This window comes from Lipophrys pholis (assembly GCF_963383615.2).
Source record: "Lipophrys pholis genome assembly, chromosome: 4".
NCBI classification, from domain to species: domain Eukaryota; kingdom Metazoa; phylum Chordata; class Actinopteri; order Blenniiformes; family Blenniidae; genus Lipophrys; species Lipophrys pholis.
Window position 1 is genome coordinate 27,941,209 of NC_137637.1, and position 72,089 is coordinate 28,013,297.

Genomic DNA, 72,089 nt, shown 5'->3' on the forward strand with positions numbered 1-72,089 from the left:
CGCAGACAGGTTGACAGCCCAGCGGGCACAATCTCTCTTCTCTCTTTCCAGAAAACTAATCTCAGCAGCTGGTCTTTGTTTCTGTTTCCACTTTGGCTCCAACCCCTCTGAGTCACATCAGACATCCTAAATGCCAGCGGTGATACAGAAAAATAAATAAATAAATACATAAATAAATAAATAAATAAATAACCACGGATACTGTCTAAGTGCCTGGAGTATAATTTGTTTTGTGCTGACGTGAACCAAAATGCCAGTGCCAAAGCAAAGAAAATGGCAGGCCATGATATTATCAGCCAGACTTCGCCTCATGAATCACGTTCTGCCTTGTTTATATTTGCGTCCTTTCCCTCGCTTTCTTAACATCTACTGTGGAAACGACGAGCCGCAGAAAAACACAAAGTCAAGCCAAAGCAGCAAATCAGTGGCAGAGAGATGAGGCCCTTCTGGTCTTCTTTCCTCGTTTTATTTCAGCCGAACCAAAAGGAAATGCTTGACTTCACGGGGGGGTGGGGGTGGTGGGGGCGGCAACCGCTATCATTGCTCAAAGAAACACACAGTGCTTGAATGTAAGTGTTTAATAAATAACAATATCAACAACAACATCTTAACAAAAGTTTTGCTTGGATCAGGCCTGGGTCAAACAGTATTTGTGAAGTTACCTGGGTGCCTCAGTCTACTTCAGTGAGGAGAGAACGTTAAGTGGTTTGACAACGTTGTTGTGCCAAAACTCCCGGAGGCTGTTGCGCTGTCACTGGCTTAGCTGCAGTTTAAGATTAAGACAGGTTTAAGCCTGCACTTTGTGAAAGTGAATCACATGTAGGGTTTCTTTTTTTCCTTTTGTTTGTTTTTTTGGGTGAGGGGGGGAAAAGCTTCTACTGCAGTGTTTTTGAAGGTTATTTTCTCCAAACCCATTATTGTGTCTAGTGGATGGCGGCTAAATGCCAAGAATCAAGCCTACACTCAAGACTGAAAATAGAGCGCATGATTAGGTTCATGGTGGATTTACCAGAACCAGACGGAATTGTTTTATTTGTATTCACAAAGTTTATGTCAAACAGCAACGAGGCATTTTTTTTGGTTTCATTCATTTATAAACAGCAGACTTGCCCATGTGACCAGTCAACATGAACATTTTAAAAAGATATTTTGCTTATTTATGCACATACAAACTGAAATGGACGTTAAGAAATGTGACTAATGTGGGTGAACACATTGCGTTAAACAAGTAAGACGCTTTTTTTTTCTTCTTCTATGTCTTGAATCTGCATGAAATGAGGATTCAATGACTGACGTGTGTAATTAGCGCCAAAGATCTTAAAACCAGGTTAATGGTTCGTCTTCTCAGGACACGATGCAAATGGTTTCGAATTTAGACTCAAATGACCATCCAACATTTTTCCCGCTTGAATCCTATCATTCGATTGTGTCCATATGTGGCTGCATTTCAGTTTTACCTTGAATTGATGGACCGTATTGTGAACCTCGATCATCAACATTCAACCACAGATTTCTCCGGAAGCTTTAAATCATTTGCTGATACACAAAATATCCAAATTTTCTGAAATGTGGATTTTCACAAATTGGTGAACACCGGCCCATCTTTTAACACCATTCTAACACTATTCTTACATTTTAGCCAGACAGCTGTAAAATCCTCCTCCGGCTGTTTTAGTTAGTATCGCTTTTCTTTTTAAGGATGTGTGTGCCTGCCATCAAAAGTCAAAACAAACCAGTATTTGTCAGGAAACAGAAGAAGTCTCACTTGACAACCTGCTGCTTTCAACACGTAATTTCCTGTTTTTTTTTTTTTTTGACAAAGCCATTGTATTTAGGAAACATCCTCTATAAAACAGACTTGTTAAAATATCTTTCTAAAGAGTAACTATGCTACAAATGATCAAAAACTCACTGTTTATTGTTTCCGAGGAATTTCTAAATTCTTGTCTGAGCAGTCAGTAGTAATCAAGGGGAAAATCAGAGGGCTGAAACTGTTTTCCTAAATTATAATTTTCCGAATGTGAATCACCGTTGGCTGTTTGGGGAGGATCTTTATAATCACCGTGCAGCTTGTTAGGATGCAGTTTAGCTGCGGTTCAGCTGGAGTGAGGCCTGTATTTACTCAACTTTTAAAAAACGGAAATTTCACCGGTGAAAGATGAAAGTTAAAAACGCTGCCCTTTTTTTTTTTGGGTCAACACCCTGAACTTAAGGGAAATAAATACATTGGTAAAAGTGGGGCCAACATAAAACAAATGTGTTGAGAAGAGCTAAATGCACATGCAATTGGTCCATCCATCCATCCATCCATCCATCCATCCATCCATCCATCCATCCATCCATCCATCCATCCATCCATCCATCCATCCATCCATGTATCCATCCATCCATCCAGCTCTTCTTTAGTTTGGTTTTCCTTTGTTTTTTGTTTATTGTGGAAGGTCCCCCTTGTGATTTGATCCGGATTAAAAAAATTCCATGGAATAAAGTTATTGTGTCTATTCAGCCGTTTCCTTCAGAGTGGGATTACCCGAGCAAGTGATTGCAAATACAAATATACACTTGGCTCGTTTTTCCACCCCCGACGCTCTCCCTGATCTGAACCTGGATCCTCCACACCAACACAGCTCAATACTTAACCACTGCTGGAATACAACAGACTGCTCTTTTGGGTGACATCATGGATTTGTGTGATGTGATGAGCTGTTTCTAATCGTTACACATGAAACTGCGTGTGGGGGAGTAATGCAACAAAAACGTATTTAATCATTTTTGTCAAAACATTTTTCTCAAATGTTCGACTAAATGAGGGTCCTGTACCACCATGTTTACTTCAGTATATAAACAGAGCTCATTTTAAACACAAGCTAAAACAGAGACAAAGTAAAAGCCTTTCAATCCTCGGGACTGTAAACAGGTAAAAAAAACAAACAAACAAACTGGATTTTGAGATACTTTTTGACCCAGGTCTGGTGGTTATACATGCAGTCCTGATATTTTTTTTGACAAATACTAATAATTTACTTTGTGCAGAGAGTGAAAAGTCTTTGGTGATAAGTTATGTGAGGATAGTCACGGCCGTCTGCAGGTGAGCGCTGGTATGTCCTGTGTACTTTCTGCAGTTGGGCCTGTGTGTGCAGGCAAAGTCTTCACTGCCGCCACGACTTGCGGCTGAGCACGCACACACAGGCCACGTTGATGCGTATGAGCCTCCACGCCACCAGGTTCTTGAATGAAGTCAGCGCTCGTACGAAAGTGTGTGAGTTTGTGCAGTAGGAGTTCCAGTGTCTGGCGTCGATCCCCAAACAGCCCGGGCTGCCCGACCGAGAGCTGTGACACGTCGTCTCGAAGAAGTACTGCTTCTTGTTGACATTGTTGATGTTCACATCGGGGAGAACCGTCACCTCGTTGCCCGAGATGTCCGTAGCTTTGGTTTTGTTGCCCACCCAGACGCTGACGCTCTCACATACTGAGTACACCCCGCGGTGCTGAGGCTGCCCTGCTCGCCTCCGGGTCCTTCTACTCGCGTCCGCTGACCCCTTTGGCTCTGCATCGGGGGGCTGGGAGCTAAAAAGCACCCGGGGCGAGAGGTGGTGGCGCTTCTTGAAGAGTTTGGGGTCCACTACAGGGACGGAGATGGGGTTGTTGTCGGGATCCCTCCGATGTGCTGTTGTGGCAGTGCAGGAGTCCCCTCTGATGGCGGCCAGAGCCTGGGCACTGAAGAAGAGGAACAGGGCCAGCATAGACGACCTCATGAGCACACAACCTGAGGTTGTCAACAAGAGAAACACTTCTGTTAGGGCACATATGCAACACATTCACACGGTCTACAAACCCGGATATAATGAAGCTCAAAGTGTGAGCTCAATAAGGAATATGCGCGAGTTATCATTCTGTCCAGGCCGTTTTTTAAAGGTTATACTTTTTTCTGCTGCCTCATCCTCCGAGTCACCCCCTCTTTCCATTCAATTCAGTCCATTTCAGTTTTACTTCTATAGCACCGATTACAGCGCGGTCCTCACATGGTACAGTCACTGATAAGCAGGGACGACAGTGGAGTGAAAAAAGTCTTTTATGAAGAAATCTCTGCATAACCAGACTCAGAAACGACAGATTTTTTTGCTGTCAATTTCAAACTACTCTTATCCAAAGATCTTTCTGCCAGCACATCCAGAGTCAGTCAGCTGCGCTCAATAGCATTTAATTCTGTTTTCCATAACCTTAAATACACAACCCCGTCCAGTGTCCCTTCGACAGCTTGGCTGTTACACACTACCTCTCTGCCACACTACATCAAAAGCATCCACACTCCAGGGTTCATATCAGCATCAGCATCCACGATGTTACCGTTGTCACTGATTATAAAACGAAATAATTCAATCAGGATTCAGGGCTTGTAAGATTTGTGCCGAACTGAACATGAAGCTCATGATCTGATCTGCTGTGGCGATCCCAAAATGGAGGCGATGAAACTGTCAACAGCTTTGCTACGAGCTTCCTGCTTTCTTGAAAACCCTGAAAAAACTGCAAACTGAGAAGCCCAGATAAGAACTACAGTGTTATAAAGTGCCCCGTGTAGCCGTGGAGGAAGGTTGGAGATCAGGGATACTGCGGCTGCATCACTGAATTCAAGATCTTTTAATTAAATATTTTGTATTGTAATTCATGAATATGAAATGCTTTTTAAATTTCAGTGAATACTTTATTCAGCTTCTTTTTTTCCCTCTTCTATATATATATATGCATTCAGCATTGACCTTTGTGAGCTTCTTGTTCTTTAAAAAAAAACTGTTCTGAGATAGTAAAAGAAAATAAAGAGCATTCAAACACAGGATTAAAGTTGTATATTTCAATAAACTGCATTCTTTTATTCCAGTTTGTTACGCGCCGTCTGCAGATCCTCCTACATCTTCCCTTAGAAATATCCAAGGTAAAATATGTTGAACAGAGAGATAAATGTCATTAAGGTGCATGTAGTCAGCTCATATTTATGGCCCTGAACACTAAGCCTATGACAGCTACACACTTCACAAGTGGAGTGCGTGAAAAATTATATCTGGCATGGCAAAGGTTTAAGTCTGCAAATCCAAAGTAAGCAGATGAGGTACTGAAATGAGAGTCAGAGAGAGGAGACCAAAGTAATTTATACAGTACGTCTACAAACACTGGGAGGAAGCCATAATGTTTGATGTTTACATATTTACTTTATCATCCATGATGAAGACAGTTACATTCCAAGCGTTATGTTTGACGGCAAACACCCGCATGTCAACGGTGTTTGTATTTTTCCTTCACATGAGCATGCCTGTGTGCTAAAATATTATGTGTCCTTTTATTTTAAAGTTGATATGACAAGAAATATGTTTATTTGCAAATTTTTCAGACTTGGTAGTAGAAGGTCTTTTCTTCACTTTAAAGGTGAGTAAAGGAATCATTCAGTGTGCATCACATTTTAAATATTATTTTTTTTATTACTTCGTCCTGAAGATATCAGCAATGTTGTCAAAGCCCTTCAAGAAGATTTGTAAACGTATACTGTGTTTTTAAAATAAATTAAATAAAAAGAAAGTCACAATGCTTAAAAATGCTGCCACAGGTGGTTTATGAGAAAGAGATCAGTCTGATTGGTGCAGGTGGACATGACGAATTTATGAAACTTTTTAACACATTAGTGTGTTCAATCTTTCTTCTTTCACAGCAATATGACTTTAACTAAAACTCTGCAAGACCTTTAGTAATTTTCTATTGTTTTTTACAGACTCAACGGTTTTGCAGTGGTTATCACTCTTGCTTCATAGTGAGACGGTTATTAGTTTGAGTCTGGGTTAAACCTCCCATGTGGTGTTTGCATATACTCCTTGTGTTTTCTTGTTTGTCCCGGGTACTTTGAGTTTCACTAATCCAGAGCCTTACAACCCTGAATTGGATAAAGTGACATAGAGAATAGAGGGATGGATGTTATTTGACTGATGATGAATAGAAAATTTAAGTTCACACACTGGTTTTAACATACAAACTCCTGAAATGATAATTTGATTTCCTGGTTAAAATGTCAATCTAAAACCATCAATCAATCTTTTGCAGTGGATCAGAACAAAAAGTCCCCTCTTTATCTGTCAAATTACACAAGTGTCTGATTTGGAGAACGAGGACAAAAAAAAAAAAAGAAAAAAAAAAAAGAATCCATAAGTTGAAAAATTTAAAAAGCCATATAATTATCCGATAACACAGATTAATTCCTTTTGCAAAAATAACAAACATTAGATGCAAATTAAATCCATAAAAAAACAGGTGTCACGTTACATATAACTGGCAGAGTTGTGACAATCCGTCTTCTTGATACCATTTTCTTTTCATCGCGTGGTGACTCACATCACATCAACATCTGTCCTCGCTATCTTGCGTAAATTGACGTTCTATGAACTGTATTTAACACAGTTCACCAGGAATCACAGGCGTGTTATCACCTGCGACGCCCCTGCCGTTCAGGCTCTGTCAGGAAGGTTTATTGCACGCAGTGTTCGCCCCTGGGTGTCGGGGCGAAGGCTGGCGGATTAAAATTGTTGGCACAACAAATCAAATGCAAAATCATAGCCTGTATGGAAGTACGTAATGTGAACTATGATTACACTAATGAACACTTGTGAGGTCTGGTCATTATAGGAGGGTATCTCCCCTCTCACCTCGCCCCCTCACCGCTCTGCCTTCCTGCATGCAGGGGGAACATTTCAGTGCGATAAAATCATTACAGCGCCAGGTTTAGAATGATTAGTATAATTACTATAAACAGACAAGACCACTGGAGAGACGACGGCCCTTTATCTTTGCACTGAGTGCTAATTCTAATCGCTGTAGGACACACAGGAAGGTTGTTTTTCACAGCAGGAAGGAGAAAAAAAAAACACTAATTCAGTGGAAAACTTAAGACGTTAGAGGCATAAAAGAAATGAAAAAAACCCCCAGAGGATGTAAAAAAAAAAAAAACACATTAAAAATGAGTGCATAACTTTGTTAATGGTGGTATTTGTTGTAGGAATTTAAGAAGACTCCGTCGATATTAGGATACAATCACTAATAATACAAGAAAGATTGTGTCGTATGAGAAATTGTGTTTTTCCCACGCCTTTCTGGGGCAGCGACCGCAGATCATGTGATGCACATGTGCGATGTGGCTCAAGCTTTACCCCGGATGCCCTTCCTCATCGTCAGACAAGTCCATTTTGCTAATTCAATGTGATATATTCCTCCACGACACACATCATGTTTGAAATACACACAGGGAAAATCGATTTCACACCACATCCATCTAAAAAGGAAGACGCACACAAACGTTACATCTGGTATTTTATGGGTGAAAGAGCGTTCTGTATACGAGTCGTTCACATTTCTCAGGCAACTGAAGCATCTGTGACTTCCATTGGCATTATTGAGAACCTTCAAGGGTTTATTTATTCTTTTGAAAGAAATTAAAATGTGTCTTTTCAGACTTTTAGGCAAAGGACATACGTAAAGAATCCCCTCGGTTTTAAACAGGGAGTAAATGTCACATGGTTAAGTAGAAATGCTGCCCTCAGGGACTGTTCATAGCAGAAACAGAGTCAGGCATTGTTAGAGGAATGTTGTCCATTTATGCAAAATTATCAATATTGTTTTTTTCAATACATGGATGGCAAAAACTGTGAAAACCAATTGAATTGAATATCTTTTCTTACATCCTGGTGTACCTCATTTTTTTCTCACTGCCATTTTTTTTTGTAGTCAGTTTCTTATTTCATTGCTATTTGTGTGTGCTTCTATTTGTTATGTTTTTTTGTTTTGTTATGCAGACTAACTTTTGACTGAGAAAGAAAAAAATAAGCTGAGCCGAATTTCTGTAGAATTTAATTTCCTTGTTTTTTTTTGTTTTTTTTACTTTAATGAACTGCATTTTCACAGATATATGTCTCCATGACAGCAGTGATTGATTAAGGATGTTAGAAAGGAATGTAAACCGAGGAACATTCAAACTGAGGATTTGACAGACTGGGCTTCACGCTTTTGCATCAACCTGCATGGGATATCATGTTTCACTGTGTCACGCTGAATCAATCCATTTTGATACCTTTTTAGTGTCTCCGCATGAACTGTACCACCTCTGTGGTTCCTAGAGGATGTTATTAGAGTTCAATGTGTCGGGGACGCCTCCTGCCATCAGGCCTGGCTGTGGCCTCAGCCATCCAGCACACCTCTGAACTCCTCTGCGATTCAGCCCCGCTGAAAGACAAGCAGAGAAATCGTCTCATAAACCCACTGTAAACACATTCTTTGTGAGATGAATACAGGAAGAGAGACTTAATATGCTCTTCCCGGTAACTGGACTGTCACATACTGAACATACCAAAATGACGCAGACCTGCGAGCTGGAGATCAACCACCGGGGAAATTCGCTGTTCTACTTTAATTAGTAAAGTTTTTCAGCATTCTCAAACAAATGAGGCTTGACAGGTTATTCAGGAAAAAACAAAAACGCATCTGCATCTTTAAAGCAGGTAAAAAAAACTAACTTAAAAGAGTATTTTAGCAACAAGTTCAAAGCAGCTCATTTTTTGGAATTTGGTTATTCACATATGAAGCCACACATAACAAGACCGCCGAGAGAAATGTCAACAATCCATAACACTGTCTTAAATCAAAACATGGCTGTTCAATGTCTGCTTCCCTTCTCAATCCAACTATAACAGCAGATTTTTATTCCAGCCAATATCATTGTTCATTCTTGTGCGGTGATGAAACACATTTGGAAGTGTCAATTAAAGTTAACCTGAAAAATGACCTTTTAAAAACATTTTATACTATTGTGATGTCACTGTGCCCGTGACCTGACAAGTGTACTAATTTTAACCTCATTTAGTGGCAAAAATTAAGCAAGGAAACCCATTAATAGGAATTTCTCCCAAAAAATATATTTACTTTTATATTTAAAATCCTAGGATAATAAAATACTGCAGTCACTGCTAACAAGAGCAAGCTGGAAACAGCGTGCTGGCAGGAATGTAAGCTACTTGTAAACAGAAGTAAATGAGCTGTTAATCTAAAAGACTGCAGTGTATTTCTGAAAAAACTAAACAAAAGGAAAATACAGCAGGACAGGGAAAACACTCTGCTGCTCGGCATAGGTGGCCTCTACCTTTCACAACATCCAAATCAGAAAACGCAGTCTTAAACTTAAATACTTAAATACTTAAATACTCAGGGAAGCTACTGCTTACAACCATAGCAGTCGTACCATCGATATCAGACTTCAATACTGTCAGAAATGTGAATAAACATTTTCCTTTCCCTTTCTAAGTGGTCTAAAAGGCTAAAAGGCCAGTCGGCTTTTGGTCGTCGGCAATCCAGCCGTCCAGACGTGTCACTCAAAAGGAAATCATATCCCTTAAAGGTCCACACCAATAAGAAGGTTCTTTCGAATACAAATTGGACCGACAGTCCGGAAAAAAGTTCTAAACTAGTCTAAACACCAGAAAATCTACCTGTGCAGAGTCTCTGTGTGAGCAGCTTTTTTGTAAACATATATGGATATGCACTGTTTGTGTTTGCAACTTTACAACCAGGACATTTGAAATTCCTTGGTAAGAAAATATTAGTTTGTACAAATCAAACATGAGGATGGATAATCAAAATGCATACATGCTATACTATAAACTCTACAGCCAGGAGTAAAAATGCCCATTCAGTCAAGGTATAGGAAGAAAAAAAAAAAAAGACATTATTTTACATATGATGACTGATTAAATGAAACTGTTTTCACAAGGTGAGAAGAAGCTCCAGTTAAGAAGAGAGACATTGAAAAAATTGAAAAAATTACTAACTCTACAATAGATGAAAGTTAAGTATTGTCACAACTGTTATTAAATGGCATTGTGTAAAAATTGATAGTGTTCTCAAATTCAGCATCTTTTGCACATTCAGGTACGAATGCTGACGAGCGGCGAAGCTCCCGTCACAGTTTGACTCCGAGGAACAGGAAATGACAGGAAATATGATGCTAAATGTGAAGGTATCAGATTCCGCTGCGCTCAAACGGGATCTTGGTTTTGTGGTGGTAAATCGGGCACTCAGGTTCAGAAGGCGGGTTGAATAATATCAGTGTAAATCTTTATTTTTCATTTGACCCTTTTGGCTGATCCTAAGATTTGTACTGACGATACATTCACATCAGGCTGCTTGTTAATAGATCCAGATGCAATGTGGTTTAAATCAGAATGCCAGAGGAGAAATCATTTTTAAGTTGCATTAAAGCAGAGAAAAAAAAACCCAAGTACGAGCTAATGGAGTCTGTATTGTATTACTGAAGCTTTTTATGTTTAAAGAGTAAAAGGAAAAATGTCAGGATTTACTTAGACTTCCACTTAAAACGTATAGTAAAAATATCTAATATTAATGGAACAATATCATGTCTTACTTTCTTAAAACATGTTGTGTAAAACAGCGATCGCACTGATAGGAACCACATGCGTCCGCTATTGAGAGGATTTGCTCTTGGCACAAAGCTTTCACAGCTACTGGAGGGGTTAAGAAACATGTAGCCACGGGACAATGGCAGCATTAATTTAGGCTACTAGGTGGGCTACCAACGGGCATGTAACACAGCTGTACAACATTGGTGTGCATCAGGGCACTGCACATTGCACTTCTCGTCGAGCCTTGAAAGCAGATGGGCTCACGGAGCTGAGACTCATCCACCGCCTGACGACCGAGCGTAAAAACGTTACCCCAACTGTTGTTGCCGACGTTGAAACAGTGAAGGGAATTGTTTTTCTTCGTGCACCTTGCACTCTCATCATAAATAACTTTCAGCTGAATTACGGTCCACGGCCGTGAAGCAGGAAGCGTGTTGTGTTGTGCTATAGTTTGGATTTCACTGGAGTTCTTTGAAAAACACATAACAGCTCCGAGATCTTATCTGATATAAAAAAAACAACAGTGGGGGTGAACTGGATGCTTCTAGCGCAACGTGCCTGCGGAAAGACGACCGGAAATTGTGTTGAGTCAGCATGAAACAAAATCCTTGTGGAAAATGTCCAAAAATGTTATTAGTACTCTGCTGTAAAGCTCGGCTTGTTAACGGGGGCGGGTCATGCGCTCAACCTTAAAAAGAAAAGAAGGGAACGTTACCTGGATGCATGCTTGTATTATTCTTGTGATGTTTTCTAAGATCTTTTGGACAATTTGTTTACTGACATTCATAACGTATTTTTTCCAGATTTCTTTATTTGTCAACAAACTAGTCAACTTTTTCATTTTCATTTATATCAACACAACAAGGTACCGAGAAGAGGTGGACTTTCAATTATTGTTTGAAATTCCTTGACTTTTTTTTTTTTCTTTCTATGATAAAGTCTAACTTTGAAATGTTTTGTCATAGTTGAATTATTCTGGCTCTAAATGACAAAAAAAAGAAAGAAAGAAAAGACCCAGAAGTATATTGATGAATACAGACACATTTTGAATTGATTCCATATTGTTTGATAAATTATCCCAAAACAAGACTGATTCTGATTAACTAGCTCATCTCCATCGACATCAGCTGTGATTTATGGGTTATGTATTAGGATTATTAGGAGTTTGTGAAATTAATACAAACACGGACTAGAAGTCATATAAAGTCATTAATAAATAATTGATAATTGTGGATGAGACTGTTTTTGTTAGTGTAGTCAGGAGCACCATGGATGAACAACAAAAAGCTTAAAATGCAAGGTTTTAGTGTTACTGTTGTACTTGCTATCAATAACTTTTCTGCTATGTCTGTGGACAACTTTAATTTATGCTTTTTCTACTTTCTAATGCTTCTGTGTATTTCTGACCTTTTCTGATAGAACTTTCGCTGCATTGGGTTCCGTGTCTCTTTGTGCTTAGGTTTGTGCCTCATGCTCCATGTTTGTTTCTGTGCTTCACTAATCTGTGATCATTTTGTTTCTCTTTAAAGGTACTTGAAGTGAAGACAAAGTTAAGATTAACCAGACTTTATGTAAACAAGTTTAATCATAAAATACCAGTGAAATCCCAATATGCAAACAGTTATGAAATCCAGCAGCGGAAAGTTAGTGGGTCAGAACGACGTTGCATGTATCAGTGAGAATGCTCTTAATTTGATTTCTTTTTTTGTTTAGTCTCTGGTCATTTTGTTTATTTAATGTCTATCTGTGCTTATTTTGTGACTCTTTCAGCCATTTCTCTGTCTGTAGTTGTTTGTGGGCTTCGTGACAACCTAAGCCCCCCAGCATGTACCTGGTTGGCTCATTCAATTGTCTTCCTGGACTAACACGAGATCATTTCCTTGGCTAAAGTCTGGCAGCATATTTGATATAGACAAAAATCCAACTCGAAACTTTTTATTCGTTGGTGAACTACTGTTCAGACTCCCGTTGCTCTAAACGCCCTGCAACCTCAAGTCTCGCTGCTTATTTAACTCTGGAGCTGTGAAGCCAAGCTGGACCGCAGCCACGACTAACCAGTGCTTTTTTTGCTGTGAGGTAAGAAGCTGTCTGACTTTAAAAAGAAAAAAGGGGCAGTCGCTGGCTTTAAATTAATCCATCTCAGTTTACTGGCCACGATGCTCCCTCAGAGTAGCTGCCTTCGCTCTGTGGTCTGGCCGGCGACCAGGCACTCACACTCCATTCTTTTCCCATTTTTATATTTCGACATTGTCGGCTTCCCATAATAGCTGGTGCCTGCTCCTGTGTTTAATGAGGTTTAGGTGGTGTCATTAGTGCTGCTCAGTCTGTTCTGCTCTGAGGCTGATGTATGCTTGTAGGAAGTGACCGGATCAGTGCTAAATGCCTGCTCCTGTTTTCACATGAGACACCAGTTTTATTGGGCTACTTCACTTCTATACAAAGCTTTTGTGTTACAAGGCCAAATGCAGAAGCTAACAGTATAAACCTAAATAACCTTAATCCAAACTGCAGTTTTTCCAACAAAAACGATTGAGTTGAATATCCAACAATGTCTGTCTGCTTTTCTCTGGACGTTCGTTTGGAAAAGGCAACTTAACTTAACCTCAACCGTCATTTTGCACAATTCCCGCCTGTGGTGTGATTGTATTATTTCAACCCATTGACAAACAACAGTAAAACTAAAAGCTGTAACATTCCTTTAACATAACCTCAGATTGCACAGGAAGGATCTGCCTCAGATCGCTGTCTGCTCCTCAATCTGGGAAATTGGTAAAACAGTGACTGAGTGACGTGTTCAGAAGACAAAGTGAGCTCCTTTTGATAACTAATGTGAAGATGTAAAATTATTTCATTCGCAGTGGCTTCATTGAGATTGTTGGAGATGTCATGGTGAGGCCCGCAGACCTCAGCGAAATGAAGGGTTTGTTGCCTATCCTGAGTCTAGACATCTTTATACCAACAAAATATCTTCTTCATATTGTTGGTCGGCAGCATTTGGCAGCCATGACCTCTCCTGTCATTAGAATTTGTCGAGGCTGCCATATACTCAGGCATTCAGTGAAGCAGACAAGGCAGTTCTTCCCTTTGTCAGTGTGAATTAACCAAATCAGCAAGCCAATCAGTTGTGTGGTCTGTTACTCCTGAAAGAAGAGGCCACCCATAACCACAGACCTACAACTCATTAGCTCTAATGGAGTCAGTTTAATGAACCCTGTCTGGGTTGACTGACAGGCAGCCTGGGGTGGCACACAATCCAGTCTGCAGCTCCAGAGGCAATCTACCTCCCTCTCAAAAAAAAAAAAAGAAAAAGAAAAATGGCAGTGGCTTCATTCATATGGTAAAAGTCACACAGTCCCTGTGGCAACCTGATCCACCAGGGCTGGCTCTCATTCAAAGAGAGAAGGGAGGCGCAGGTGACTTTATCTGAAAAGCCACCAATGGGCTTCCAATGACACGCTGGTCATCACGTTGCTGTGGTTATTCGTGCAAAACTGCTCACCACCTTGAAGCCAGTGCTCAATTTACTCCCTCAAAATCAAGAGTTTGCAGCGTGACAGGCTCAACAAACCTTGGGAACATTTGGAGTATATCAATATTGTCTTTGCAATAAGGATGACGGGAGGTTGTCTGCTTCTTTAACAGTCTTTTATTCAGTTAGTTTTCTTTTTCTTCTTTTTTTTTTACTTTGAATAACCTTCAGGCCTTAATAGATTTCAATAATGGGCATTTCCACCACTAGAAGACCTTCAGAGAGCATTCAAACTGGAATAAATGTCACATCAAATGGAATTTGTGCAATAACCTTGTGAAGTTTGTGTAAAACGCCTACCTCAATGAGACTAGTGCAACTTCTGCCAGTCAGCAATTTGTTGAGATTTTACCAGAAATATGCACAACATGATTTGATTATCAATTTCACAAATATTTGAGGAGAAGACTTGTAGTGGGAAGAATACACTTCTTCGTTATTTATTAGAAATACATGCCTGATTATAATTGTGGTTGTCATTGATAGAAATCAGTATTTATATAAGCTTTAATTTGAATGTAAAACAATTGATCACTTCAATCGATCATGTATTATGATTATGAATCTTAATGTTATACATTTAATGATAACTCAGTATTTTAGATAGCTGAAGCTTTGTTTTAAAGAAAATATTTCAAACTAATTAATTACACAATGTGTACACTGTGTGTTATAATCAAAAATATAGTACAGTCTAAAAGCTATTGTATCTATGGAAGCTTTAGATCAAGGATTTCAAACAGTGTTTCCTGACTTGTTCATATATTATGATGCGGATTTGGCATCAACCAGAACGTTTTCTCCTCAGCAGTAGTTGCCGTTTGTCCTGCTTTTTGAGAAACTTTATAGGCAAATGGGGATTCCCTTAATGATCTCTGCATGCTGCTCTGCTGTGGTGATTTCACAGATACACAGAAGAGACGGAAGCAGACACTGCAATCAGTGTATTTACACATCTCTTAACTTGTGCAGAACTTTCAGACAAAGGTAAATGGGGCATAATTTTGTTGCTATGGTGACGGTAAAGTATACAACCCCCCCCCCCCCTCCCCCCACCCCCACCCCGAGGTCATTTTGTTTGAGCGAGTCGATGCACAGGAGTACTGAGGGGTGTACAATGAGGGAAGAAATGTCAAAACCAAGTGAGAAATCACAACGAAAGACACAATAAGCACCAACATATTAAAGACACTTTTATCTGTTAGGTACTCTACGAGTGCGTGTGTGTGTGTGTATGTGTGTGTACATATATTCTTACTGGGAAATAGAAAAAGAAGTATGTAAAACAATAATTTTGGTTTGTTCATAATGATCAAAATGCTTCTTGACTGCGGTCCAGCTCAATAAGGTGACAGAGAGTTCACTGCTGTGTTCTCATTGATACTCCCTTCAGAGGATTGGCTCTTCTCTGAGAATACACATCTTGCATCAGGCCGCCCACCGTGTATTTAAATTGGAGTCTTTTTGACAAAATCCAGCACACCCACACGCCGACACACAGCAGCAGCAGCGGCAACATCAGTAAGTCATGACAGGCAACAAACTAGAGACCGTAACAAATATATCCGAGAGATTATCTGCGGAGAGCTCTGTCAGTGTCAGTCACAAAGAAAATGATCTAATTTACATTATAAAATGTGCTGCTGTGGCATTGCTGGATGCTGGAAAACCTTCTCGGGAGAAAACCGCAATTCAATGAACTGCAGCTTTGATTTTTAAATGGGATCAATACGTGTCAGTTGAGGAAACTGTAACATCTGCAGGAATTACAATTTTCTCCTGAACATTTTAACGAGTGTCTGCTTTTCAGTAAAGCCGCACATCAACTTGGAGTTAGGTTGTGCAGCCTCCTCCATCACAACAACAAAAAAAAAAAGAAAAACTACAAAGATAACATGGTATTATATCTAAAATAACTTTTTTTTTTTTCTTTTTAAATTCACTGTTTTTCACCTCAGGCAGGCTGAAAACACTTGTGTGTATTTCCGGATCCATAGGACCATATTCAAGGATGCGCATTAAACACATTTAAGGTTACAGTGAATTTTTCCTGCCCTTGCAAACCTGCCTCAGCCTGTCCACAAGTAGTAGGGAAGTGAAACGTACAACCCCCCCACCCCCCCACCCCCTTTTTTTTTTCTTTTGGCAACTAGTCAAAGGAAACATGTTAAGAAGGATAATGGCATGCAATTGAAGCCCATAATTTCCAATTTCTCTCGACTGCTGTCCTGTTGCATCTAGTTGGGGCAATTTTCGGTTTTACTGTTATCAGACAACTATGTGGGAAACCGTTTCAAACGCAGCATGACCTCAGGTTGGGGAACAGGGCCTCCGCTGGCAGTCAGCTGTGATTTAAGGCAGATGTGTGGAAGTCTGAGACCCAGAAGACCCCTTCAGGTCCGAATGGGAGACCGAGCTGAGTCAAGCAAAAGAGCAGGCCAGTCAAATGAGCAAATACGCCCCCCAAAAAAACGGACTCTAGCTTTCATCTAACGAGTTTAGTGATGGAACAAGATAAAAGCTTTGAAGTTGGAACTTGATTTCAGCATCCAGATGACAATAACAACCTATTGTTTATTCCCACGTGATACGACATACCATTTTTCAGAAATGTATATTGAATCTTTGTGACTTTGTTTACAAGCAAAGCAGTGTGCACAACACTGAGAACGCACTTCCTGCTGACCACTGAGATTCTACAGCACAACCCGTATCTGCACACGCATGCATCAAATCGCGTCGTCAAGGATAAGTGAAAACAGCTCCAGAAAGAATGCATTGTAAACTCTGCAGCATCTTTTTTTTTTTTTTTTTTTATGATTCCCAAATGGCATGAAATACAATTGAAGACCACAACCACATGAGAATGGTAAATGGCAGATTTTACAAGGACAGTTTCATTACTCACTGATGGTCGTGTTTGGTCTCACTGCGCTGAGGAAACGCAGCTGACCCCAGTCTCTATACACAAGTGGAACTAAACACACTGTGCCAAGAGACAGACGCTGTTCAAGACCTACAGATTGTAGTTTGACTACACTACAACGTTTGGGAGGATATTCCGCATACGTGTTGTTTTCGTCGTCTCGTGGCACACACTCAACGACGCGGGGGAAGTTTGGTCCGGGCACTTTCCGGCCACGTTCTTGGCAGAGCTCGTTAGCCTGAGATGAACTTTAGAGTCAAGCAACGTCATCCAATCCACTTTTAAATGAACTTATAGCCCCATCATGCCTCAGTGTACTCGAGCTGTTTCCATGTTATTATATACGCTTTTGCAGTCTCAAATATGAAAGGACATTAACGTAGCAAATACCAGATCAGATTAACACAGAATGGCTGCTTTCATTTATCTATTCATCTAAAAAAAAAAAAAAACAGTTTAGCCAGACTTTACATCCTCTGTCCACACGCTGTTGAGTCTATACCTGTCAAAATAGACGTTATGCAGATCCCGTGAAATACAGTGCCAGACACTTTTTATTACATTTTAGGATATTTGCTGGAAAATATTGACCACAGTGTTTTGCTGGACCAATATTTACTTGCTGATGTTTGTTTCGGTTTGTGTCTGTCAGCAGTATTACTGAGGGAAGCGCGTCAAGTCTCATGTTGATTTTTAGCGGTCATGTCTGCCTGACAATGTTATCCAAAATATGTTTTATTGTTAACAATCCAGCAATCCATGTGTCCTTTTGACGCATGTTCTACTGCGATCTTAAATCAACTACGAGGCAGCATAATGTTCATTCGAATAGTCAGTGTGGATTCACACCTTATGCAAAACTCTTTTTCCTAATCTGGCTTTTGTTTCCAGCTTTGCTTTGACATTCTGTGGCGAAATCTTTCCGAAGTGATTGTTTCAAGCCTTGGTTCACTAAGTGTCTGCACTTTATGGCCAGTCAAACAGCTTTTCGCATCCTCTCCGACACTCCTGTGGTTCTTTTGCTGCAGACTTCGATTTCATCACAGCAGTTTTCTGTATCCCCACATTATGGTTACACCTCCTCTAAATAAATTCACCCCAACGTTATACAGGCTAAAAATAAAAGGACACCACGAAAGCGGTGGTGTGTAAGTGAAAATGCGCATAGGATGCTGTGTTTGACTTTTGTCTTTTCAGGGTAATTTAGCTGTTTGTATATTGATGCTTTCTCTGGTCCTTTGGGCTTTTGCATTATTTGTTTTTCCAGTTTAAACCAAAGGCAATTCTACCTCGCAAAATGATGTGAGCCCATTTAAAAGCTTGAAAAACTAGTACTACCAGTCAGAGAATACAAATTGGACAAGGCCATTTATCTGTAGAAGCAGATTTGGGAAACAGCCGTGATCGTTATCAGTTCTGGACTTTCTCTTTGTTAGTTTGTTAAAAAAAAACACAAACCCTGTAACTGTTGGGTGAAACTTTTCATTCCCTGAGCATGTTGACACCGAGGGAACTTTAAAAGAGTAAAAGCCACTGATGAATGGACGGGTTAAGGAGTTGGGTTGTAGTTGACGTGCTGGATGAGGAGATTGAGTCACACTTCGCACGCTCTGTGTGTGTGTGTGTGTGTGTGTGTGTGTGTGTGTGTGTGTGTGTGTGTGTGTGTGTGTGTGTGTGTGTGTGTGTGTGTGTGTGTGTGTGTGTGTGTGTGAGTGTGTGTGTGTGTGTGTGTGTGTGTGTGTGTGTGTGGCCTAAGTGTAACTTGCTCTCTGAGATGATGAGGTACTCCTGCTTGCAGGGCCACTTCATTGTGGAGAGGCACTCGAGCTCGATCACAGGCACAGGCCTGTTGTAACTCCGCTGCTCAGCTCCACATAGCCCTTACTACATTGTTTTATATTCCATTTCAATGGACTGTTTCCACCCATAAATTCTTAATTTGAAGCTGAGGCATGTGATATCATAGGGAGGTGCATCTCCTGAGGTATTAGCAGAGATAATTGTCTGCATATGGCAAAAGTAGCCTATGTTTTTATTTCTGAGAGTTGGTACCATGTTCCTAGAACTGTGCCCGAGGCTGCAAAAGATGATGAGACATGTCTGCATAGAAGGATAGATGCTGATGCAATTATATATGAAAGGTGGTTAATCAGGTTTGGTGCCAGCAAGGGAGGAGTAACACAGGCTTCTGGCAGGCAATTGCAGGCATCCTCTTTTTAGGGATTTTTAGGAGAGGATTACTGAAAGAGTCACGTTCATAAGATTCTTATAAATGAAGAACCACAATTATGATTTGACGTTTAATAGTCAGTGCATTTCTGCAATGATTACAAAAATTATTGTTTTCAAACACTGCACCATCATTCAGTTATTGAGATTTTTGTAAAAATAAGAATAACAAGAAGTGCTCCATTGATTTCTTAAGTTATTCTTTACATAACTTCTTATGTAATGTGGCAATCCTCAGCTGGTAACACTCTATTCTGATAAATCGCTTGCTTTGGAGAGAAATTCCCATAACTGAAGTTCGTATCACCCTGAGAAAACTGTAACTATATCTGTATATCCCTGGGATTAGGGCATTGCACCATGTTTGAAAGCAATTCTGAATCATTTTCTTGTTGCTTCATGAAGTTGTTGCTTGGTGAGTATTTTGATGCATATTTTCTCCGTTACACACGACTGTGGAGACAGGATGTGGAATTCCGACAAAAAGTCAAGTGATTGCAGGGTTTACATTGCCAAAATGTTCAGTATCTCCAGGAGTAAGGCTGTTTTTCTGAAATGAGGAAGCCCTATTGGCCGGCCCTAACTTGAATTCACTACGTTCAGCTGAATTCCGAGGTGATCTTTGATCGGAGTTTGACACTAAATAGACAGTCCTTCATAAAGTGTGGTTAGTTGGATTCTGGCATTGATAGCATGAGAGGTTTTTTTTTTTTTTTGTATTCTCTAACTTCTTGGATTTACAGTAAGTTTGCTTCCCTGAATGGCAGAATGGAAATTTTAAATGTTGATTGTTTATATTTTAAAGTGGTCTGCATTCCTCAGTTTTTTTTTTTTTTTTTTTGTGGTGCTCTCTAAGTCTTTTCATTGCGTGGCACAAACTGTTGACTCTCTTATGTTTGATTTAAAACCATTTCAGAGAAACATTTAAACTGCAGTGTCTGTCGAGCAAGTTTTATTTTTCCCCCTAAAAGGTCAATATTAGTCATTTTGAATCGGGGGGGGGGGACGACTGCATGGCATTCAATCTGATGCAAAGCAAAACTAAAAACAACGTGAATCCAGGCTGGTGTCTTTTTATCACATTATCTTTCTATAGGTGACACATTTATGTCATTTTGTGATCGAGTGTCTGGTCATCGTAGATGTGGTTTGGTTTTAGTCATGCGGAAACCTTTCCACTCCAATTCTCTTCAGATGGTCCATACAGCATCTGTAACCTGTCTTAAATAGCTTTAGGATGAACTGCCAAACCCCCCATTTCCATCCACCTGTGGAACATATTGTTCACCAAGTAAGAACTACAGCTGGTTTCCAGAAGAAAAAAAAAGAAAAAGACGCACAGATGTACACCTTTCTGCCGCATGCCAACAGATGGGGGGAAAAAAGATGGAGATAAGAAGAAGAGTCAACTTAACCTCCTCAACTAAAACTGTCAGTCAGAGCTGTCTGACAAGTCGTCTTTCCACTGCACACATTCATTCGTGAGATATTTCTTGGATGTCCTGCAGATAAGCATTTGGGCAACATTAAAGAAACTACATTAAGTAGTCAAAAGTATGTTGATTCACATTCTCAAGAATGATAAGACTTCAATATCGGGCCAAGCTGATAGCTGTTGAGTCACTTTTGTTTTTCCTCCAAAAGAGGAATGTTAGAATTAGTAACAGCGCACAAACTTTCTGGATAAAGAAGCAATTGAGGCATATCACATTGGCGGCTGTGAGTCTGTGAGTTTTCTGCTTCGGAGAGGCTCCGGACCAAGGATGTTTTGATATAGAAGGTATTTTTCTAGCTTCCAAGTCAAAGTGCGAAAAATTAAGAGTCTTGTGACTTTAGTGAGCTCACATTTGAAGAAAACATCAAATGAAATATTTCACATTTAAAATATGTAAAAACGGATGTCCATGCAAGCGTGTGGCTTTTAGGGGAACCGTGTCTCATAAAACCATTGAATGAAACAGGTAGCCTACCTTACATTAAGAAGAGTCACATATTTAGCATACTCCACATCCTCCTGCGGATATATTGTTTCTCAGCGGGCGTCTGGCTGAATTTGCCAGTTTCATTGAGGTGCAGCTTGTGTGTCGCTCCAGGGAGCGATTTCTGCATCTTTAATTTCTCTGGCTTTATCGTGTTGATAATGCAAAATTGCTCATGCTTATATAATGAGGACTCGAAGCCTGGTGCGATTCCTTCTTTTCGTTGACCCAGTGTAATTTTGACCACAAGTGTACTTGTGTGTTCAGTGTCTCATGGCAATAAAAATGTTTCTTTTGGAAGCAGCATCGAGGATCAGCTCCATAGAAAAGATTCGTCAAAAGAAAAGAAACCAAAGGAAATTATCTTTATCACAAGGCTAAATATTTATATAACGTTGTCATTGATGAAGAACATGAACATGATGTAAAGTGCTTTGGTTTTTTTCTTGTCCTCAGCAAATTAAATTACTTAAACACTGAGTCCAACATCCTATAGCCCACCCCTTTCTGATTTCATCACTCCCTTTGTCATTGTAAGATGACTACTGCTTCTATTGTTCCAGTGCAGAGAAGCCTCTCTGTCATTTTTGCTTTTTGCTTTTTGCTTTTCAAACTAGTTGTTCACAACGTGTTGTACTGTTTACCTGAATTACTCTCGCCTGTGTGCAGAGGACCATGCTCATGCTCTTAATAAAATAAAAAAAACATCCTATATGCTATCAAACTCTCCAATACTTTACCCTTCTAGGTATCAACAAGAAGTTTGAGTCATTGTCCCCTGCAATGAATGGCTTTAGTAGAGGAGAGTGCAAACCAGTTCATGCATATGCCCCGAAAGTATACCATGTGCACACTTACAAAGGTCTGTCTGACTCTTTTGAATCAACTTTACATCAAAATCGCAAAGCAAGTCTTCTCCAGTTTAATCACCCGCTATTATGTCAAGAATGCAATAATTTGTCTTAACTCAGTGGTACACATCATTTTGGAAAAGTAGCCTGCAGCCAGCTCCTTGTTTCCAACCCAACATACCATACAAATACACACAACTCTGCAGGAATGCTTTGAGAACACTACCTAGCCCAAGGAGACGGGTGCAGGTCTGATCGCTGCTATTGTAACCTGATGAGGTTAAGCTTCAACAGTTTCTGAGGGGATGGAGTCGTAGATGATCTGGTATCTATTAGGTCTGATCTTCCACTTAGAACCCTCGCAGGACTGAAAGCAATGTATTTCTGACTCAAAGTCCTCCACAGGAAATTAATATAAATTACACATAGAGTGTAAAAATCCCCCAGTCTTGCATGTACAAGCTTATCTTTATAAAAAACTTTCTCTCCTCACCCACTCTAACTTTACGTTTATGCATCCAATACGGTTTAGTAACACAGAGAATTCAGTTTCTCTGAAAATGGATTTACTGTGATGATCAAGCATTATAGAAATTCTTTATACAAATGCAGATGAAGGTGTATGAAGGTAAAATAGTCCTCTACCTTTGGGAAAAAGCTCTATCTTCTCTCACTGACGCAAGACTCCTGAGGTTCACTTAAATATATCCCAGTTAGTGTCCAAATCCAGAGGATGCCAAGGAGGGGCAGAACAAATTCTTCTTTTTTTTTTTTGAATTATCCCAAACAGTCCTTTCTGAGTCTTGCACTTGTTTGAAAATTGTTGAGAAAGTAAGTGAGAAGCGTCTGAGGGGCTGCAGGCTGTGTGTGGCTGTGGAGAGCTGCAGGTCCTAGTGCCTGCTACTCCCAGCCACTGGCTGTGCCTGATAATTCGCATGTGTAAAGTGTGGCGGCTCACATTCAGACAAGCTCTCACACACGAAATCAATGCTACAGCTGTCATGGTCATGATGCATTCGGTAGAGTGTCTTCCTGAGGAAAAGTCACCGGACTGTTTGCAGCGAGTAGTTTTTCTCGGTGTTTCAGACTCACTGCACCGCCGTTATCTGCGCCATGCTTTGCAAATACTTTTTGTGTGACTCAAAGGCATGACAGCATCGCGCCGTAGAGGACGAACTATTGAAGGGATTGCTGTTGTAATTTGTAAACAGTGGTTCAAGATTATTCTTGTGTCTTAATGACATTGAAAGCACTTTCATTAACATTGATTTTGGGCGATTTTGCGCCATCTCCCGAATCCGTTGTGCATGTAATGGATCTGTTATTTGAGCAAGCATCAATTGATTGCGCTGCCGAACCCTAACCCTAATCCTAATCCTAACCCTAACCCTAATTGCTGCATGATCCACCAATATTTGCAATAAGGATCCATTATGTGTGGATCCCAATGGGTAAATCGCGCCCATCACTCAAAAGCACTTTACACCTGTACCAATCAGTTGACTGTTCGGTCTCTTATTTGCCATCTACATAGCCAGTTTCTTCCTTATCTAGAGAAATGTCTTCAAGATACATTTGGTTCATGTCAATTTAATAGCAAATGTTTGCACGTTACGCTAAGGTTAGCATTGATTGCTTTCCTGTGAAGTGTCATTGAACACGTTCATATTCTTTAAATAATCAATGACTAATTCTAAAGGGCTTTTTTTTTTTAATTTGTAAATCGAGAAAAGTTTCCACCGTCGCACACAGTTCTTTTAGATGATCAAATTGTAATACACGTCCCGGTTATTTTTAATTTGTGCAAATAATAGAGAATCTTGTCTTGGTTTATTTTAGTCACTAGAGAAGCTGAGTTTTCCAGCTCTGGTGCCTCTTGGTGTGGCAGCGTCACGTCACGTGGCTGCATAGTCGTCTTTTTCTCCGGCATTATGACACATCATTAAAAACTCTAAACATGAAAAAAAATATGAAACCTTTTCTCTCTCTCTCCATGCAGTTTCCAACATGCATTGTTAAGGCCAAGGTAGTTTAGTGTTGTTCTTCTCCAGCAGATCTCACACAGACACAGATGGTATGGAACAAACTTCTTTCTGCCAATAACTTCATACACTAGTATCCAGGTTTTTTCATTATTAAGGTAACAATTTGGATAATACTGTGGCCAATGCTGCTGGACTTGCCAAATGACGGATGTGCCAAGCATGTTGCTAGTAAGAATTTGGAGAATTAATTGGTCCATCATTGCCAGTGCTTGCGTTCCCCCAGATGTTAAATTGGTGAAATCGTTTGACTTTCTTTAAGCTGATGTAATTGTCGACGCCGGCTCAAGGGATAGAGTTGCGGAGTATATCACGTTTGAAGCTCTCGGAGTGTGTGAGTGAATGGTGCAAATGTTTCAAGAGATTTAAGCTTCGAAGTGAGACAGCATAAGCTAATCCAGGTGTGGGAAAAGTACATATGTGGCTGTGAGGGTTTCTTTGGATCTATGAGCGTTTTTCACTCCCATCTCTCCCCAACGAGTTTAACTCAAGGTCAAGAGAGAGTCTGCTTTAAGTTCTTTCCGCCCTTTGTCGTCATAAATGGTCGGGATTTTCTTTTTTGAAATAAGGCCCACACTGTGTTCATGTTTATGTCACTACCGCCCTGGCACATCTGGATCCTAATAAGAACACATGGAGGAAAAATCTGCTTACTATATTACACAAAGATTACACTCTGGCTTGGATTATTGGGACAGGCATTTTAAGAGTGATCATGAACATGTTTTAAAAAAAGCTTTAGCACAGATCTGGAGGAGCCTCCGCATTTCTCCTTTATCCTACATATGGGATTAGACCCAATTAGTCATCTAATGACATTATAGTTAGTCTCCCCTTCAGGAAATCTGAATGACCAGACACCGATGAACGATGAGTTAGATCAGTGGCTTCTTCCTGCTTTGGTGCTTTGGGGATTTGAGTCCTGGCCTCTCACTGATATCCTGTGAAACTCATTTACAGGAACCTATTTAGTCACGAGCCAGACCAGATTCTTCTGCTCTTTATCACGGATTTTGGACATCTTCAGACATGCCTGGGAATTAACATAAAAGACGAAGCATTATGGTCCATAATGACAGGAAACTGTTATTTTAAGGAGTCTTTTTTGCCTTTAAGTTCTTGAGTCTTTATCTAAAGGTCAACACTAACATGCAACACTAATTCCGCAAAAACGTATAAAAAGGATCAACAGATGCTCAGTTCTCATAAACCCAACTATTACACACAGATGATCAGATTAGAATATACACAGCATCTAAGATATTCTAAGTATCTTAACATTTAATGAAAATATTGGCCCATGTAGAATTTGATGGCAACACAGTTTTTTGAAACGTTGGGAGCACCTTAGCAGAAAATTAAATCACACTAACAAGATTACTTGGATTTCTTTCGACCATTTAGGTTATTTATTTGGATAAACATATTTTAGAGAGGCAAAGTAAAGCCTTAGGCGGCATTTCACCGACCAGAACATTTCTGTCTTTAAATTGTTTAACTTTTTTCAGAAAACAATGTTACTCAGAGAAGAATTCAGAGGTTTTTGCTTGCGCCTGACACTGTGAACTCATTTTTTATCTCACAGTAATTGGTATAATCAAATACTACTACTACTAATACTACTACTAAGAAGAAGAAGAACAATGATGATGATGATGATGATAATAATACATTTTATTTGTTTAGTGCTTTTTAAGACTTTCTAAGACACTTTACATCATCATATTATTGCAAAAAAAAAAGAAAGGCCCTAAAATCAGTTCAATACTGTCTATAAGTCGATCCTGCTAACCACTACAACACTCTCTTAAAATTCAAATTACACTAATTGATTTGGTAAGAGGTTTTGCTTCTGACATTTTTTTCTATAGTCGAAAGAATCCAATCAAATCAGTTCATTTTGTTTAGTTAGTGAAAATAATGTGAATCTATGAGAGTTGCGTTATACCCTGTTTCTATATCTGTATTTTACACCAACCTTTTTCGAATTGGAGTTTTCCATGTATTTTTTTTTTTTAATGTTTTATATCATTGGAACGTGAACATCCAGATTTGTTGTTATACTGTACATGGGAAACGTGCATATATGATAGTTCCACGTGTGCACAGTAGATGATGGGAAGAGATTGATGTCTCATGTTTACAGTAGCTTCAGCGAGGGGGTGATGGGGTTTTGTGGTGAAAGGAAAACAACCTTTCCGTTATTCCAACCGCTATTCTCAGAGTATGATAGAAACCGAGGAACATATAACACCGCTTGTGTGAAAGCAAATATTCAGCGGTGTGAAAACCATTATTAACTTGGCATCTGGTAGAATGCATGTGTCCTTTCCATGATCCTGATAGACATTTCCCTGGTGAAGAAATAAAATCCAGCTATGAGAACACTATGTATATATGTGGTAGAAGTAAAATATCACTCCCAAACCTCAAACCGAGTGTTGCCTTATACTATTCATATGACACGAGTGTCTCTTCATGCTCAGCAACTGATGTGTTCGTCTATTGCTAAAGCATCAAAGTAACTCTCAATTTCTCCCAGGAAAGAGAACGTGTACGCTGCGGCAGTCCACATCTGGCCCTCATCAGCCACATCAACTCAGACCCAGCGTTTGAAAAAGACAGCTGACTTTGTTGAACCGAGCAGGAAGTAAGGGCTTAATCTAGATTCTATGAAACATTCAGATTTGATTACCACAAAGACATAGCAGAGCACGATGTTGCACAGGTCATCTTTCTCAGCCAGCGTGAGCTTTCCCGGGCAACAACGTCCCGGTACTCGCTGGAGCTCAGCAGCATCCCGTCCAATCTTCAACTGTGCATGAAGAAAATGAAGACCGGTCAATTTGCTTCTGGCAGTTTGTACATGCAGCTCCTTCTAGAAACACATTTAGGGAGAGGCTGCATCTCAACTCAGCTGATATAAACCCATCGTATTTTTTCACATGAATTGCACTCGCGTATAATTTGCGTCTGTCAAAAAATTCACTGTTGTCAAGGTTGCATCTATTTTCCTGTGGCCAGGCGTAACAGCACCGTCACTAAATTTCGTGAAGCAGCTGCTGTTCCAGAACCATCTGTGGATTTGTTCTTCCAGTTTTGGATGTCATGATTTTACCTCATGATCGGCCTTCTTTGTTTTCTCATCATGGTAACAGTCTCTCTCTGCTTCTCAACAATCCCTCACAAGTTTCTCAGACACCCAGAACTCTCTTCCTGATGCTCTTTTTTTTTTGGTTTGTTTAATCTTGTTGTGTGGCCTTTTCTTTATAGCAACGGTTTGCTTGCATTGTCAAATATGAAAGCGCAGTGGTGCAGTAGCGGCATTCTTCTGTCATACAGTGCCCTCTAGTGGTTCAACGTGTTAAATACCAGTATATTTTAATGTATAAGTTGTTTCTGAAAATGACCAGCCACACAACTCCCAAAAAAGTGCAAGTTATAGTTCGAAAAACAAGGTAATCAGAAAATGAGACTTTCAAAGGAAACGTGAGTTCTTTCGACTGATTTCCTGAACCAAATTGAGCACCTGACCTAAGTAGTGATCTAGAGGATCGGTGGTCGGACCACCAGCCGACACCAGGCCAAGCATGTGCCCTGTGACCTCCTCGGGGTCCAGCCCAGATTAGCCTGGGGCCACCAGGCAGATAGCCTTTCAGGAAGGGCTCCATGACTTCAGAGGACAATGGCTGTGTTGTCTGTGTCAGAACAGACCATTTCTACATTGGATTAAATTTCTCATGGAGCAGAGGAATTTCAAAAATTTCATCCCCTATTCTATGTAATTTCATATCAGGCTGGTGAAATCTGGATGGCAGCAGAATAATGGCTCTTGAATTCATCTCTGCAGCTGATCTGTTCGACAGCTGTAATGTAAACTTTCGTCATTTATTCCAACATATGTGGCTTTATATAATTTTTTTATGGACGAGTGTGCACGTATGTGCAAGTGATGCACTCAGAGTCCACTCCACTTTCTCTCCAGCCCTGACCGTTTCTGTTACATGTCATGATTCTCACCACATCTGTGTTTACAGCTGTGAGATGATGATGATAGGGGAATCTATTCTCTATTGTTAGTGTTTGTTTAGAAAGAGTTTTGGTGTGTAGGGTGGGGTGGGTGGGTGTTTGTGTCGTCCTGGGAGAACAGCCTGCTGACAGATGAGCGCTCATTTAGAGCACATGTCAAAAGGATGTGCCGAAAGTTCAAAGTATCAACATTCGCATTTCGTCATCGGTGCTTTCCCTTAAGGTGGGATGAAACGTCTTTGTGTCACACAGTCAACCTAAACATGGTGCGTGCCTCCCTCAAAGCAATATAGAGTTCAACCTTTATATACATCATGTTTACCTTTGTGTAAAACTTGATATTTGCCTCTTATGGAAGCTACCGGTTTAGGCTTCCAACAGGATCAATATGTCACTACTTTACTTTTCAATGTTTGATTTGGGGTGCTTTAAGGTTTTATCGTGAGCTCATAACACAGCTTGCGATGAGAAACCGTTTTCAAAGCATTGACGAAAGTGTGCAACTTTTTACATTTTGTAAATTTGTTGGCAATCATTATTAACTGCATGTCCTTGACTTCTTTAATGCCATTTTGTTTCCAAACAGCTGCACAAAAAAAGGGGACATGGCATGGATAATACAACATTGTTGACTCTTCTCAAGTCTTAAGCGTCAAAGGAATGCTGCCCCGAAGGAAGAAACTTAATCTTAAGACTCATACCTCGGAAAACTCACTGCTCGGGGTCGGAAAGTGAAATCTCTGTCCGTCATGCTGTAATTGCAGGATACTCAATGATTTTGCGAGCTCTCAATGTGACAGATTGTGCGTCAGTCAAAGTGGCGGTCTGTGACAATAAGGGCTTGTGATGTAGTCTCTGCAGTATCTCCAGGCGGACTCAATTCCTCCACGGATGCCCTGCGGCGTTGAGCGAGTGTCGCTGGCCGCCAGTTCTCCACTGAGGGGTGATGTACAGGATCAGTGGACGCCACAGTGTGACAGAGGACTCTGCTGTTACATACAGGATTTGGACATGAATCATCCACTTGGAATGTTTCCCCATGTCAAATGTGCAGTTTGACTGTGATATGTGTTGCTATATGCAAATACACTGAAAAAAAGAAAATAGTTGGGCCAACGTAACGAAATTGTTCTTCACACTCGATCTAACTCATTAACTTCATTAACTTAACTTAAGCAAGTTAATTATGTTAAGTTTGAGAACTTGATTCATTTAGATTGAAGCAATTCAGTTAAGTTGGTCCAACTATTTTCTTTTTTCAGTGTATAGAGAATATTTTTACTTTTTAATCCCCAGCAGCTTCATCTCAAGAGACCAATGTTAACTTCTTTTTCTTATATCAAATATAAATTTTAGTTTTTTTGTTTATAACCACTTTGGTAAAGCATGCAAGTGTTTTTAAACTATTTTAGCTACAAATAAGTTGTATGTTCATCATCAGTTTTTAACCGGTCTTTCTCGTACCAGTGAATTGCACTTACTGGAAACTTATGAAAGCTCACAATCACTTCCCAATTCTTTAAACAGGTGAAAATAGTTATGAAGCTCTGAAGATCTTTTCAGAATCTGTTAAAATATTTTTGAATGCCCAATTGATCTAAATGTTTTGCTACCAGATAAAGAGTGAAGCCAAAGCAACAGAAGCAAATTTGTGTTATTATTATTATTATTATTATTATTATTATTATTATTATTATTATTATTATTTGATTCTTCTCATATTCTCAAATTTCCTCTTTCCCTCCTGCTTTTTGTTGATCTGGATGTCTTTGATGTGAAACGTGAACTCGTCAAACTCAGAGCCAGTCACATTAATTGCACGTTATTTGTTAGAAACTGTATCAACTACAATATCGGTTTGACAGTGAAAAGTCTGGAAAAACCAAATGAGAAGGACACAGGAGCAGTCATCCTTGTGCTCGCCCGTCCAGAACCCATCAAATCAAAAACTGGCCCTTGAAATCAAATATGGCTGATCTGGGTCTGCTTGTCCAGGAGCCGGAGGGGTTTTGGCCTCTGGTGTGAGTTTGTGGCTATTATACCATTGCCCCAGGGCACTAAGGGTCCCCCTCTCTACCATGCACACACACACACACACATACATACACACACACACACACACACACACACACACACACACACACACACACACACACACACACACACACACACACACACACACACACACACACACACACACACACACACACACACACACACACACACACACACACAGGATCAGGTGACCCTCCGACTGTTGAAACTTTGTATGTGATCAAACCTTCCGCCTCTGCTAAGTGAGTGAAACAGGCCTGTGTGTCCCGAGAGGGAATTTTCCTGTCTCATCATGTTGTGGTTACACATACTTGGATGGGATAAATACAGTAAGCGCTGGAGGTTGCGGGCCAACAAAGTGTCCTTGTTTTATTTCTCTCTTACCAGGGGAGCCTCTCACACAGACACGGAGGGCAATGTTTTCTCAGCAATAACAATGGATGAATCCAACTTGGAATGAATTTTTTAAAATGTAAAAGTATACTTTTCCCCATCTGTCCCGTCTGTCTCGGCTTTTTGAAGATTTCCTCTAATTAGCTCTCCGTCTTTTGGCTGTAAGGGTAGACGCGTCTTTGATTTGCTGGAAAAGGTTCATCTTGTGTTTGTGAACAACTTCTTATGTAACAGACAGGGATATGTGCTTATTTCAGTAGTTGTGAGTTGCTCCAGTTTTATCCTCTGCTTGTCAGGGATCCAAGGATTCTTATACATATTGCATACACCATGCATCAGACCTATATGTAGTGAGACAGATAGGAAGGATCTATGACATCTATCATTAATAAGAGTTTTACTCTCTCTATCTCAACACACTGCATCTTAAAGGTTTCTTTGCCACGCCATAAGGTTAATTCATAATATTTAGAAGATCTTATAGTGGCGTGCGAACTGATGTAGAATCTGCTTCTATGAGGATCATCGTGTTTCAAGATTATTCTTGACACAGTATTTAGCTTGCGATTTGAATTATCGTCCATCAAACGGAGTTTGATATTTAGAAGCGTTTCTCTCACTGATTGATGGGATTTTTTTTGTTTTGTTTACATGTGTGATGGAAATATGCACAGGGTGCAACAGTTCTTGTAAACAAACATTGATATTGGTGATGTCATCTTTGGTTTTCCTTTGTATCGGAGAGGAAGAAAACTCTGTGATATCGCGCACCACTGTAATCAATATGATCATCATTAAAAATAAGGTAAAAATACATTTGAAGAAAACATGTACCTCGCTGGGAGATGAGTACAATTTAGAGTTTTAAGGCTCAAGTAGTTACAAATGTCCCCACCCATCAGAGACCGATCTTAAAGGTCTCGTCAAATGCTTTTTTTTTTTTTTTTAATGGTACACTATGTGATACGTTTGTTTTAGAAGCATCACAATGACGTGCGTTGCTGGGATATCGACTGGAGATTGCGAGCCAACAGGCAAGTCCCAGTTTGTCCAGTCTTGCAATTTCACTTTGTACCACAAGACAGTGTAGTGAGGCGCGGACATTTTTAGGTAAAACAACAAACTCAACAATTGCTGATGGTATTAAAGGCTTGAAACTTCATCGCAAACTGACTGGAGGCAGCCGTGACTCAAACTTGCCGCAAATGCAAAATAAAAAGCAAATTGTGTATTTTCAATCACTGGGACGAGGTCAGGGTTTGAGCCGTTTATTAGAATTTAGATTTTAGTACTTTTCTGATCTGAGATGTTTTGCAGCAGTTCAAATTGAACATACATGGAAAACTATCACAAAAAGAATCTTCTCAACTCATGCTTTAGCACCGGAGTGTCAAACTCATTTCAGTTCAGGAGCCACATGAAACCCAAGTTGATCTATTGATTTTAGGCTGAACCAGTAAAATGGCAGCATAATTAACTATGAATAATCTGTCAACAAAAAACTGTTTTTCCTCACAAAACTAGAAAAGGGTTAAATAAAAATTTTAATATTTTCACATAATCCAATTTTAATGATACCTCCTCGTGCAAAACACAGTCAAATGTCAAAATACTGTTTCTCTTTTAATTTGGTTCCAGTTTAAAATGTAATAAAAAACCTTGGAAAGTCTGCCCACCCGGTTGGACCCTCTGATAGGCCACTCTTGGTCCCGGGGGCCATACTGTGTGTTTGAAACCCCTGCTTTAACGTTATTGTTTTTTTTTGTTTGTTTGTTTGTTTCACAGTAACTCTTAAGAGTATTTTGATAAAACATGACATAAACTGTGACAAAGAGTAGGAAATGTGTTATTAGTAATCTCTTAAAAAAAACAAACAGAACTCTGTTCCTAGTAAGCAATATAAAACCACTCATGCTTATATTCCATTTCATTCTCAGTCTCCTTTTAAAAAACCCTAAAGTGTAATGATGTACAATTCTTTCATGCACACCTGACCAGGTCTCATGCAAGTGAAGTTGATTTGGCCCGCTTGTAGCATGAAAACTAAACATACAAGATGGCTCCCAAAATATTTGGCAATCTGGACACCAGATGTGTCCACTCTATATCGCATGATTCCCAACGTGGCCACACTCAAACACACCCTGAATTATATGTTTGACAAAAGCCGATGTGCTGCAGATGATTTATGGGAAAGCATTTACCCATGTTCTCTGTATGGAATTTATAGTGTCCCAGTGGTAATAAATGTAAATGAAATGTGTGACTTTTGTATTTTCTCTAATGCGGTGCCACCATCTAGACCCCAAAAAGCTCCCCGACAGGTGCTACTACTCACTCTGTATCAATCGTGCATCTATATTATGTGAAAATTTATGCTCACTCCGCAATTTGTGACCTTCAGCGGTGGTTTAGTCTAATGAGCGAGACCTTTTGGGCACAACGGTTAACAGGCACATTTGTGTCCTTGACTCCGGAGACCCCGGGGTCTGAGACTACGGCGAGCTTGTGATTTTCACTTTAAACAACGATAATCCACTCCGGAGTGGCGGGTCAGTCTGCCACCTGAGAGGGTTAGGAAACAAAACATTACTGAGCTTTCGCTGTCATTTTCAATTAATCAGCCTGCTGTCTGTTTCAGAGCAACAGAGGTGCTGCTGAAGGTTCACAGGATTGAAACAAGATGGCAAAAAAAAAACAAAAGCCTCTCTAGTGTTGCCAGCCGTGTTGAATTAGTCAAATCTATCTGCTGCCCTCCTGTGGATTCATGGTGACATTGTTTATCTTACGTGATTGCAGCCTAATTGTTTCCACATAAATAAAGGGCTTTTCTGAATTATCCAGTCCTCATTCAGATATTTTCAGTTTATCTATCTTTTATATTGTTATTGTTATTCTGACATCTTAATATAACTAAAATGTTTTTAAAAGTAGAACAAAACATGCTTTAATAAAAAAAAAAAAAACGTGAATAAAAGTCCTCTGTCACTTAGATGTTCAAAGCAGTGGTGATATAGTGTGTTTCTCTCTTCTGCAGCCTGTCAGTAGATGTGTAACACACCTTGTTTTTATTGTCCTCATCCTCAGAGGAGCGGTGACAGGGCAGGTATGCCCGTCCAACTGCTCATTAGAAGAAAGAGCAAATGAATTCTCCCAGGGATCCTTTCTCTGTGCGGTTCCAACAACAACAGATGCGGAGATCAGCTCGCAGAAAACTCTAAACTCCTTGTTAATTGAGTTATATTTGCGAAGAAAGGTTTGCCTAGATCATATCGTGACATCTCGTGGAAGTAGACAAAATGTCAGCGGCAGTAACAGCAGCAGCATGGCATACAGAAAAAAAAGAAGAAAAAAAAAGAACCCCTCAAGGCACGAGTGACTTCATCTCTGTGACAGTCCACCACTGGAATATATTATAGTCTGACTAGATGGAGACATGATCTAGGACTATATCAGATGATGATTGGTGACTGTTCAGAAATGGGCTACAGTGTTACAGGAAACTACACTGGAGCTAATGCTTTATGCATGCTCATGCATAAGATAGTTCTGCATAATAATGATGACTATATATAGAGGGGAAATGTGTATTTTATGCTGCACGGAGCCTTACGGGAGTGTAATGTAGGCTGTAGTATGTAGGATGCAGCATGGTGAGCGTAAACATCAGTAGATCAAATGGTTTCTCGTGGTGGTGTAGTGGTTTCCTTCTGTAAAATCACAGTTACTACTGTAGATTGTACACTATTTATTAAAGAGCCTTAAAATTCAGCTTTTATTGTGAATTTCAAATTGAGTTTTCTGTCTCAAGATTGATTTTTTTAGTAAACAATGTTTTGCCACTTGGGAGTTTTTTTTCCTGAAATCTACTTAGGATGCCTCACATACGCTGTGCGTCCTATCCTCTGTCATCACGGCTTAGTGTTAGTGTGACTGCATTTAGATTAAATGCAGACCGGCTGCCTTGGCTGGGTACGTCAGCCGTTCAGTGCATCCGTCAGGTTCTCATAAGACCAAGCCATAAATCTTACAGTCTAAATTAAAATCTAAGCGGACGTGTTAATGCAGTGGCAGATTTCTCTGCAGAGTAACTTGCTTTGTTCCTCATGGGAACGCTCAGAAAAAAACAAAACGTGCCGTTGTGTTGGCTTGGCAATCTGCCGGCTGGATCAGGTGTAGGTAGGGGACAACCGCGGCTGTCCCGAGTTGCCACCCATACCGATACATCCCCCGCTGAGTATGTTGCTTTCAACAAACAGTGGCTCTTCGTGGTTAAACAGTTTTAAAAACAACACAGATTGAGGACTTCTGATGGTTCGGAAAAAGAACACAAACGCCTGGCACTTGCTGTGTTTACTCTTACTATTTTTCATCATTTATTAGAGATGGTGCGCCGCCTCATTCCAGCGTAGCTCCGGTGCTGCGTGCGCCTTGAGTCACATCACCTGAAGCCGAGACAAAATGGTCTGGCCTCCTTCTGACTGGTCAGAATATTTATATCTGTGTCCCATCTGTGCACAGATTGTTCTCCTTTTCATAAATCATTGAGCTAAGGCAATTGCACAGGCAGGAAGGAGTGAGACCTCCCCTCGGTGTGGCATGAGCAGCCACCGTGCCCAATATCTCTTACTTGTTTGTTTAGTGAGATGTGCCGAGAGAACAAATGTGAGCGGTATCAAACGTGACACATTTAGAGTCGGAGCGGATGTTTTTGTATAACTGTGTCACTTTGTGCCAGCTTCGTCGTGTGCATGAGTTACTGTATGTGTGCGAGCGCTTTGCAAGCCCCGCTCGCTTCAGTGAGTGAAGGCGCCGCCGCGCATCATCACAAATATTGTGTGTTTTGTCAAGATAACAAATAGTGCAGGAGTTGAAGCGCTTTCTGTTTTCGTGGCTCGATTTTTCGGGGAGACACAGCCCGAAATCAGTCCTGAAGGCTTTTTGTGTCAGAATCTGCCACCACAATATTTGGGCCTCATTCAGGAGAACGTTGGCCTCAAAAGAAATAGCTCTGTCATCATGTTGAATGAATAAAGTGACAACCTTATTCTAAAATGTTGTCTTCTCTTTAAATGTTTAATGAAGTTCTCAATGTTTTTAGAAAATACCAGAACTTTCTGGTTTAATTTGGCACAATTATGTTGTATTTTGCATTTATAAAAGTTCCGTTTATGTGGTGGTGCCGTCGTAAATCATTGCAAAACTTAGATTGAGAGGAAGAAGGAGCTCCTGCAGAAATAAGTCTTTTTGTGCACAATTACATCGAAGCAGACGGTCAGGCTCCCTTAACAGAGTAGAATCTCGTTGTTATTTGATTTCTGTGAGACTGAAGGCCGAGTGGCTTTCTTCTTTTCATTGCTTACTTTATGATGGTTTGCCTGCTCCACTGACGTCCTCTGTATTCGCTGTGCTTTTCTCGTTGAATACGACATGTAGTGACGCACACAATCTCTTCAAACTGCACTGATGTCATGTGTTGTGGTGGCGGTGAAACTGAGTTCATTAAGATCCCATTCTGGACAGCAAATCTCCAGATGAGACATCACCGAGCCTTTTGATGGGAAAGGGACAGAAAAGTTATCTCATTGAATTCCAATTTTCACATCTGTACTGTTGTGTTCTGAATTCATGCTTGGTGCTTGTTTATGTATGACATCATTATGAAGTGATCAATTAAGTTGTTTTTTTGGAGAAAAAAAAAGGAACTGGAGTCATTTCATGAACTTTAATGTTTCGATCGTATTAAATCACAGGAGGCAGCTGTTGCCAGTAAAAAAACAAAAAAGGTCAGAGGTCAGCTGGTGAACACAACAGAGCATTTAACTACAAAAAATACAAATATTTCCAAAGTTGGTGGGGACAAAAAGAGCAAAAAAAGAACAAGAATGAGACGTAAGGAACAATAAAAAGGGAAAGCAGAAGATGTGCAGTTAAATTTAATAAGAATTTGTGGTTGTTTTCCATGAACTTTGACAGGCCAGTCTGTGCCGTACATTCAACAACCTCATTACAAACTATTTAGATCAGGGTTTTATCTAATTGGCCTCATTTTTTATTTTTTTTTATCACATTTAATCACTGCAGCCAGAGTCAGATTCAGAGCCAGCGCCAAAGCCCTAATAGAGCCAATAAACAGACTTCGACAGGATTTACGGGTACACTTGGGCACAGCATTAGTTGTGAGCATTAAAGCGCCCGTGGTGGAATTGATTATACTGATCAGCAATATTATATTCACTCACAATGCCACTTTGCCTGTCACATGCTCCAGATATACGACACGTTTAAGGTGGAAAACTATACTTCAAGCTAATGTGTTCGTGATTATAAGAACCCTTGTGGGAGGGTGAAGGAGCTTTTACAGGGATCCATCTGTGATTTTGCACTGAGGATTGTCTGCTCTTCAAAGGAATAATACGTCTAATGAGCATTCGTGCTTTGATGTCTGTCCTCATGAAGCTCGCTGCTCTGTTTGCTTTTGTTTGGGTTAAAAGAGAGAGAGAGAGAGAGAGAGAGAGAGAGAGAGAGAGAGAGAGAGAGAGAGATGAATATCAATTCATCTTCCGGCTCCATTAACATTTAAAAGGAAAGAAATTGAGCTCCAGCTCATCAGTGCATGATTGGATTTGATTGTTGTGGTTTGCTAATTGTAACAAACCTTTAAAATAAAAACCGTGTTCATGGGCAATGGCGGCCCTCTGCACACTCACTGCAAATAGTGCAAGAGGAGATCAGCAATGCAAAAAGCAGAAATAAAGACGCACACCTTGTCTTTTTTCAAACTTTTTCATTGATTGTTTGTTACGTCGCAGTTATTAAGCAGGGATAAACACTCATAATTGTGCAGATTTCGATTTTTTGCACATTGTGCCATGCGAGTTCACGCCGCACACGTTTTGTTTTTTTTGACCGGGTCTTTTCCCACAGCTGTGCTCGGGCTCAGTCATCATCTCCACTGACCTGGATCATTACCTCAGCACGGCCGGCGTCACAGCACTATCAGTAAATATTTCAACGCAAATGGGTGCTGGGGAGGGCGAATGGTCCTGCAACACAGAGTCATGTGAGGCTGCTGTCACTGTCAACGCTGCTGTGCGGTCGCAGGTTCACATCTGTCGACACATGTGGGTCATCTAGGCAGCTTCCATGGGGCATATTGAATCTGGATGAAAATCATTGTGATAAATTACTGTCTATGATATTGTGTAATCATATTTACTGTTCGGGGTGATACCGTTTTTCTTATTTTATTTGGTCATCACAACAAATACATACTTCAGAGCTTTGTCTTTTATCATTGGATGCACTTCATTCACAGCAGTGTTGTGAGTATTTTTCCAATAGTCGTGTCACTTTCAGTAAAAGTGGAAAATATTGATATAATACGCCATAACAGTATTTGATTCTCTGCTGATGTCGGTCATAATGTAATGAGTTATGTAGAAATGCTATTGAAAAGGATGTCCTGACCCGATGGAAGCACCATGACTTACTTCATCACATTAATGCAAAAATCCAGTAATCCTTCAAACGCTCATATAAATTGCCTGCACGCTGCATTGTTGTGGAATAACCTATACAGTGTGATCAGCTGCATTAAAGGGACACCCGGAACATTAAAGGGTCAGGTTATTTGTCCCAAAGCTTACGACTACAGGAGACTGTGTTCACGATGCAGAACTAAAGGAGCTGATCAATCATATTTGAGTTGTGTTTAGTTTAGTTTGGACACATTTTAAAGAGCTGCTGACGTGTAGGAAAAGATTGCTGTTTGTGCAGTGCCACTTCAGCGTGAACAAATCTGAGGTTTAAAGTGATATACTCTCCTCGGCTGCGTCAGGAAGGAACTTTAATGTACTTGCCAAGTCAAACACGCAGATTGAGATCATCTGTGGCGAAGCCATAGAACAGTCAAAATGTCATCATCATCATCAGAGATAGGGGAATTTCATGATCATAATCAAAGGCTCTGTAAATGAATGTTTAAATATCTCCAGTAAAAACACTTCAAATAACGTCAATGCACATTTGTAGATTTCATATGAATTTTCTGTAGCAAATAGCCACATCACTTTTTATTTTAATAAACTTTAACTTTAATAAACTAGATTAAATGACATTCCAGACAGAAGGACAGTCAGCATGTCTTTCATATATTAGTTAGTCAGTTGCCCTCTATTGTTATTTCTTCAAATATCAGTCCTTGAACAAACGTCTGGTTGTGAGAAGGTACCAGTACCGAGAGATCTGAACGCTCTGCCTCATTCTGGGTACAAATCAAATGCACCCGTCATGAAGATTTTCCCCAATACCCAGATGTGACTGCACTGGTGATAAGCCTCGGCCAGCGGCTGCTGTTCCAGAACCAGTTGTGCATTTCTTCTCCAGCTCTTGAAGTCGTCTCTTTTAGCCTGATTAGCCTTCTTTGTTTTCCTTATCACAGTAACAGTTCCTTTGCTTTTTCTCCAGCCTCTCACATTCTTCTCAGATTATCTGAACTCGTTCTAATGCTTCCATTTTTTCTGCTGCATATTTTATCGTTTTTATTTAAAATTCTGCTCTGTAGCTTTTTTATTTATTTATTTATTTTCGGTCGGCCAAACACACTCATCATGGAGTCATTTCTGCGGTATTGTAGTAGCCTTACATATTTTGATATACTTCTTAATATAAGTCACATTACCAGTAAAGCAACAAAAAAATTCAAATTATAGTTTGGAAAATTTTGACCAGGTAAATGAGGAGGAGATGTTTGGTTTCAATAAGAAGTTTTGTTAGAGTAAATGCTTAAAAAAATACATTTGTTCTGTATATTAATTATAAATTATGTCAGCTTTTATCTTCACAACAAAAAAAATCTTGATTTTTCTGTCCACCTTTCCATATGCTATTTATAATTCACCGTATCACCAGACTTTCTGCTTTGCTCCACATTTCACTTATATGAAGAGTGTCAAACGTATAACCTGCTGGCCAAACCCCAAAGGGTCATACTGTTTTACTAACTCATTAAAGAATTTTAAGTAATAGAAAAAAGATAAACACTTGGCTTCAGCCTATACTCATTCAGGCTACAGAAATTGTGAACTTTTAAGCACTATAAACTGAATGCACAACATGTCTATTTTTGCACTGTAACTGTAACAGAAAAAAAACATTCATTCATTCATTCATTCATTCATTCATTCATTCATTCATTCATTTATTCATTCATTCATTCATTCATTGGAGGGTCTGGGCCCTTTTTCATATCAGACTGTTATTTCTGGTCACTTTGTTTTACTTGTATTCTAAAATTGTTAATAAAATTATTAAAATGGTTCCACTGAATTCCTTTTGTTTTTTACATTTTGTCTTTCATTAGTTTTTCCTCATAAGCTCGCACAACTATTTCAAGAATTACGCAGCGCTGCTGAACCAAGAGCTGTAAAAAGATGAGGACAATGAAAAGCTTGGGGAATAATTTTATGGTTCACTCGACTTTCTCCTCAGAATTAAATTTAGCTGATCTGGTTTGGTGCTTAACCTGTCATTATCTGACTGCGTACGTCACTTGGCCTGCCGAAGTGCAGAATGATCTTTGCAGACACGGGTCCTTTTGGCTGAAAGGAATCGATATGACCCTTTCACATGTTACAGCAGGTGTCGGGATGGAATAATTGGAGTGTAAATGATGCTCCTGTCAATACGCTGAAACTGTGAATCACAACTGGCAGGAATGCAAGGATCCTCTCCACCTCGGGCTGCAGACGGGCGATTTGATTGGAAAACATCTTTTGCAGACAGACACATCATTAACCACAGACTTTGGGCTGTTATGTGAAACTTTTGGCGTGACGACTGTCTGCTCTCCCGTCCCAACAGCATGTGGGTGAACCTGTTTCACATTCACACGTATGTGTGAGCCATCTATTTTCTCTCTAAATCCACAGAGCCAAACAAGCAGGGTGTTTTTAATCCCGCTTTGCATATCTTCCTACCTATATGTGTGTATGGAAGCTTTAGCGCGCGTGAGTGCATATTTGCGTGTATGAATCCATGTGGGGGTCCGTCGGCTCGGAGAGCAGTGTGTGGTGGGCAGCAGGCTGTGAAATTTAATCTCAGAGTGTTAATTTCACAGCCTGAAATACTGGGCAGGCAGATTCCCATTGCATCACTGAAGCTCTGGGATCCCCCCCTTTTTTCTTTTTTTTCCCCAATACCATGGTTACCATGGTTACCACCAGACATGGTTAAATACCATCAAAGTGATGCCACCATCTGTCTGCACACTGATATCAGCTTGACTGGGCCATACTGTATACAGTACTGCGAGGCAGCTGGAAATACTGGTTTTAGTTTTCTTCTTTCTTTAATTCATTCCTTTAATTTCCACCATTTATTTATTTTCAGTTTTGCCATATGTCCCGTTGCCATCATGTCATTAAGGGCATTTTGTAAGGACTGCTTTATTGCCCTGTTTGAATTTTTAATGACGCTAATGTACTAAGATACGTCAGGGTTTTTGATGTATTTGAGGTTTGTGGCTCCTTAATAAACTCTTAATGATCCCTTGATTCTTTGACTTTTTTCCCTCTCTGGGGCCAGGACTTCGTGGATCTAGAGTGGGAAACACTGGAAGCTGCTAGACATTAGCAGACAGAATGAGGTTATGTCTATTTTGATTAATCCAAGTTTTTTTTTCCAACTGTAAATAATTTATGCTGTTTTGTGTTTTCCGGTTTGAGTTGTGTTAAACATGGTTGTTATGGAAAATATCAATGACACTAATCAAAATCCCATGTATTACGAGAGCCAAGTGTGATTACTGCTCAACACATGGTTGTTAGGCCAATAGATGAACCAAATGTTAAAGAAGAGACTTTCGCGTTCTTCACTGTCATGTACAAATTGCAGTATTTTAAAAGAAACAGTGAAGTAGCCACATTTCCACCACATGGTCTTGCTTATTTCAACTTTTAATAATCATTTAATTCAATTACAACCTAAGTTAGTTCAATAGAATATTACTGTATGTCAATGTATAAAAAAAAGAAATGACGTTTGATGATAAGTGACAGAAGGACTAGAAAATAGGGACTTAGAGACACAATTTATTTACCTTTTATGTTCATTTAGCTGAATTTCAGTAAAGCTTTTTGAAACAGAGTGAAACATGCTTTCATGCAAAAAAAAAAAAAAACAGAATTGAATAAAATTAAAGTCTATTTGAATCAAAATGTATCTCCACTTTTACTTTCACTTTTTATCACATGCCAACACCTTGCGGCACAAAACACAAGTGTTTAATCCTCTGTCATCCACGATCATAAAATTCTTACCTCCTATTCGTACCTCTCGTGTGCCACGCTCGTTTAACATATGAAAACAAACAAACCAATAGCAATTCACCCTGCAGTGTGAATTGTTATTTGTCAACTCACATCACAATGCATTATCGCCTCCCACCGTTAGGGAGTACGACTAGGTGCTGCTGCTCCCCCATCCTCTTGGCAAAAGCATTGCGACTGACGGAAAGGAACCGGGCTGGTGTTTGGTGCTACATCTGTTCTTCATTGGTACTTCATCTCATTTCAGAGCCGACATCATATTGCAGAGGTGAAAGCCGGTTTATTTACTTGTTACACAGCACAGCAACATTCCAGTATCTTTATCTGAAGACAATCAAATCAAGATGACATATGTCCACCAAATATATTGCTTTCACAATAAAAAAAAAAAAACCACACATAGTTTTATCTTCCTCCCGCCTCATCTTCTCCTTTGCTGCTTCATCCAACATTGGTTTCGCCGGGTGCTGGATCCGGTCCCAGCTGAGTATGGGAGAAGACAGGTTTCACTCTGAACAGGTCACCGGTCCATCACAGGGCGAACACACAGAGACAGTCCGTCACACACACTCACATTCACTGCAAAGGGCAATTTTTTTCCAGTCACCAATTAATCCCAAACACATGTTTTTGGACTGTGTAAACAACCGGGAGGAAATCCATGCATGGCCGGGGAGAACATGCAAATTCCAGAAAGAGATGTCATGTTGAATATTCATGCCTTGTGTACCAAATAACATGCAGTCATATACGAGCTACCATCAACCTTTTGTTCATCTATACGAATATTTCTCATTGTTGGGGAGTTTTGTGAAAAACTACTAAGAAGTCACTGAGTTAGCAGTGGATGCTTCATGTTTACTAGTGGCAGTGGTGGTAATTACAGTCACAGCAGACGACACTTGACTTTTTAAGGAGGCGACAGCGTGTCCCAACACATTCACTGTGTCATCATCAATACACATGTGCTCACAGTGTCAGGATACATTGCATTTCAGTCGAAGTGTAAACCCTCCCTCACATTTTAATAACATGTCTTCCAACAGTCTGAATCATGTTTTGCATCAATATTTATATTCTTGATGCCGAGATTCTTCGAGGCTCCCACGTCTCGGGGTTTGAAAATCGAATTGTTAGATCAACAGAAAGTGAATCAGCAGCCGAGAGAACACAGAACATTAAATAAGCATATGCGTGGTGTTGTTTATTGTGATAACCATTTTAATTGAGTTCTTGCTCCACTCCATCCTGGTGATTCCTGCCGCAGCCTGCCACGTTCCCAAATGAGCCGTTCTGCCATGTCTCACTGCGATTTGGCAGCACGACACACACACACACACACACACACACACACACACACACACACACACACACACACACACACACACACACACACACACACACACACACACACACACACACACACACACACGCACACACACACACAAAGCACCAGTCAGGAGTTACATTAGTCAGCCCATCTGCTCCGTACAAACTGTGGTTCACACTTCAAAGATGTCTCTCGCGCTGGGTTCTGCAGGGAGGTGCAAGCCTGATCATTTGCACACACACACACACACACACACACACACACACACACACACACACACACACACACACACACACGCAAAAATAAAGCATAATGTTGTTTTTGTGAAACATTCCGTGAGAAATGACAGAAATAACATCTGTTTTACTTTTCTGTCAAACAGCCATTGCTCGACTGGTCAACTACTGAAGGAATACCTGTTGAATAGAATATTTGTTTTACTTTCCACTCAGAGCTGCAATGTTGTTTGTTTGGCTAATGATCCTTCCATTTTTGATAACACAATTTAATAAAATCTGAGAGGGCTCTGAACCAATCCGAGCATACATTTGGGTGAAAACAGGTTACACACAAACACACGCACACACACACACTGTCAAAGTATGTCCAACGTGGAAATCAGAGCATCTATAGAGGTAAATCTCCCTTGAGACAATCTACTGTATATTTTCTAAGCCCAGTCTTCACTTTCTTATACCTTTTGAGATAATATATGGCCACAATCAGTCCGAAATCAATTAAGGAGTCTTTATCAGCAGCCAGGCCCACGCCTGTGGTCTGAAAAGGTTTCCTCTGAGGTCAGGCATAAAGCAATAGTCCAATACTCCAGGGGGTCTTTCCATGCAGCCCCACCAATCCATTACTGTGACAGCATGTCAAGCCAGGGCCAGAGAGCTCGTTCTCCCCAGGGATCTCTAATCCAGGAGGCTGGATCTTATCCCAAACACACTCCCTCCTCCGTGCTCACGACCTTCACATTTCAGTGCAGGGATGCCGTTTGGAATAGCAACGACACTGATGTGGCGTCACATCCCATGTCTGGTGCAGTAATTCATACATGGGCTCACATTCGACCGCGTCCCTGTGGACCACGGACTCCGGCTCTCACGTCCAACTCAGCCGGCGGCGCTAATTTGGACCGGCGTGCTGATAAAAATTCACATTTGATTGTGTCAGTTTTAAAGGTCGGGTGATGTTATTCGCAAGTATTTAGCATTCATCAATTCAGTTTGGGGATTTGAGTGTCATCACAGACATTCTTCTTGTTTTTAATTCTCGTGCATTCAGAAAACAAAAAAAATGTGTCTTGGAAAGCCTGTGTTGTTGTACCTGGGTGCCTCTGAGTGCTTTTGTATGCATAATGCACGTGTAAACATGATCGCGTGCTATATATAGGCATGTTCTGGTTCGCGGCGTGTCTGTGTTTAGTGCGTTTGTTTTTGAAGTGCAACCGTATAACATAAAAGCACAGGAGTTGATGAGATGCTCAGTTAAATTCCCTTGTGATCCTCCATATGTGTCACACTTGTTTTATGCATCGCTGTGGCAGCAGCTGCTCGTGTTTCCTTGGCGTAGCAATGAACTTACTGGGGCATACAGCATGTCAAAACCAAATTTCTTAGCATCAACACACAAATATTGTTACCCAGGCAAAACTACTTCTGTTCACTCTTTTAATAAAGGTTCCTCTGAGTGGTCTGGTAACTGGAAATTCCATAAAAGTGTGTTGTATTTACACACGTTTACTTGATTGCATAACAGTTTGCTTTCATTGCCACTGGCAGAATATTGATGTTTTTTTTTTATAATGTTATGTATTCACATTATTTTTCTATCAATATTAAGGTCATGGAGCCGGTTCTACTGCAAATATTTTACCTTCAAACTAAGTTCAAATGTAGATGTCGACGGGGATGTTACCCCGGGTTTTACAAAGTAGTTCCACCGATTCCAGTCTGTCACAGAGCCGACACAAAGTCAGACTGTCACACACACTCACATTGAAACCTGATTTAGAGTCGACCAATTCAAATCAAATGCATTTTATTTTTAATTAATAAAAAACAAAGCACCTCTGGAAAACATGCAGACACAATGCACAGAAAGACGAGTATGTTGTTCAACTGAAGTGAGGATATTTTTGGCTCCACGGTGTTGTCGTGGTTCAAATACAGGAAGTGATCAGTTCCATTGTCCTAAATTGGATAGAAATACATTTTATTTTCAGACGTTCAGATGCTGAACATTTTTTCCCTGCTTGAGATATTTCAGCAACCAAATTCCAAAAGCCGCCCATTGGAAATCATCTAAAAAGTGCAAAAGCACTTTAAAATGATAAAAAATAATCTGTACTTCAGGATATAGGGGTCTGTTTATGCATGTTTGCATGTGACGCATGTCTCGCTACCTGTTGCTAGTCACATCTGTAACCACACGGGATTTGAACACAAGAAATTCTTGTACTGTGTCCACTGGGGATTATTTCAAATCAGAATGAGGTCTGATCCTCAGCATTCCTGACTCACAGCTTACATGAATTAAAGGATCTGCTGCTCATGTCTTGGTACCGGTGCCATGGTGCCATTGGGCAGCTTTAGATGTCTTGCTGAGGCATATTTTTTTTATTTTTTTTTTAGGGGCGGGGGATTGGACAAATCATGTTAGTCCGGGTTGCTCATGATTTGACTCGCAAGCATTTATCATAAATTTCCCAAACCAAAGTACAGTTTTCTATGGGTTGAACCACAATTTCAATTAGAGGTGGTAATTTATCAGTTTGCCCTCGGGTAATTGGGTTCAGCGTGTCAGAGATTTAGGCGTGTAACTTGACGCTGTCTTAAAGTGGATTTGATTATCATTATATTATTTTATCGACTCGCTTGGCTTCGGAAAATTGAGGCAAGGAGAGTGTTTGGTGCCACAATTTTGACCTTGGCCTTGACCTTGACTCCTGACAGCTGTGGCATCGGGCAGCGCGGATGGATAATGATCCTGTGTTGGCGGGCGTCACAGCCAATGCACAGCTGATCGATAGGGGCTGGTCCCTCTCTTTCTCGCTCCCTCTGCCTTTATTGATCCACCAGCTCGTGCCTGTGAGCCAGAGAAACAGTGAGATAAAGGAGGCCTTGCTCCTCGTTATTAAAAAAGAAGCATTGTCACTTTTGATGGAAACCCTTCCTTCGTTCGCTGAGACTCGACATTGTTGAAGAATGAAAAATGCTGTTAAAATCTTTGGGAAGGGATTATTATATAAAATGGGCTCATCCCCCTCCAGACCAGACACACAATGCCATTTGTAACGTCACTTAAAATTCCAGCTTCTGCCAGCGTTAATAAGTCATTTTTTAACTTCCCAGACTGATAAAAATGGGCTATCTTTAGCTGCCTTCAGCTCCAGAGGTTTGGGTACATAATAGGTCTGTTTTATCCTCAGCAGGCAGCCGGCAGAACGAGTTAGAAAGTGGTGGTAAAATGGACTGGGTGACCTTGTGGAATAGAAAAGTTGTTAAACATTTATGAATGTTTGTGAGATTAGACATGGCCATGTGTAGTCCAAGGTCAGCATCCATACCGCCTCTTTGGCTCAGAACAGTAGATCATCTGCGCTGGTGTGACTGTTTTAAAAGAAAAAGGAGAGAGATTTCAACGTGATAGTATCTGCAGGTAGATGTGTTCTTTCAGGATGGTGATTCAGATTTATTTGTTGCATTTTGTGAGTTTATTCATTCGTAAAGCAAATCGAATGCACTGTACCGTGCTGTTCTGACAGTCACCTTGTAGGGTGGGGGGGGGACATTGAACATCTATAGAAAACACAGCACTGGTGTTGTATGCCAAATAGTCTTGGCATTATGACCTCTGATCAGATTTGAATAAATAACTGGACCTGTGTGGGAGTTTCAGCGACTTTGACGAGAGAAACATTGTGTTGGCCAGACAACTTGGGTCAGAACATCTCAGTGTATTACAGCTCTTCAGTGGTCAGTGACGATCAAAAATGGTGAGCCAGCAACAGCATCAGGTTTCTCCACCATGTGCACACGGTCAGAAGTTGAGCAGAGTCTTTTTCCTGACAGGTTTGGACTGTTTGTGCTGCAATAGACAATCTCATTGTGGTCTTATACTCTACATCCTTGTTAATGCAAAAAGACACTAACGTCAAGGGTTGCGTCCATCTGTTGCATCCTTATTCACCCCACTTTCTGATTGATGGTTTTTTACCACAGGAAGGGATCAAATGTATCTCCCTTGCTCAGCGATTGAAGCTGCTTCATCTTTTATCCCTCGCCTGTATTTCAACAATAATCATATTTTCATTGAATTATGGATTTCCTGTACTTTTAAAACAATTCAACTCTCTTTGTCAGTAGCAAATCATCGGCATTTCCTTTTACATTTACACTCTATTGTCGCTGTTATTTCTTTGAATATCTGTATTGTGATTCGTGTCTCAAAACAAGCAATGATTTATAGTTGAACACTTAATTTCCTAATGTTTGTTCCACAACATATAACGGTTAACAGCTGTTGACTTTTACATGCAAATAAAAGTCTTCTTCTGCTAGTTACATGCTTTCAATTTGAAATCTGACGGGTCTTTATATACAAACTGCACCTACGTTACTCAGTATGAATTTACACCGCTTAATTTATCATATTTTATCACCAATTCAATCATAAACAAATGTGTGGATTAATGAGATAGGCGAAAATCATTTCATAATTTTTTGTTTATTTGTTTGTTTGTTTTCACATTGGTCAAGCTTCCTATGCAAAAGAGATTCTTGTCTCAATGAATGAAACAGTTTATAGAGTTAGTTACGGGGCAAGTAACTTTATTTGGTGAATTCCCAAATTTCATCCAAACCAACAACAGTGACTTAATGGCATTAGCAGAATACATGAATGAACAGGTATGACACACTTCTAGATTTTGAAAGATGGCCATGTGTGCTTTAGATTTCTGCAAAAAAGTTGGAAAAGCATAATATACTACAAGTCACTGGATATGATAAATTTCCCCTGAAAATATCAGGAAATAATATGGTGAAAGAAGGCGTTTAGAATCACATAATATTCAAGGTAAGGCCAATTTGAAGCTATAAATTGTTAAACGTGCGGTATTCTGGTCACTTTGACACCTTAAAACAGATTTTATGAAGTCATTATAATGACATATAATGAGTTTTAAGAAGTCACCCAAACTTAAGCCTGAAATCCTCCAGTCTGCAAAGTATTTCAATGAAAGTTTAAAGAAATGTTAATGTTTTGTGTTTTCTTTTTTAAAAACAAGACGTATGAAATCGCGGTCGATTATGTGTGTTGTTCAGGACTGAAAGTGTTTTTTTCTGTTCAGGGTTGAAGCTTTACAATCCATCTTCTTCAGGGTTTGATAAGTGGCCTTGCGCTGAGGGCGCACACTCGCCCTCACACAACAAACAGGTTGGTTCCTTTTAATGCTGATATGTAACGTGTTCATTGCCCGGTGGGAAAGTGAAAAATAGTCTCCGGTCGACTCGCTCCTGCACGAGTTGGACCGGAAATTATGTAACGTCTTCAACTTCAACTATTTTTCCCTCTTTGCAAAAACACTTGATGTTTTGTTGCCATGGAGACCAAACCCCAGACAAAACTTCCCGTCCTTGCTGATTTGCAACCACTGGGAGGTCATTAAAAGCAGGATGATTTGTCACTGTAATGGAAATATGCGTGCGTATTTTTAACATTCACCAAATTTGTATGTATCTTTTTAGGCACACCGGTGGGGTTTGTTTACACGAGTTACAGCAGCGTTCCCGAAACATGCCAGACCTCGAGCAAATAAATGAGTGAAACAAAATAAATCTATATATGTCCATTTCACCCCGGCAGTGCTCCACTGACAGTCACTTGAAATCAAATAGAGAAGCTGATCGATGGCTTTATTGACAGGTCTGTCTTTAACCCTTAGATTTACACTCACTACTGCACTACTGTCTCTGAGTTCAGACAAGAGGGCTTTTTTTTTCAAAAAGCAGAATATATTTGGAATAACTTAAGCATTTTGGTTAATTAATGCCAGTAATAAGTGCATTCAAATCTACAAACACTTCATAAAGTAAAACTGTACACGTTTGCCTCTGTTATTCTCAACTGGGCCTCAAGCCTGATCTGTACAGGTTGGTCAGAAAGCAAACAACATTTAACTTTACTTTGACGTGTGTTTCACACATAGTTGGCTTAAATGTGTGTATTTATTGAAAAGAAAATCATTTTCAGAAGTTAATTTTTTTTTTAAATACAATTAATTCCTTGGTTTTGATTTTTTTGTCAAAGTAAGTTATGGTTTAACCCTCAAGGGAAAATGTGCTTTCAAAGGTGCTACAAGTTGAGAATCGCTGGTCTGAAGTGTCTCATATTCATCTGGCATTATTGATTATTTTGCTCACTACTTTCCTAATTCTTTAATCATTGTTTGTCTGTTTTCCTCAGTCCAGCCAGATTTCTTCGATCACTTTGTTCTGTAACACAAACGGCTCAAATTCCAAGACATTTAACTCAGAAGAAATCTGTACATTTCCTTAACCTCTCTCCCAGCTGACCATGGTGCATCCGGGACATGCCGACAATCACAGGGCAAACACAGTGACTCAAACCCACACACACAGGCACCGCTAGAGTTGTGCATGCTGCATGTTTTTTTGACAGTCGGATGAAACAGTACCAAGAAAACATGAAACAAAGACTGTCTTGCTATGAAATCAGAGTTTTAACCACTAAACCACTTGTTCAACCCCCAATACTTAAAAAAAGTATGTAGGCAAATCCCATACAGACACACTTTTGTTTATACTAATGGAAGCATATTATAAGGGTAACACAACTTCAATGAATCAGGAGCCCATATAACTATATATGTTCTGAATCCATATCATGAGTCTTTATTAAACACACAATGCAAGCTTTCTTTTTCTCTCCTGCGGGAAATCAGAGAGATGTTGCTCATCCTACCATGTGTGAAGCTGGAGAGTCAGTGGCTCTGCACTTGATAAATGATCAAACCAGTAAATCCAATAACTGATTAGTTTTAATTTAGCTGGTTGTCTGCCATAGATTGGCTGACTGTTTCAGCCTTGGTGTAAAAGCTTATTCAGGTCATTGGTCCTGTTCACTTGGACGGGATTAGGTGGGATCTACACTCTGCTCTGGATTTTATGGTTTTGTTTGGCTGCTGTTTAACCTTATTTTTTTAATTATCCATATTTGATTATATTCTATTCGCTTACTTGTTCTCTTAGTTGTGTGTTTTTTCACAATGAGTAATTGTACCATCACTGCTACAGGCGTGTACGACTTCACAGTTCAGTGGCTCAACAAATTGCTGAGCAGCGAGCTGCCGTTAAATGACTATTTGTTTATTCAAGCAATAATTCAGTAAAAGAAAACACTCTTTAGCGTGTTGCTGTGTGGAAATACTGTAGTAAATGGCTTGGGATGTGACGGAGTGTCTCTCCGTGGGAAGCAAGACTGAGATCAGACGGGGGGGGGGGGGAGGTCACATCATTTCTGGGCTTCGGAGGCAAAACAGAAAAAAAAAATCCACAGTTCACTGCCGTGGAGTTATAGTCACATACATCGGATGTGTGTTTATAAAATCAATGTGTGCCTGTTTTTGTGGATCTCTGTGTTTTTGAAGGGTGAGAAATACATGAACTCGTGAAAAGAGATCTGAGTACCTTGAAATAGTATTCAGCACAATTTGAATCAATTTATCAAGTATTTCAAATACATTCTTAAATAGAATTTAAACTTTAATTTACACATGTCAGCCCTTCCTCGAAAGCAGATCTGATTGATCACAGAATGTTAGAATTATTGTAGAATGCAGTGAGTGTTCAAAGAAATACAGGATAAATAACCGAGCAGAGAAATTAATGTTTCTATTTTTATGGTAGCAAGTGAAGATCCTTTTCAGAATAAATAATATTAACCATTTTCAAATCCTTGTACTAAATGAAGACGATGAATCAAATGGTCTGGGTAATTTGGTTCTAGAGAGGTAAAGATGCAGTCTAATGAGATGATTTACTGCCTCACTTTCACCGCTCATGTGCTTGTCTTTTTATATGCTGTATTCCTCGGAGGGAGACTTTTTCCCATGCCCTACAACCGTTTTGTTTTCATTTTTTTCTTTTTTCTTTTTTTCCCTCTTTCAGGCAGACCGAAAGGGGTCAGTAGGTTGTTTGGATCATTGTCATGCTTTAAGAGGATTTTCTGAGTGTGTTCATAGTTGAGTTCCAGTTGTGGCCATATTTGGAGATGAGAGAGGCTGAGCTTTCCTTTTGGGCTGCACATGCTGAAATTAAAACCCAGTGTGGCACAATAAAAAATGAAAGGACATTGTGCATTAGCCCCGAATCCCATTTGAACTCATTAACCCCGCCTATGTCCCCCTAATCCACTAACATTGATGGACTCCTTTGATGAAGCCCGTCACTTTGAATTACAAAGGCGTCGTCTTTAGGGCGATCCTATCAACACGTGGCGGCAAAGTGTTTTCTCTTTTCGAGTGGAAATGAGGTTACTGGCCGCAGATCTTCTGTGTTTATGTTTTCCCAATACGAAGAGAGTAATCTTCAGACGTACACAAACACGAGCTGGTTAGAAAAAAACTCCACTCAGCGCTGCTGAAGAGCGCGCACATTGATTTGCAAAGCTGGCGCGCGCTTGTTTTCAGCACCATGGAGAGCAACACCCTCACAACAAGAAATAAGACGCACAAGAGGAGGAAAAGCTCGTTAATACGCCGATTTCTTTACTCGTCGCTTGTGGACAGAGGATGTGTTGACATCCACAGTGAAGTGCTTTGTTGTGAAAGATCCAGATGACATCAGTTCATTTTCAGCGGGAAGAGCGACGCGATGACTAATGCTGTTACTTTGTCTTTGTCAGAGCAGTTAGACCCAAACACACAGAACCAAAACAAGAGAAAGAACCTTTATTGTTTCTATCTGCATTGTGTTTCCTATTCGTTGTATTGCCAAATCATGAAAAAGGTTATCTCCATGTGATGTAGGTGAAAACAGGCGCACAAATCGAATTTGGATCAAACAGGTGTGGATGTGATTTCATCAAGTGTTTGTTGTTGTTGTTGTTGTTGTTTCAGTGCACAGGGGTGTTCCACATTAAGTGTCAAGTTAATTTCCGATTGGGCGGGCGGTGGACGTATGTCAGACATATGCGCGCCGTGGGCGGGTGCCGACGTGTTTGTAAAAAAAAAAAAAAAAATAGGCAGAGGGGAGAGCAGCGCTTTGGTGTGTGGATACACAGAGATAGGTGTGATGGTTAGACGAGATGTAGTCGGCATCAGCTCTCCAAAGCTGTAGGCTTTGGCTGGGAGTGGCGTGGCGCACTCTGCCCCGACCAGACCGAAAACCACCTGTATGGATGAGCAGACCTCCGGCGTGATCAAGTCGCCCTCGTCTGCCGGGAACCGCGGAAATAACGTGACTGACAGTCTGGGCTATGCCGGGGTGGAGAGGGGCAGCATGACGGTGGAAAACATGCTGGAGGAGTCCGCCGTGCTCTCGGCGCCTCACCTGTCCGTGGAGCGATACCAGCGCAGCCGTCAGGGCTGCTGCGAGCGGGTGGTCATCAACATTTCGGGTTTACGCTTCGAGACGCAACTTAAAACTTTCAACCAGTTCCCCGACACGCTGCTGGGGGACCCGAGAAAAAGGATGCGCTACTTTGACCCACTGAGGAATGAGTACTTCTTCGACAGGAATAGACCCAGCTTTGATGCCATTCTGTACTACTACCAGTCAGGTGGGCGCATCAGGAGACCCGTGAATGTCCCCATTGATATTTTCTCGGAAGAGATCAGGTTTTACCAACTTGGAGAGGAGGCCATGGAGAAATTCCGTGATGATGAAGGGTTTATAAAGGAAGAGGAGCGTGTACTCCCCAAACATGATTTCCAAAAGCAGGTTTGGCTTTTGTTTGAGTATCCCGAGAGTTCCGGGCCAGCAAGAGGGATAGCTATTGTTTCAGTGCTTGTCATTTTGATTTCTATAGTTATTTTCTGCATGGAGACTCTGCCGGAATTTCGGGATGAGAAAGACCAAGCCACAGTGGCACCAACAATTAATGGCACTGCTCCCTACGTGCCAAGCCCGTTCACAGACCCCTTCTTTGTTATAGAAACGCTTTGTATTATATGGTTCTCGTTCGAGTTGCTGGTCAGGTTTTTTGCCTGCCCCAGCAAAACTACTTTTTCCAAAAATATCATGAATATCATTGACATCGTCGCCATCATCCCTTACTTTATCACTCTGGGGACCGAGCTGGCGGAGAGCCAGAACAACGGTGGCCAGCAGGCGATGTCCCTAGCCATCCTGAGAGTGATCAGACTGGTGAGAGTCTTTCGTATTTTCAAGCTCTCACGACACTCGAAGGGACTTCAGATTCTGGGACAGACCCTCAAGGCGAGCATGCGGGAGCTTGGCTTGCTCATCTTTTTCCTCTTCATCGGAGTCATCCTCTTCTCCAGCGCGGTTTACTTTGCGGAGGCAGACGACCCTTCGTCCAGTTTCACCAGCATCCCAGATGCGTTTTGGTGGGCAGTCGTCACGATGACCACGGTGGGATACGGAGACATGCACCCCGTGACCATCGGTGGTAAAATAGTGGGGTCGCTGTGCGCAATAGCGGGCGTGCTCACCATTGCCTTACCCGTGCCGGTGATTGTGTCCAATTTCAACTACTTTTACCACCGGGAGACGGACGGAGAGGAGCATCCACACTACCTGAACACAGGCAGCTGTGAGCACCTGCCCACCGAGGAGCTGCGGAGGTCGTGCAGCTCCTCGTCCCTCAGCAAGTCTGAGTACATGGTTATAGAGGAGGGCATCAACAGCGCGTTCAAACAGCCCAATTTCACTACAGAGAACAACCAGAACTGCGTGAACATCAAAAAGATCTTCACGGACGTGTAAATGAGCATGAACAAACTGTAGCTATTATATTTTTTTATATAGCCGATCGTAACGTGTCCAGTCCATATCTGTGGATGAACGTAGCAAATGTCAGTTTTAACAAGGCATTTATTACCCCCCTTTTTTATACAAACATATACGTTTCAATTCTAAACGTACCAAAAAACATGCTGCGCACTGAAAAAGTTATCATTACCCAAGTAAACAATAAGTAAATGACTTGTTAAAACAGGTATTTCCTCAGTGTATAGTGCCACACGATGCCTACATATCTTGATGTTATAATGCGAAAGTTGTTGGTGTTCATGAAACACGTGTAGCTGTCCACTATATTGAATCTGCCCGTCCATCAAAACCGACGTCTTGTGCTTTGTGGAGAGAAAAGTGTCATCGTCCAGTAACGTAGACTATGGTAATTTATATAGCCAAATATGCTTGTTTAGGTTATATTTAATATCATAACCTGTGGACATGTTGGAGTCTTTGATGACGTTATCTAGGTAATAAAGTGCAGAGTGGTGTAGATGCATACACGTATCATAAGATATACTTTTAGCTTCTTCTTTTTCTTTCGTAAAAATGTATTTTTATTCAGAAATGCCTCTATAGCCTATATTCAATAAAAACCGAAATATGAGTAATCTCGCCTTAAACTGTCAATCTAATGTTTGGAGAACGAAGCAGAATCTTTGCCAACTTGCCGGAGCGATAAACGGATAAGCGGGTGAAGGGTGGGTGCGTCGCTCTGTTTGAGGTCATGTGCGGACTGATGAAAACAGCATGGATGAAAGGCGGGAGCACGTGCCGCGCGTCCCCGCCCTCCTCTTGTTGAACCCGCCTTGTGATGCAGTCTCCATGACGACGGTGGTCTCCTGGGCAACCCCCCCCCCCCCCCCAGGTTACCATGGCATTGTGTTGCATTTTCACAAAAAGACTCCCCAACTGCAGTTGATTATCACCTTCATGTCCGTAGAGGGGGGGCGAAAGGAAGTGACTACTGAAGATGTATATTTTCAGATGTCACTTAAAATTATTGGGCTGAGTTTAATTATTCTGTTTCTTTCAAGACAGGATAAAAAAAAGAATCATTGTCCTAAATATCAATATGGCTGTGATTCAGTCGCAGACACTATGTCTGGTGACAAATATAATTACAGTCATAACAACATGACTTCGACAGTGTTTGCCTTTAGACACTACATCAACATCACTGAAGTTTGACGAGTTGACAATAAGCAGCTATAATTGAACAATTAGTTGATTGATTTAGTCTGTGATAAAACAAATAGTGCTGCGTTTAAACCGCAAGACTATTGTTTCGTATTGATAAGTAACAGTAGAGTCCACTCCTTTCAATCAAGTGTATTTGTAAATTTCAGATTCGTGAGAAAGACTGTTAGCTGGGAAGTACAGCTGTTTTATTTTGTGTCTCACATTGTCAAGTCTCTCAAGGCCGGCATGCTGCTGGTGCATTCAGGAAACTGGACACTTTATAATTTAGCAATTGGAAAATTTCATTTCCCTTTGGAGAATGTTCACATAACACCAGCCAACGAACCAGCTCCACAGAAATCTGCACGTCATGTGATGATAATAACAATGATGACTTTTATCCATGTAAATACTTTTGTCATGTTTTTTTAAACACCCAGACGAAGCACAAATGAATTTCAAAGTGTAATTTGCAAAGGTTTGTTCGAAACAAAGAGCTTAAGTTTAAGCATTTGTCATTCGGATACAACGGCTTAGTGTTGAGAGACGTCATACATCCTTCCCAATGGTGGGTTTTAAGTCTGACAGGTTCCGACATACATTTTCCATTCAGAAACGGGACATTTCCACCTCATCACGCGCTCCTGAAGGCATCATTAATGTCAGCACTTCCAAAATGTCTCTTGCCCAATCAGATTTATATGTCACATCCAACTGGTGTTGCTGTAACGTTGACATATCGCTAATATCCAGCGGAAGATCGGCTGTGGTCTCATTCAGTGTGTCGTCACATGTGTGGCATTGTGGATGCTTAAAAGCTGCAGAATGAATGCTCCTGGCCCTTTTCACTAAAACATTATCAGCAAGCGTTTTTCAGATGAGCTTCTTTCTTTGAGTTGGCATGCCAACGACATCTGACGTTGTCGATACCTTTCATCACCTCCAGCAGACTCTCATACCTCAATTTCTGGTACAATTTGGCTCAAAGCTAAAGCAAACTTAGAGAAGTCTGAAAATGACTTAGAGCGCTCCATCATCTATAACTATATCATGTATAGATTACATTATGTACGAGATGTTAGAAATGCATTTGAGACTTGCTTCACGGGTGTAGTTTCTTTTATTGATTCATATGTCTTCAAGAAGAAAGGATTCATTATTGATTCACAAGAGTTTTACAAAACAGAAAATGTAACAGTTGAATATGGCTCATTCAAATGTGATTTTTTTTTTTTTTACCTCAGAATAGAAGAAATGGCGCAAACATTTACATTTAGTGGACGTAGAGCAGTTATTTCTATTAAACAAAGTGACTGTAATTATTTCTTGTACAAAACATGTCTGTGGATGTCATCAAACCCCTGGTATTGTATGCAGTTCACAAAGACGACTGGGCTGGTTTCTCATTTGAGAGATTCAATCTCTAGATTTACAAAACAGCTGTGATTGTTTTCCAGCATTTGGTCCTTGGGGACCCCGCAATCAGCTTACCTGCTCCACCACACATACAAATGATCGTCTCATCAATAAGCTCTGCACGTGGATTGAAAATGAGCCATATATTTGATTCCGATGTGCTGGGGAGAAAGGAAACACTGAAATCATGTAGGGCAATCTGTCTCTGAGGACCAGGGTTGTAAAACGCTGTCGTATATTGACCAAACAATTTATCGCATTGCTGAAAGATTCAGCTGGCGTCATTTTGCATTTTGAAAATTTTCACAAGTGGATTGTTACAGAAGACATTTTTGATATGCATGAATAATCATCACAGGAGCCAGTAGATAATGATCAAGATAAGACATTTCAGTTTTTAGAAAACACTGTTTGATCACCTTTGACACGTTTCTTCAGCTGAGTGAGCTCTGCTCAACTCAGGGCTTTGAAAATAGCGCAATACTGACCTCTAGTGGATTACATGTGTCATTGCAACCAGAGGTTTCGAGTTCATTTCGAGTCATTCTGTTACAGTCCCATCACGCAGTGTTATCTTTAGACATACCTCTCAGACGTCGAAACTTTATTGTTTCCCTTGAAGAAAGTACTTCTCGATTTTCAAACCGATCTTAATCATAGTTAAGTCCACAAACTCAGAGCAGTGGGCTGCAGCAGTTCTGCACCCCGGGGAGCTGTTGGGGGTCAAAGGGCGCCTCTCATGTACCCACAGTGTTACCCTGTCAGCAGTGGGACTCCAACCTCCAAACATAACCTCATCCACCAGGTAGTGGTGTTTTCCAAATACTTGTGAGAAGCAATCACAACTGAACTGATAGTATTTCAGAAGACATTAACAGAAAATATATTTTTTTGTCGTTTGTTTCCACTTTCTGTTTTTACTATTACTGGTGTATTACACCATTTCTGGGATCTAAGGTAGTTCTGTTGTTTTTTTAATCTCCTAAATTAAGTTTTGCAGAGCTATTCAGGGTATTTCCACCCTTCATGTAAAGCGACCAGAGAATTCACATGCGGCAAATCAAACCAGGAAGGCACTATTCAAGGCTAATGTAGTTTCCACTGTCGTCATATTATCAGTTCAACCCCAAGCAGAGTTTCTTTTTTCCCCCAAACATGTGTTTGTGATCCTTGAACAGAAGTTACATGTTACTCCTCTATTTCTGTCTCTGAGTCATGTATGAAAGATTCTGTCACTGATCATTTTATTAGGTACAGTACTAAAGCCTAACCAAATTAAAGGATAACACTGAGCAGTAGACTATAAAGGTTTAAACTGGGTCATAATTGGAGAATGTGAAAACATTTGTTCTATACAGCATTGTACAACATTTTAACTGTGTTTTTGTATTAGTTCTTTTTGAAATAATTTATTAATGTAATATCATTACCCTCTTCACATGTGAACCGCAGGTCAGGATGTGGCTGCATATTTCAACTATATGGGCTTTTTGAATGAGCCACAGTTCCTGTTTCAGAGACAGCGATAGTTACAGTTGCTCCATTTGGGAAGTGAAACGAGCACAGAAATGAGGGATTTCTTGAGTTTCCCTTGCTGTAAGCTTGGCTGTTGTTAAGAAAAGGGAAATATTTTTGCGTCACATGAAACATAAGCATATTGTCAACATGTGAAGACGGAGCGAAGTATAAACCTCACGCGCTCCGAAACAACCGGAAATCATTTAATGCATCGAGGGCATTGAATCTAAACATGTTTATCTGTGTTTGTTATACAATGAATTTTGATGACTTGTGATGACACCTGACTGAATACTGAACACACAGTATGCTGGAGTCTGTTGGGTACAAGTGTCTTCAATGCATGTGTCAGTGAGTGTTGTAAATAGGTCAGAGTGTGCTACATGTGTCATCCTGCTGTGCTTTCATATGTTGGAGCATGCTGTACACATGACAGTGTGTTTTAGAGTGATTGATGTTTTTTTGTTTTAATGAGAATCTAGTGCATTGTGTTCAACTGAGGAAGCTGAGCTGATCAGCAGGGTATTGTGTCGTAGTAGTTAGCGCCCTTACCTCACAATGAGACCATCCCAGGCTTTAAACCACAAGTACTCCAGTCTCTTCCATCAGTCTAAAATCATGCATTTGAGGTTAATCTGTGACTTTGAAATATCCAAAGGCGACTTTCTATCTCTATGTTCACCGTGCTCCACTCAAACATCACACCTGGTGTCTCATAAAGTGGATTAAAAGATCCAAAGATCAGACCGTAACATGACGCTTTCTACGTAACCATTTCATATTTGAGATGTGAAGTCTCACACATTTGATCTTGTCTCTACTTCTTTGCTGAGTCTTCTGTTCTACGGCCCAAAAGGACCTCAGTCCTGCAGATAAGACGCCACGTGCGCTGAAGCTCCAGGTGCATTGTTTCAGAACTGCTGAGTGGCCCTGTACTCGCTGTCTCCCTTGTAAGAGTTAAAGCTCTTTTGTCAATGTATTTTTAACCGCAGGAAAATGAAAAGGTGCCCTGAAATTACACCGGCTGTTAATCTCTTGTTGCAGCTTGCCGGCAGCACTGGCGAGGGACACCTGCAGTTCGGGGTCTTTTGTTCTTCTGCGGCGTGCGGTGGAGGTAAAAATTGCATCAGAGATCAGTTTGTTAGACTAAATGGGCACAGTTATGACGGCGTCATGACAAGATCCACCGTGTTTCCTTTTAATTTAATAAAATATATTTATTCGGTCAGCTCTACATTCATGCTCACCCATCTTATTAACAATAAAATAATATAATTAGGCAAGAAGAAGACATTATTTCACTTTTATTCAATTGTCAAGACAATATAGCCAGAAAAAAATGCCTGCATTTCTCTATAATAATGTGTTTTTTCCTAATAATGCAGGGGCTGGATATACATGGATGTTTACATTGTTTCTATAGCAGAGAAGAAGGAAAACATTCAACTAAATGCCAATAGCATCCCTAATAAATGCATTAATCTAGATTTCTGTATTAATAAGGGCTATAATTACTACCTGTAATGTGAACTAAGCGTCGATCGGAGACGCACCCACAGTTAAGAGTCACTTAACTCCACAGTTGTCCTCAGTTGCCCGGAAACGTGACTTCGATTTCACGCTCCTGTTGCTTTGTTATTTGTTTGCCATAACATCTGGTGAGTGTGTGATGCTTGTTCCACTGCCACCAAGTGGACAAGAAAAAGAAAAGAAAAAATAAAGAAACACTTAATTCAGTTTAAATGTCTGGTCAGATTTGTAAGCTTGTTTACTTTCATCAGTAAGTACAGACATGTTGTACATCAGCTTTAAAAAAAAAAATAAATCCCCTTGACATTAAATATCTGAAACTCATGAGAAAAGTGGTAAATATTATATTAGATCAAGTCTCTACCGTCTTTTTGACACTCTTCCGCTTATAATTGTCTCAAGCCACAGAATATACTGAATCTTCAGATTTTACATAAAATAAACCTTCTCTTTTCCTTGTTACTTTGAGTTTCACTGCAGACATACCAAACTTTGCTGTTTGGCTCCTTCAAGTTTCAACACAACTTTTTTGGGTGTTTGCTATTTTCTTAATGAACATACAGCAGCCACATGGTGGCGTGGCTGTTCATGCACCCACCTCACAGTGGTAACATCCCTGGTTTGAATCCGGTCATTCTTGGGGGCCTGTGAGTAGTTTCCATATTTCCCCTTTACATATATTTATATACTCCAGTTTCCTCCCATAGTCAAAACGTCTTTGAGGTCAGGTGGGCCTACAGCTGCAAATCTGAGTGTCTGTGGTCGTTTGTCTCTCTTTTTTAGCCTTGTGATCGACAGGTGACCTGCTCCAGCACCGCACCACCATGAACTGGATAAAGAAGATAAGATAGAGGGATGAATGTAAAGAAACCCAGCATGGCTACAGTGAGAGTAAATCAGTGTGTTAGAATCAAACATTTCTCATTGTTTTGTTTGGCCCAGGCTGATATAAACTCAACATTATACACAGGATGTGATGCTTGTTTTTGTTAAGAAAATGCTGGAATATTATTTAAGTGTCAAATTTGTCACGTGGAACTGCAAGAAAATATCATTTTAAGATGATTTGCTGTGCCAGAATATTTACTGTGTATTTGCATGTGAAAGTGACAGTGAGAACCTCAGTGAGTCTCATTTAAATATTTTGACAGCTTTAGACTCCTTTCGCCGAGACTATATTCTTGCACAGCTGCATATATTTACACAACATTTAGTATTTGAAAATAATAGGTTAGTTTGTTGAATAAAATATAGTTTTGTAAAAAAAAAAAAACAAATAAATGAACTTTTTTAATGTGTCAAGGTACGGTGCTGTGGTGTCTGAGTATTTCTTTTAAATATGTGCAGCCCCAGTTACATAATAACAAGACTTGTTTGAAGTTATACATCAAAACATTGTCCAACATATTCAAGGCAGCGTTGAAACAAAGACATTTTAAAGCAGGATGCCAACCCGAGTCTTTAATTAGCATCTAACTCTAGTCTTAAGATGTGACATGTCTGATTGTGTTATTCTTCTGTGAGAGCTCAGTAAGCGTGTGCTTCTGTCTGTACACGTATGTACGAGCATGCTGGAGCGCTGCACCGCTGTAAGTTGGTCACAGCAGGTGCGCCTCACTGCACTTTGCAGCAGGATCCTGGTCATTAGAACGGATAAAGTGTTGGGGAATGAAGGCAGATACGTATGATCTTGCATGAATGGTGTGCATGTACAGCGAGAGATGGAGAGAGAGAGAGAGAGAGAGAGAGAGAGAGAGAGAGAGAGAGAGAGAGACCCGTTGACTCTGCAGCTGGTCCTCTGTGTCAACACTGCTTCAGGCTGATGTGAGCATGTAAAGGATCCTGCTCAGTCGAGGTGGGGGGAGTGGAGGTGGAGGAGGAGGAGGAGGAGGAGGAGGAGGAGGAGGAGGAGGAGGAGAGACCCTGGGTTTCCCCCTCTCCTCTCATCCATACACTGTCCCCATCATGCCAGTGTTCACCACATGAGATTATTCATGCCTTGCAGCGGCATGGTGATATCCAGCATACCGACATGGAGAGTGTCTGCCAGGAAACCTGCTTTTTGTCAGATTGTGAATTTTATCCAATCATGCTCATTTCAAATTCCGATTGGACGAAAGAAAACACAGCGTCCGCATCTGCTGCTGCCATCATTCATAACACTGGAGCCTCCTCTCCCTGAACTGAAGATATTTTTATGTGGTACAGTTTTTGGCCTAAAACTGTAACTCAGTGATGCCAGAAATAGAAGGCCTGAGACATATTGCCACTTTTCTCTGGGTGCCATTCATCCATTTGCTCTTTGGAGAACATGTAATGGCACTCTTGGGGCTATTTATAAAGTTCACTCTTCTGCAACAAGACACTGTGTTAAGGGCTTCAGTCAGACAGGAAGGCCCAGAAAGCCTGTCAGAGGAAGCATACATCCCCCCATTTTACACTTGTTCTAAGCATTCATCCGCTGACTGCGGAGAACTGAAAAGTGCTTCGTCATGGTGCTGTAACTTTACCTGAACTACTGTAGCTCATGAGTACCAGAAACGCTGTAGACGTGACGTCACTGGCCGGACTCCTCCCACTGATGTCCCCAGAAATGGTCTCCGTAGCAACAAAAAGATGCTGAGCAACGACAGAAGAGTCCCCCCACAGAGACGGTGCCGACCAGAGACGATTTATAATAAGGAGTGTTGAAACATAGGTAGTGTGTGCATGTGCATGTGTGTGCATGTGTGTGTGTGTATGACTCATGGGGGCCCCTGTGACCCTGGAGGCTGTGCAGCCTGGAGCGTCCCTCAGGTGTCTGGTGAGTCAGGGTGGCCGGCCGCAGTGTGGACCTCCTGCTCGAGGCTGAAACACATATTATTGTTCCTTGAGTCACAAGAAGAAGGAGAAGAAGAGGAAGAAGAAGAAGAAATCCCAGAGCATTGCATCATCGCAGTGACACAGTAGCTGTCACTGTAAATCCCACAAGTCCCATGATGTGCATCTGTGGCGCTACTGCAGCAAACAAGCCACAGCCTGTCCTGTCCATCACAATATGGAGCAGACCAAAATACTTCCTATGTCTTTTTAAAAATGTTGTCTTCTTTATCCGAGTCTGCTTTCAAACGGGAGCTCATTTTCAAAGATGGCCACGGTATTTAGGTAGATGGATTGATTCTGGAGGGATATTTGTAGTTTTTCTATTGAGGGTTCTCACTTTAAATACTCTCTGTCAACTGTATCCTCCTCTATCACTGCAATTATGAATGTCCTCAATGACCATCATGTTCTCCTTATGCTTGCAGCGCCACCCTCATCATCCTTTTCCCCTATATGAAAACAACAAAAAGCGCCCCAAAAATACACTGACACAAATATACAATATGCGTTGATTTAAACGCCTAAGTTCATTACAGTAGAATTAACACACACACACATATACAAAAAGGTCAGAAAAGGATAAGAACTTAAATAAGAACAGAATATAGTAGCAATGTGGTGTTGACATATGGGCAGTTTGGCTTTACACGTACACAAATATGTTGTACAGTACGCTATATTTTTGATATTTCATCATTTAGGCAACGTCAAACCAGGACAAAGTGTGTTGAACCATTTTCATCCCATTAAGAGCAGAAACACGTAGATATAATGTTGTTATCTATGTAGGTTTTACTTTCCTAATGTCACATGATTGACTTGAACGTAGAGAAAATGTGTTTAAATGGTCTCTACCTCTTTAATGCCAAATTATTTCATGCACCATATCACAATTAAAAAATAAAAAAAAAAGAGCGAGTACTGGCCTTACTAAAATATTTATGGGTGAGGCACAAAAGTCACCCCTGTGTGCAAAGCCTGAAGTGAACCACTTCATTTTACAGATCCGTGCATTGAATGTAAAAACCTTTCTGTCATTGATATAGTGCTTGATTTATATTGTCTCCTCTTTGTCTTGGAACAAACGATATCTAATTTCTGGAATGACCTTGGTGTAATACAACCTAGTGCTGCTGAGGCAAGCACTTGCCTCCACTTGATTTTCACTTTCTCATACAGACACAGTGTATAATGCAGCATAAGGATATCCCTGCAACGGTGACACTGACTCACTTACTGACTCATAGTCCTTCCCCTTAGCATCAGTATAGCATACTGAACTGAATGCAGCCAGGCTTTTATTTATTAATTTTTTTCTTTTCACGTTATTGCAGCTGTTGAATGGAGGAGCCGACGTCGAATGAAGGAGCGTCACTGCAAAGTGTGAATGCGTTTGTTTGTCGCAAACTTTTGTGCTGTATCTCAACGGCGTGTCCCATGCTGTACATGAAAGCTCGTTGTCATGCTGGAAACGTCTACATGGTGCCGCTGGGTAATCTGCAAATGGGTACGGTAGGAGAGTGAGCTCATGCAGTGGGTGTACGTGCCGATTCTCTCAGAGACCATTTGGCGAAGTGAGATGCAGCTTGGCAGAATGCTGCAGTGGACCGGTGTCCTTGTGTCTCTCCTGGTCCCTGGCTCTCGTCCAGCATCTGCCCTCATCCTGCTGGGCCTCAGTCTGAAGAACACGATTCTCTCCTTTCCTCCCTTTTTTCTTCTCCTCCCTCTCCTTGCACAATGCTCTCCCTTCCCTATCCTCACCTTCGTCATCTGCACCTTCCTCCATCCGTATACCCCAGACATACAGCTTGCTCTAGGGAGCACCCATGATGAAGGCTTTATAATGCTTTACATTTGTGTACCTAAGCCACTTATTCATTGTGTCTTCTTTTCTGGCCACACAGTTTTGTGTGTGTAACCTGGCCTCTTCTGCAGGGCACCTCAATTTCTGTCTCTGGAGCAGCAGTGCTGGAATGACTCATCTCCCAGAGGGTTAAATAAATGGAGTCTCAGAGAAAATGCACTGGTAAAAGTGTTTAGCAGCAAGGTCCTGGGATTATCGTGTACCTGAAGAGTAGGAAAAAAATAAAATAGCCTCTCCTCCCCAAAAATAATACACTTATCTAATACCTGTGTCGCCAAATAGATTAAGGCTGTGAAAGATAGACCAGGGCGACAAAGGTGAATCATTGTAGAATTTTACCTTGCGTGCGTGCGTGCGTGCGTGCGTGCGTGCGTGCGTGCGTGCGTGCGTGCGTGCGTGCGTGCGTGCGTGCGTGCGTGCGTGCGTGCGTGCGTGCGTGTGTGTGTGTTCATTCATACTGAAAACCTGTGGCCCTGCAATGCAGTAATAAAGAGCAAACAGGCACACAGGACCTCCCGAACACGTGAAAAGACCACTGCACTCCAGGGACTGCGAGAGCCAGGTAGTGCCGGCATTTCACATTAATATCCATTTACTGTGAGCAGACTGGGCACGTTGAAGGTTAGATGTGAAGTGGGCACAAGCTGAGCTGTATGTCCATGGCAAAAGCCAGAAATGCATGCATAAGAGTTCATGTAATTCTGCATATGATCTAAGAAAACTGGGATTAACAATGACGTGTAATCAGAGGAATCAGTAATAAAAGCAAGTACCAAAACCATAAATGTTGTCTTTTTTTTTGTTATAACATCACTAGCTCATGTTAAGGCAGCACTCATGCTGCATGATATTGTTCTCTTACAGTGAATGTTGTCAATCAGAAGTTGCTATGAAATGAGGCATGTAGTTCATATAATTCCTTTTTTTTTTGTTTGGGGGGGGGGGGGTTGGATGACTTCAACTTATCAGAAAACCACAGGCAACATCAACTCTAGGGAATTGATCCTTCATTCTGCTTTAGCAGTTTCAACACATTTTCGTGTTCGCCGTGTTCACGCATTCACACATACAGTCACTGACACTCATCTGGCGACGGCTAGCTTTCATGAAAACGTGGAGGTCTTGCTCAAGGACACTTCAACATAAGATTAAGGAGAGATGGGGGCTTGAACCACCAACCCAAGTATTTGAAGATAACCCACTCTACCAAACACATATTTCAATTGAAAAATGCGTCACAATTGTGCTTATTTGCAGAATCCTGACTGCTTAAAGAAATTTGATAAAAAATTCTTCAAGATTGATCAACAAGATACTTAAATTTGCACTTAATTCCTGCCATTTAAACCAACAAACTTGGAATGACTGTGGACAAAAACGTGTTCGTTTAATTTAAACGTTGCTATTCTTGAGTAATTCTTTCATTTTTCTGGTATAATTCAAATTGATGCATTGAAGTGACCACAACAAGTCTATTTTACAGTCTTTTCTTCCATGAAAACATCTGATAGTGATATAAAAACTATATATTTGTATCGACACAACATGTCTGTATTTGCTTCTACCTGACTACAATGAACTTCACAATTGTATATATCAAAGGTCAACTAAGTTTATGTTTATTCATTGTAATGTACATACATATTTCTTGTTGTATATGATTAGATAGTAATTGACCAAACTTTTCTTGTTCTGAAAATGAATTCAACACCCCCAGAAAGAAAATCTCATCAGTAGCAAGTTAACAAGTGATCTGTCAAACATCTGATGGGTTTGTATCACTGACCCTTCAGTTTCACAGTTCTCAAGTTTATTTCCTCTGCTTTCTGTCTCTACACACACACAAAAAAAAACATCTGGCAGAGACAAGAACAAAGTGCTGAAATCAATACCTGTTGGAAACAAATTCATTGCCGACACCCTCATCTGCCAACTAAAACAGTCAGCCATTTCTTTTTCACCTCCCGCGATGATTAAAACACGCACAGCATTTACGGTGCTGGGACCCTTCGCTTTTAATTAAAGCAAGTCTCCTAATGCAAAGTGAACTGAGCTTTAGAGGCTGCATTAACGGTCTTTGTAACGGGTCCCTGGCTCATAAATAATGGCTGTGCTGTCATGAGGAACCTGGGAAAGCCATTAGGAGATAGTGAGAGGTATCCGCCTGTGTGGCAGCAGGCCCGCCTGCAGGCAGACAGACAGCAGGGACGAGGGTTGGGAGCTGCGATGGTCTCTGGTCTGCCAGGAGTAACCTTGGCAGAGCCGAGTCTCACACAAATCATCCCGCTGTCGTCCCCATCGCTCCAGTTCTCCGCCCCATCACCTCCCTCCCGTCTACAACCGAGGGAATCCCGCTGACCTTTGGCTTCTGTGTCAGTCACTTCTGACCACGCAGCCTTCATTCCCAGCGTCAGTGTCGATGGCGGTGAAAGGATTCAATATTGATCGGTTTGCTGCTCATTCTGAATATAGCAGGGCACAAGGATGGAGGTTTTGCTCTATTTTTGTCCCCTTCCGATCTATTATTCATGAGGCTTGTTGCCAGGAAAGAATACAAGTATGACTGCTGTGAACTAACAATGACGAGAATTACAAGATTACAAATGTGTTTTTGCTTTTTAAACCTAAAAAATGTTAAACATTTAAAAAGCCACCTTAGATTTACTGATCACCCCAAGTACACAAATATCTCGCTTTAAGCATGTATTTAGAATAAATCTGGGGGGGGGAATATAACTGAATGAGCAGCCTGGATGTCTGAATATCAATGTGAGGTCTGGCAAACTGAAGAGAACAGAAATACAGGCTGTATGAATAATTATGTGCTCTTAATTTGAACAGTGAGCATGTATGTAATGAGATGACCACCAGTACTGTTGCTGGACAACGCTGAGGCTGTGTACCCCTTTAAACTGCCTACACTGCAGATAAGGTGAGTAGTGTTAAGCCACAGTGCGGATGGGGAGCGCCTTTTCTTTCTTTTTTTTTTCCATCACCAGTACGTCTCTTGGTATGCATAGTAATACCCGAATGCAGGTTTGAATAAAAGCCGTATGTATAACAGCCCCGCAGTCATGATCACTTCAAAGATGTTACGCACAGATTTTATTCCCACGTTTAAAAAAAAAGACAGAAAGAAAGAAAGAAATTGTGTCACCTCATACCCAATAAAGACCCGCTTGGTGCGCGTGTGATTCTGAGCGCTCGGACTCAGTGAAATTGCATAATCTTCAGTATCTGCAGACGCGCCTTTGCTGACCATTGAAGGCGACGGGGAGTCGCTCTTTGTGCAATAAACGCTCCAAGTTGTTTAGATTGCTGATTACTGTCGTGTCTGAATACATTAAAAAATAAATATATATATATATATATCTATATACATGTATAGATATAATGTAAATAGAACGCATGACGCATGAGTAGATTAAACTCTTTGAGCAGCAGATTTTCTTCCCACACTGAAATGAAAGGAGGACTTATTATTGATGATCCCAGAACGGATCGGATTATTAAATCTTGGTAATGAGATTATGTTTTAATGCTTTGCCCCCCCCCCCCCCCCCCCCCCCTGCAGATGTTGCCTCTGTGCGCACCTTCATCGGGACTGTTTACCTTTGCGGCTCGTTTCAGTGGCGTGCAAGGAGGAGATGCTGAACCCTGCACCTTTTAGTGTTTTAAGGGAAGCTCCCACACCTTCTTGATCGGTTCCCTCCTCCCTCCCTTCTTTTTTTTTTTCCTTTTTTTTTTTTTTCCTGTCTGCCAAATCGCCATCCCACGGCAGCCTACCCGGAGGAAAAAGGAGTCGGGGAGGGGAAAGCGAGGACACACCCGCACATACTGTACCCGGTGTACACGGCAAGGGATGCTGCAGCCAACATGAGGTGAATATCATCGACTGTCCCTTATTGGAAAATCTTTTTTTTTTTTTTTTTTTTTTATTAAACCTCCTCTGAAGACAGAAGACCTGCTTGTCGCAGTTATTTACCTTCTTGGTACCCGAGTCCAGCGGGAGCGTTCACTCACATCCACATATGGTGGAGAAGATGTCTGCAGGTATGTACAGGAGATGAAACATCTTCTCCTATCATCTCGATCTTGGTTTAACGTGACTTTCCATGGCGGCATTTTTTCGGTTCGTTCATTGATTTTTTATTTTCTTTTCCACTTCAGTATCGGACGCAGTAACAGGACAGTCCTCACCTGCAGTGTTACTGTGTATTTATTTGTTTCACCAGCGTCTTATTTGGTGAAGCTGTGCCCTCACTTCTGAGTATAGACGGTGCAGACAAGAGCTACAGTTTTTTCTCTCTCATGCAACCTATTTCCTTCTATAGATAAATAATTTAGAGATGTTTTTGAATATTTCAGTGACAGGAACCATTTCAAGAGTAAAATGCCCAGATTAAAACTAAAGAGAAGTCAGATTATATGAACCAGTTGTGTATTTGTTTGGAGCAAATTTTTAAAAGCGAGTCATACATTTGTGTTTTTCGACTGCAGTGGGCTTCCGTGATATTCTAGACAGGATGCTTGTCTGTGTGAGTTTGGCGTCTTGCTGCATTGCCATATTCATGCATGGCTTCACTGAAAAAGGTAGTCTGATTCATTTCAGCAGATATTGCCCATTGCAGCAGATCAGTGTCCTAATTTATGAGCATCTACCCGCTTTATTTGCCTCTTAGCGCCAGAGTTTACCTGCATAGGAGCAATTTATATGCAAGGGAGAAGGCTTATTTGCATATTAATGTTTCTGAAGTCAGGAGCAGGAGTGTCTGCATCAACTTTCCATGAGAGGATTCATTTTATCACCGACTGCTTCCTTATGACAGAGAATGATTCTTATGGCAAATCTTATGGCATTTTATAGATGCTTTACCTTTTCTGTATATAGCACACTGTATGCTCAGCAAATTATGTCTCTTATTTACCTGACCTTGTTGTTTCTGTCTGTGCTTTGTCTGTCCTACATGCAGTCAGATCCTAGGTGGCATCCTGTGGCCGTCAGGTCTTTACAGTGTTGAGCCCCCTCCCTCTCCTGGCCCCTGCCTGCAGTTCTCCAGGCTGCAGGACCCAGACTCACTGAAAAGTGCAGGCCTCCTCCCCCTGCAGAATGACTGTTGCCACAGGCGACCCCTCTGACGAGGCGGCTGCACACCCGGGGCACCCGCAGGACTACGACCCAGAGGCCGACCATGAGTGCTGTGAGAGGGTGGTCATCAACATCTCAGGGCTGCGCTTTGAGACACAACTCAAAACCCTCTCACAGTTCCCAGAGACTCTCCTCGGGGACCCCAAAAAAAGGATGCGGTACTTTGACCCGCTAAGGAACGAGTACTTTTTTGACAGGAACAGACCCAGCTTTGATGCCATATTGTATTATTATCAATCAGGAGGCCGGCTACGGAGGCCGGTCAACGTCACACTAGATATTTTCTCAGAGGAGATTCGTTTTTATGAGCTGGGCGATGAAGCCATCGAGATATTCAGAGAAGACGAAGGTTTCATTAAGGAGGAGGAGCGACCTCTTCCTGACAATGAATTCCAGAGACAAGTGTGGCTACTGTTTGAGTACCCAGAGAGCTCAGGTCCCGCTAGGATTATCGCCATAATCTCCGTCATGGTCATCCTGATATCTATTGTCAGCTTCTGCTTGGAGACCCTCCCCATTTTCCGCAACGATGAGGATGATATGCACAAGTCTCAGGCGCAGGTTTTCTCACCTGAGACCAACACCACCATCATCAGCTACACCTCCACCTACTTCACCGACCCCTTCTTCATCCTGGAGACTCTTTGCATTATATGGTTCTCTTTTGAGTTTCTAGTTCGCTTCTTCGCCTGCCCCAGCAAAGCAGGCTTTTTTGGTAATATAATGAACATTATTGATATTGTCGCCATCATCCCTTATTTCATCACTCTCGGCACGGAGCTAGCAGACAGGCCAGAGGATGGTCAGGCGGGTCAGCAAGCCATGTCCTTAGCCATTCTCAGGGTCATCCGCTTAGTGCGAGTCTTCAGAATATTCAAGCTCTCTCGGCACTCAAAGGGGCTTCAGATTTTGGGTCAGACCCTAAAAGCCAGTATGAGGGAGCTCGGCCTTCTCATCTTCTTCCTCTTTATAGGGGTCATCCTGTTCTCCAGTGCCGTCTACTTTGCTGAAGCAGATGAGCCTGAATCGCAGTTTGAAAGTATCCCCGATGCGTTTTGGTGGGCTGTGGTGTCCATGACCACAGTTGGCTACGGCGACATGGTCCCAACTACGATTGGCGGCAAGATTGTGGGGTCCCTCTGTGCCATCGCCGGTGTGCTGACCATCGCCTTGCCTGTGCCTGTCATAGTGTCCAACTTTAACTACTTCTATCACCGCGAGACGGAAGGTGAGGAGCAGGCGCAGTATCTGCAGGTGAACGTGCCCAAAGCCGACTCAGCCGAGGAGCTGAAGAAGAGCCGCAGCGGCTCCACCATCAGCAAATCGGACTACATGGAGATCCAGGAGGCTGTGAACAACAGCAACGAGGACTTTCAGGAGGAGAACCTTAAGACGGCCAACTGCACGCTGGCCAACACAAACTATGTAAACATCACCAAAATGCTCACAGACGTGTAGTCATCTGGTATTTTCCTCCCTGTCATAGCTGGTTATGTGGAGTTAAGCGACGGAGTGGGACAGGTGTACATCCTCCCACCTCATGTGTGCTGGAAATATCAAGGCAATAGAATTCATGATGTTGATGATGACCGACTGAAAAGAAATATTGCAAATACCGTCCACCACCCCTCTGCTCTCATCCCGTCCTCACTCTTCACAACTTAACCTTAAAACTCCAGGAAAAATGTCGGTTAAATCTCAACTCTTGCATTTCTGCATGGAGCTGGCTTTGTCTTTGTGTCCGTTCAAAAGAAAGAAAGGAAAAAAAAAAAATTATTCTGATTTCTTGCTCACAACAGTAGCCAACAGTAGTGCACAATAAGGAAAGAAAAAGGAAACACAATGAGAAAAACTAGCTTTAAAAAAAAAAAAAAATAGATAACACAACACTGCTTTAGTCCTCGCCTCTTGGTCCCTCATTTCCCAAGGCACACTGCTCTGCCATGCGCTTTCTGAAGAGCCCTTCTTGCGCGCTACATATGCTGCTTCCTGGAGCCAATGAAACAGAACTGTTATGCGACACTATTTATAAATTAAAGGACGTGTAAGCATAAAGCGAGCCCACTCCGGCGCTGATACTACGGCCTGAGGGTGACTTGCGACGAGGTTGGTGGTAAAGTGCACCACGTTATTTCAAGGATGAATGACAGCCATCAGCGCTAAGCTTGTGGTTTGACACCTTTTTTTCCCGGTAGACATCAGTATCTGATGAACGACTGAGAATGGCCTTGAATTTTCACTGCTTTGGTCTTACATGTACTGTATGTATTGCAATGCAAGCTTACCCCCTCCATTCACCCAAGCTGGTCTTACTGCAGAGCTTTGAGGACAACTTGAATGTTTCTTCTCATTTTGTTTTCCACAGGTTCGCACTTGCCGTACTTATTCATATAGATAGGTTAACTGTGACTTAACTGATAGCCGATA

The 72,089-nt window shown here is 41.0% G+C and overlaps 3 protein-coding genes across 3 annotated transcripts; 2 read left to right on the forward strand and 1 right to left on the reverse strand.

The window, feature by feature from the left end:
- Nucleotides 1-860: 860 nt before the first annotated feature.
- ngfb (nerve growth factor b (beta polypeptide)) lies at nucleotides 861-22,789 on the reverse strand. Its single transcript, XM_080460725.1, has 3 exons — nucleotides 22,602-22,789; nucleotides 8,102-8,253; nucleotides 861-3,766 (listed from the first exon to the last, which is right to left on the reverse strand). The coding sequence occupies exon 3, from the start codon at nucleotides 3,753-3,755 to the stop codon at nucleotides 3,150-3,152; it is 606 nt and encodes a 201-aa protein (XP_080316851.1). The 5' UTR covers nucleotides 3,756-3,766; nucleotides 8,102-8,253; nucleotides 22,602-22,789; the 3' UTR covers nucleotides 861-3,149.
- Nucleotides 22,790-52,557: 29,768 nt separating this feature from the next.
- LOC308108451 (potassium voltage-gated channel subfamily A member 3-like) lies at nucleotides 52,558-54,744 on the forward strand (the record flags this gene model as incomplete). The annotated part of the gene is made up of 1 exon (XM_080461391.1): nucleotides 52,558-54,744. The coding sequence occupies one exon, from the start codon at nucleotides 52,558-52,560 to the stop codon at nucleotides 54,109-54,111; it is 1,554 nt and encodes a 517-aa protein (XP_080317517.1). The 3' UTR covers nucleotides 54,112-54,744.
- A 13,589-nt stretch (nucleotides 54,745-68,333) lies between these two features.
- LOC308108365 (potassium voltage-gated channel subfamily A member 2) lies at nucleotides 68,334-71,520 on the forward strand. Its single transcript, XM_080461221.1, has 2 exons — nucleotides 68,334-68,566; nucleotides 69,487-71,520. The coding sequence occupies exon 2, from the start codon at nucleotides 69,624-69,626 to the stop codon at nucleotides 71,118-71,120; it is 1,497 nt and encodes a 498-aa protein (XP_080317347.1). The 5' UTR covers nucleotides 68,334-68,566; nucleotides 69,487-69,623; the 3' UTR covers nucleotides 71,121-71,520.
- The last annotated feature ends 569 nt before the right edge of the window (nucleotides 71,521-72,089 follow it).

Coding starts and splice junctions, on each gene's coding strand:
- ngfb (XM_080460725.1), bottom strand. CDS start 3,755: ATGAGGTCGTCTATGCTGGCCCTGTTCCTCTTCTTCAGTGCCCAGGCT.
- LOC308108365 (XM_080461221.1), top strand. CDS start 69,624: ATGACTGTTGCCACAGGCGACCCCTCTGACGAGGCGGCTGCACACCCG.